This window comes from Electrophorus electricus, chromosome 4, assembly GCF_013358815.1.
Source record: "Electrophorus electricus isolate fEleEle1 chromosome 4, fEleEle1.pri, whole genome shotgun sequence".
Taxonomy (NCBI): domain Eukaryota; kingdom Metazoa; phylum Chordata; class Actinopteri; order Gymnotiformes; family Gymnotidae; genus Electrophorus; species Electrophorus electricus.
Window position 1 is genome coordinate 3126685 of NC_049538.1, and position 60000 is coordinate 3186684.

General features: G+C 47.0%; 4 protein-coding genes and 2 non-coding genes across 19 annotated transcripts in view; 2 read left to right on the forward strand and 4 right to left on the reverse strand.

Annotated features, from left to right (window-relative positions):
* The first annotated feature begins 7139 nt into the window (after positions 1 to 7139).
* Positions 7140 to 22814, forward strand: LOC113580755 (fas-binding factor 1 homolog). 9 transcript variants are annotated; one of them, XM_035525525.1, is made up of 29 exons: positions 7140 to 8870; positions 9422 to 9449; positions 9529 to 9576; positions 9718 to 9796; positions 9895 to 9955; positions 10134 to 10184; positions 10379 to 10535; positions 10679 to 10765; positions 10990 to 11118; positions 11552 to 11666; positions 11979 to 12142; positions 12517 to 12607; positions 12936 to 13289; positions 13379 to 13447; positions 13763 to 13941; positions 14165 to 14283; positions 14494 to 14622; positions 14968 to 15068; positions 15436 to 15624; positions 15893 to 16000; positions 16287 to 16426; positions 16601 to 16719; positions 16888 to 17010; positions 17252 to 17437; positions 18853 to 19029; positions 19932 to 20069; positions 20350 to 20446; positions 20761 to 20891; positions 22632 to 22814. In XM_035525525.1, exons 1-29 carry the CDS (start codon positions 8868 to 8870, stop codon positions 22713 to 22715), a joined length of 3456 nt encoding a protein of 1151 aa, XP_035381418.1. In that variant the 5' UTR covers positions 7140 to 8867; the 3' UTR covers positions 22716 to 22814. The 9 variants fall into 9 exon arrangements, with proteins under 9 accessions (XP_035381418.1, XP_035381419.1, XP_035381417.1 ...); XM_035525526.1 differs by having other exon boundaries at positions 7140 to 7700; XM_035525524.1 differs by lacking the exon at positions 7140 to 8870 and adding an exon at positions 8950 to 9130.
* On the reverse strand, positions 22701 to 29378 carry LOC113580756 (B-cell receptor CD22-like). Of its 6 annotated transcripts, XM_027015496.2 has the most exons (15): positions 29283 to 29378; positions 27987 to 28095; positions 27792 to 27846; positions 27320 to 27366; positions 26832 to 27083; positions 26374 to 26625; positions 25278 to 25508; positions 25030 to 25123; positions 24704 to 24749; positions 24450 to 24536; positions 24265 to 24337; positions 23517 to 24103; positions 23278 to 23333; positions 23039 to 23092; positions 22701 to 22855 (listed from the first exon to the last, which is right to left on the reverse strand). In XM_027015496.2, exons 2-11 carry the CDS (start codon positions 28042 to 28044, stop codon positions 24299 to 24301), a joined length of 1161 nt encoding a protein of 386 aa, XP_026871297.2. In that variant the 5' UTR covers positions 28045 to 28095; positions 29283 to 29378; the 3' UTR covers positions 22701 to 22855; positions 23039 to 23092; positions 23278 to 23333; positions 23517 to 24103; positions 24265 to 24298. The 6 variants fall into 6 exon arrangements, with proteins under 6 accessions (XP_026871297.2, XP_026871296.2, XP_026871294.2 ...); XM_027015495.2 differs by having other exon boundaries at positions 23517 to 24337; XM_027015493.2 differs by lacking the exons at positions 22701 to 22855; positions 23039 to 23092; positions 23278 to 23333; positions 23517 to 24103; positions 24265 to 24337 and having other exon boundaries at positions 24348 to 24536; positions 27987 to 28092.
* LOC113580759 lies at positions 22925 to 22996 on the reverse strand. The gene has a single exon (XR_003410997.1). It is a non-coding gene; the product is annotated as a small nucleolar RNA R38 (small nucleolar RNA).
* Positions 23160 to 23234, reverse strand: LOC113580760. The gene has a single exon (XR_003410998.1). It is a non-coding gene; the product is annotated as a small nucleolar RNA SNORD49 (small nucleolar RNA).
* Positions 29379 to 30442: 1064 nt separating the features above from the next.
* LOC113580757 (sphingosine kinase 1) lies at positions 30443 to 44015 on the forward strand. Its single transcript, XM_027015498.2, has 5 exons — positions 30443 to 30495; positions 38612 to 38767; positions 39995 to 40089; positions 40163 to 40278; positions 42827 to 44015. Exons 2-5 carry the CDS (start codon positions 38653 to 38655, stop codon positions 43548 to 43550), a joined length of 1050 nt encoding a protein of 349 aa, XP_026871299.2. The 5' UTR covers positions 30443 to 30495; positions 38612 to 38652; the 3' UTR covers positions 43551 to 44015.
* Positions 44016 to 52631: 8616 nt separating this feature from the next.
* evplb (envoplakin b) overlaps positions 52632 to 60000 on the reverse strand; it is a 25763-nt gene continuing 18394 nt past the window's right edge. The window contains exons 15-22 of the mRNA XM_035525813.1: positions 59903 to 60000; positions 59328 to 59466; positions 58657 to 58850; positions 57766 to 57916; positions 57434 to 57517; positions 57226 to 57330; positions 56596 to 56688; positions 52632 to 56407 (exon numbers count right to left, since the gene is read on the reverse strand). The exon at positions 59903 to 60000 is cut by the window's right edge and continues 81 nt beyond it. Coding sequence (XP_035381706.1) covers positions 52985 to 56407; positions 56596 to 56688; positions 57226 to 57330; positions 57434 to 57517; positions 57766 to 57916; positions 58657 to 58850; positions 59328 to 59466; positions 59903 to 60000 — 4287 coding nt within the window. The 3' untranslated portion in view covers positions 52632 to 52984. The remainder of the gene's footprint in view (positions 56408 to 56595; positions 56689 to 57225; positions 57331 to 57433; positions 57518 to 57765; positions 57917 to 58656; positions 58851 to 59327; positions 59467 to 59902) is intronic.

Below are 60000 nucleotides of genomic sequence, written 5' to 3' on the forward strand. Positions count from 1 at the left end.
TGTAACACACAGGAAACATGTATAAAATGTATATACAGTGTAACACACAGAGAACATATATATAATGTAACACACAGGGAACATATATATATATATATATATATATATATATATATATATATATATATATATATATATATATATATATATATTTATAGTATATTTTAGTTTTCTGTGTTTGTTTCTTTTATCCTCACTTTTTGTTTTGTATTTGAAACGGTCGCTACTTGGTCATGCAATATAAACCATATGTCTATAGGCTAGTGTTATAGGCAGACTGTTGTTACTGTTGCTTAGCAACACTACATTTGTTGAGGACCATGGAAGGAATTCCAACCATTAAAACATATAAAACATTTTGGGCTTCGTTTCATTATTTTGCGACTTCATTTTGTAGAACTGTTGTGTAAATGCAGTGTGTTATTGCGAATAACCTCACGGACGTTTAGCAATCTTCCCCTCCTGCCTTACCCTCACGGGTGCTCCCGAGGATTCAGCGTGTCTGCATGATCAGTATTATGACCTTCCATGACCTCACCCACCAGATCACCACTTCCTGCTGCTGACACAGCAGGGCAGGGGATTGTGGGATTACTCTCCATGGCCTTTTTATAGACTACCGAAGAGATCTTAGTCGCATGGCTAAATTCCCTGTTTGGTTCCTGGAGTTCCTTATTGCGCTCCCTGTCCTATAACACCCATTTAAACACATTGCTCAGATGATAAGACAAGTCAGACATTCTAATAATGTGTAAAAATATTTAAATATGCAGAGGGGCAGGAGTGGAAAACACAGCACTAAACAACCTGGTTCTAAATGAAGAGAAATCTCAGGATACCACTATAAAACCGTTAAAGTTTTCAGTGTGGTGTCTGACTCAAATCATCTTCTGGCAAGACAGGCCTGTTCCCCTGTGAGCAACATTTCAGTCACTCAGCAAACAAGTCATAGAAACTGATGTCTGTGTTCATACCAGGCCCTGAGTGTTAATGGCTGTTACAACTGAAGGTCAAGTGTTCTGCCCTGTTATTTCCCAAACACACACAGGACAGACCTCACATACATGCTTAGGTTGCACTGAGCCACTCAGCATTCACAGCTGCTGTGCTGTTTCTGAGTCCAGCAAGAGCTTTCACCGGGAGTGGGAGTACAAGGCCCTTACGATATCACGTTTTTTGACAACAAGACCTTGGGTTCACTAATCTGTTCTAATCTCTTCACTGTTAAATTCTTTCAAAGTTAATATAAGGAAAATAAATAAATGACCAGGACACTGGATGTGTGGGCAGTGTGTGTGTGAAGTGTATGTTTAGGGTGTGTGGCGTGTGGGTGAGGGATGTGAGTGGGATGTGTGTGTGGGGTGTGTGGTGTTGGGTTTTTGTCAGTGCCACAGCGGAGCCACAACTACAGCTCTTGTCGTGTCACTCAGCCATTGTGACGTCCTTTGTGATGTCACTCGGCCCTTGTGATGTCACTCGACATGCACCCCGATCAGCTTCAGTCCTCGTTATCTCTAATCCCCAAAGATAATCTCCATCACGCACCAGCCAGGGTGGCGGGCTGAGAGTGATGTGCTTTGTGGGTGATTTCATATGTGAGACAGAGAGAGAGAAAGAACACCACCTGTCTCTATGCACCCTTCTCTCTCCTTCACTCTCTGCCTGTATATCTCTCTCACTGTCTGGAGGGTGTGTGTGTGTGTGTGTGTGTGTGTGTGTGTGTGTGTGTGTGTAAGATTCTAGAAGGGCACAACTGAGTGCTCTCACTGGACTGGGCTCTAATGGGACAACGGCAGCCATGTGCACCACAGTGATGGTCCTCAGCACCCTGGTCCTGTTGCTACGACGACACTTCTGCAACAGGGTGTGCCCGTGAGTTCACCTAGACCTCTTCTTCATCTCCTCTTCCTCTTCCTCATTTGCCTTGTAGTTCTGCTTTACAGCAAGCAAGAAGGCAGATCTGGGCTTGAATGATAGGACATTGTTTACCAAACTCTAGCACTTATTGTTTATAGCACTTATCATTGTTTAAGATAGAGCTTATGTATTTTGTACTTCTAGGTATCAGCATTGATGCCTGTATTCCACAGTATTCTATTTCATTGGTATGTTTGATTCTAACCTACTGTACTATACTACGATGTATTCTATGAGTAAATGATAAAGAACTTTTGGAAGTCGCTCTGGATAAGAGTGTCTGCTAAATGCCGTAAATATAAACATAAACTATGTGTATGTGTATTTTTCACATACCAGGGCTCATATATATTGTCCACACCAGAAGCAGGAAGTTCTTCTAATTTTGCAAGACTTTGGAATTTGAAAGATAAACTGTTTTTATATGAGGGTGTCACATTTTTCACAGTGTTGAAATGTTTAGTTGTTCCTTGGCAGTTTCACTCCAAGCTTTGCTGATAAGCTTAAGATAGCAGGTAGAATTAGACAGTGAACTCCTCTGTGTGATGCAAATCCATGTCAGAATGTTTACTTTTTTGAAACTGAACTTTTGAACCTCTGAATTGACCATTGCAGCAAAGAAGCTGACCTGGGGTCAGTCCTGTGAGATCATGAGTTTTACTCTGAAGAAGCTGACCTGGGGTCAGTACTGTGAGACCATGAGTATTACTCTGAAGAAGCTGACCTGGGGTCAGTCCTGTGAGATCATGAGTTTTACTCTGAAGAAGCTGACCTGGGGTCAGTCCTGTGAGACCATGAGTATTACTCTGAACAAGCTGACCTGGGGTCAGTCCTGTGAGATCAAGAGTTTTACTCTGAAGAAGCTGACCTGGGGTCAGTCCTGTGAGACCATGAGGTTTACTCTGAAGAAGCTGACCTGGGGTCAGTCCTGTGAGACCATGAGTATTACTTTGAAGAAGCTGACCTGGGGTCAGTCCTGTGAGACCATGAGTATTACTCTGAAGAATCTGACCTGGGGTCAGTCCTGTGACCCAACCAGCATGCTAAACATAAATGTGTTCAAGATTTGCTCCTGCTTTCCCCTTGGAAAATGATCAGACAGTGGGAAGAGTTCTCGTCTACCTCAGATCACGTGTGTTGTATGTGTACCCTGTTTGACAAGTAAACAGAACACATAAGAAACTACAAGTTCAGTACAAAATGAGATAGTTCAGAATGAGAGTTCTTCAGTGATGTGCCCAACATGTGAATGGGGCATGTTTGCAAGTGAAGAATGTGAAGAATGATGTAGTGTGGATGGTAGTATGAGGTAGTATGGGGTAGTGTGGATGGTAGTATGGAGGGTACTATGAGGTAGTATGAGGTAGTATGGATGGCAGTATGAGGTAGTATGAGGTAGTGTGGATGGATGGTAGTATGAGGTAGTATTGGGTAGTGTGGATGGTAGTATGGAGGGTAGTATGAGGTAGTATGAGGTAGTATGGATGGTAGTATGAGGTAGTATGAGGTAGTGTGGATGGATGGTAGTATGAGGTAGTATTGGGTAGTGTGGATGGTAGTATGGAGGGTAGTATGAGGTAGTATGAGGTAGTATGGATGGTAGTATGAGGTAGTATGAGGTAGTGTGGATGGATGGTAGTATGAGGTAGTATTGGGTAGTGTGGATGGTAGTATGGAGGGTAGTATGAGGTAGTATGAGGTAGTATGGATGGTAGTATGAGGTAGTATGATGTAGTGTGGATGGTAGTATGAGGTAGTGTGGATTGTAGTATGAGGTAGTATGGATGGTAGTATGGAGGGTAGTATGAGGTAGTATGAGGTAGTATGGATGGTAGTATGAGGTGGTATGGGGTAGTGTGGATGGTAGTATGAGGTAGTATGAGGTAGTGTGGATGGTAGTATGAGGTAGTATGAGGTAGTGTGGATTGTAGTATGAGGTAGTATGGATGGTAGTATGAGGTAGTATGGATGCAGATCAGCTAAGCTCTAATCCTCTTACCCCTGAGCTCTAATCAAACCAGCAAGCCAATCCTCTTAGTTTAGGGCCCAATGGTGTCACATCACATAATGGGTCTGTGCTATCGTGCTCCATAAGAACATGGCTATACCCAGTGCTACACCCAAACTACTACAACAGGACTGATGCAAAGACATATAGGCTGTAGGGATAGCTGTGAAGGGTTGCTTACACAGTCTCATGAAATATTTGAAAAAGCCGAAGAAATTATAGAGAACTTTCTGGAATATACTTGTCTTCCAAAAGGAGCAAGAACCCTATACATGCCTTAAGCCAAGGCTTTAACCCTGATTTTAGCCCCCATTCTCAGGCTGGCTGAGTCTGCGCTGGCTGGATTTAGTTTGGTCAGTTTGGGTCAGTTAAAGTTGAAAGTTTGAGAGAGAACCGAGTAGTGTGTGAGGGGCACACACTCTGATTTCTGGAGTATATCAAATGTTTGATTTTTTCGAATCGACTCTGAGCGTAATCTAGTAGTGTATTCTGCACAGTCAACAGCCAATGAAAACTGAGCATGTGAAGTAAACACAGGAAGTAGATAATGAAAAGCAGCCATGTGTTCACACATATGGTGGAGCTTTGCAACGGTGGACAAGTTAACTGACTTGTGGCCGGAGCAAGAGTGTCTGTCCAGTATCTGTACACACCATGCTGACTCTCACCCATGTTCCCCTCACTCTTCATGTTCCTTTTGCTTTGGGTCAGCGCAAAGCAGCAAGCTGTTGTACTTCCCTGTTTAATCTGCGTCTGCTAGGTAACGTGAGGCAAGCGTGTTTTGGGGCATGCTCAGGTCAGTTCAATAACAGGTTGAAGTCGTGTAGCATTTGATTCCTAGGCATCTAGCATGCGATGGACATTTCTTTCCTAAAAATCAGCAAAAATCAATTGGGAAGTCTTAGATACACTGTCTTTTTATAACCTGCTATGTCTTGCAGTCATGTATTGTATAAGACATTATAACACTGTACAGCAGAATTAATGAGATCATTTTCTCCTTCAGGCAGCCAGACCCTCATGGAGACACAGAGATTCCATGCACAAAGACTGATGGTGACGCTGTGGAAAAATGATGAGGGTCAGTCATGAGGAAACTATGCATCAAGATATCAGTACAGTATACCAGTACCAGTATACTGGTACCAGTGTGGTCCGAGGACTCCAGAGACTTACTGAGGAACAGAGAGATTCATGCTACCAGTCCGCAGGCAGTACGGCTAGTCTGAACTAGCCGCAGCCTACCTCAAAAAAAAGCAAACACTCAAGAGTGAATACGAAGACAGCTGAGCTCTGTAGACCACCTGGAGCTCAGCTGTCTGCGTGTTCGCTTCTCGGCTTTCCACACACACGAGGCGTTGTGAAGGCCACGGGAGACACACTTTGGAAACTCACGTGGTCTCTTCAGGTCTGCAACGCAGCCAGACCGTAGATGAGTGTTCACGCCCCATTCCACTTCCACCAAGGATCCAGTTCGGAGAATATGAGCACCCGACCATGACTTTGGATGCAGTTTAATCTGTACGCCCTCAGTGAGTCTGGGGAAACGAACCACACACAGATGACTTTAATGCCTAGGACAGGGAATCGTTTCCTCCTGAGACGTGTTTGTCTTTCAGTCTGTTTATTTCCAAAGTAAAAGCTTCAGACATATCACGAGGAACGACTAAAATGGGGCTAGGATTAGGAAGATAGGATTACTGGCACTTCCTGAACTGAGGCACCAAACACGGCACTGTTCCATGACAATAAGATAAGACAAGGATCAGTGGATATGAAATACTGAGCCCATATTTCCCAACAAACCCAGCAGAGACTTCACCAATGTCATAGCCCAAAGACCAAGGAATGTTAAAGCCAACACCTCACTGAACACTCTCTCTCTCTGAATGAAGGTTATGACACCATGATACTCTGAGAATACTGTCCATCTATGATAGCCTGGAAATACCATGTGTATATAATACTCTGAGATGCATTATGGGTTCAGCAATGATCTTTTTAATTGTCAGGTCTTTTCTAGATATTCTAAACATTAACCAGAATCTATTAAAGAAAGCAACGTGTGTATATTGTGAGGCCCATTCTCTAGTGAAGGAGAAGATGGCTCCTAGCTAGCAGAGAGACTGATCACGACTGCGAGATGCTCACAGCTGCTGCCTGCCACAAAGCCTTGTGCTGCAGCAACCAGGGCACTTATGGACACGCCGGAGGCTGATAGGTCAGAGTAGCCGTGGATCAGAGTAGCTGGGATCACAGATAGCCCACGTCTCTGGGTCCTCTCTGAATGGTGAGCTTTGGTACAGTTTTCAGCGAATAAGGTTGTGATATGTTACTGTCGGTAAATGATTGATTATTTGATCCCATTTAAATGTTTGTATAGTATAGTTTGTATAGTATAGTATAGTATAGTATAGTATAGTATAGTATAGTATAGTATAGTATAGTTAAATGTTGTATAAATTGCATAAACAACATACCACTAAAGTACTGATGCAGCTTATGCTGTTTTGGAGAAATAAATTGTTTTTATTGCCTATAATTGAAAGAAACAAATTTCCATTTGTTTCTTTTGTGTCTTATTCTGTGTGTTTGTCAGTTATGAACGAACAGAAGACTAGCCGACAGAAAATGATTCTGATTTCTCAAATACAAACACACAGTTATACATTTATATGCATTTCCATTGTCCAAGCACTGCGGTGTGGGGTATGTAACATAAAGTTGCAGGTTCTGATCACACACGTTTTTAATGGATAACAACTCCACCCCCGTTTGATTCAAATACTGTTGTTTCAAACTTCCGCATCTACATTTGTATAACCGAGGTACTTTCGTGAGAATATTCAGGGTTTTCATCTAATCCTAACCCAAATAAGTTAGCTTCATCATAACATCATTCGCTGTAAGGCAACGGTATTGAAGCCCATTCTTTACTTGTGTTATGAGGACAACAATCGAGTGTACTGTGATCGCCACCTAGTGGTCGTCACTAATCCGCATCAAACGCCATGAGTTTCTCCATGACTCTCTATTCGTGTTAAACATCCAACATATGTAACTAGTAAAAACAGGAAGAGTGACTGAAGTCGAAATTCCGAATTAGGTTCCATCAAATTAAAACACAGATATGAAAAGTCCTGACTCTGTAAGAATACTACATTACCCACGATGCGTTTAAATAAACAGGAACTACGTAAGGAGCAACCACGGAGTTCAAAACTAGAGTACGGCTGATTTGGACGCCTGCAACACAGACGTACTGTGTGCATAGACCTTATAACCTTATGGGTCGTTTTTTTAGACTGCGAACGACTATTAAAATGAACATGTTCTGAGCTGTTTTATTTCCTTCGGTAGAGTCTGTAGCGGGTGGACTCGCCAGCTATCTAAAATTAGCTTAGCTAAGTTAGCTGCGGTCTTCCCGTCGCTAAGCACCCGGGAGTCTGGACGATTCTCGTGTGAAGAGAACCGTAGCTAGCTAGTGATATTACCGTGGCTGTGTGTTCAACTTTGCTGGCTTTAATGTTGTTTTATTTTTAAGCGAAGCGGACACACATGACCACATAAGCAGAGTTATCAGAAGGCTACGCTGCGGTTGCCAATGGCGACGTGGACGCAGGTTAGCTAGCTAGGCTAACTCCTCAGCTCAGTCAGCGATGACTGATTTATCCAGGGCTGGTGTCCTGTGCCACTCTGTGTTAGATATGGTGCGTTCAGCGATGACTGTGATTTATCCAGGGCTGGTGTCCTGTGCCACCCTGTGCTAGATATGGTGAGTTCAGCGATGACTGTGATTTATCCAGGGCTGGTGTCCTGTGCCACTCTGTGTTAGATATGGTGCGTTCAGCGATGACTGTGATTTATCCAGGGCTGGTGTCCTGTGCCACTCTGTGTTAGATATGGTGCGTTCAGCGATGACTGTGATTTATCCAGGGCTGGTGTCCTGTGCCACCCTGTGCTAGATATGGTGAGTTCAGCGATGACTGTGATTTATCCAGGGCTGGTGTCCTGTGCCACTCTGTGTTAGATATGGTGCGTTCAGCGATGACTGTGATTTATCCAGGGCTGGTGTCCTGTGCCACTCTGTGTTAGATATGGTGAGTTCAGCGATGACTGTGATTTATCCAGGGCTGGTGTCCTGTGCCACCCTGTGCTAGATATGGTGAGTTCAGCGATGACTGTGATTTATCCAGGGCTGGTGTCCTGTGCCACTCTGTGTTAGATATGGTGCGTTCAGCGATGACTGTGATTTATCCAGGGCTGGTGTCCTGTGCCACTCTGTGTTAGATATGGTGAGTTCAGCGATGACTGTGATTTATCCAGGGCTGGTGTCCTGTGCCACTCTGTGCTAGATATGGTGAGTTCAGCGATGACTGTGATTTATCCAGGGCTGGTGTCCTGTGCCACTCTGTGTTAGATATGGTGCGTTCAGCGATGACTGTGATTTATCCAGGGCTGGTGTCCTGTGCCACTCTGTGTTAGATATGGTGCGTTCAGCGATGACTGTGATTTATCCAGGGCTGGTGTCCTGTGCCACTCTGTGCTAGATATGGTGAGTTCAGCGATGACTGTGATTTATCCAGGGCTGGTGTCCTGTGCCACTCTGTGCTAGATATGGTGAGTTCAGCGATGACTGTGATTTATCCAGGGCTGGTGTCCTGTGCCACCCTGTGCTAGATATGGTGAGTTCAGCGATGACTGTGATTTATCCAGGGCTGGTGTCCTGTGCCACTCTGTGCTAGATATGGTGAGTTCAGCGATGACTGTGATTTATCCAGGGCTGGTGTCCTGTGCCACCCTGTGCTAGATATGGTGAGTTCAGCGATGACTGTGATTTATCCAGGGCTGGTGTCCTGTGCCACCCTGTGCTAGATATGGTGAGTTCAGCGATGACTGTGATTTATCCAGGGCTGGTGTCCTGTGCCACCCTGTGTTAGATATGGTGAGTTCAGCGATGACTGTGATTTATCCAGGGCTGGTGTCCTGTGCCACACTGTGCTAGATATGGTGTGTTTAGCGATGACTGTGATTTATCCAGGGCTGGTGTCCTGTGCCACTCTGTGCTAGATATGGTGAGTTCAGCGATGACTGTGATTTATCCAGGGCTGGTGTCCTGTGCCACCCTGTGCTAGATATGGTGAGTTCAGCGATGACTGTGATTTATCCAGGGCTGGTGTCCTGTGCCACCCTGTGCTAGATATGGTGTGTTTAGCGATGACTGTGATTTATCCAGGGCTGGTGTCCTGTGCCACCCTGTGCTAGATACGGCGAGTCACAGCTTTTTTTTTTTTTTGGTTTACCTGTGCAAATGCATGCTTGTGAAAGCCATATGGCTAATATAATAGTTATTTAGCCTGTTGTTGATCATGTATATCCAGTGTAACGCCAGCTAGCGGAATGGGTTAGCGAGCTGGTAACGGCAAGGATTTCGGTGGTAGGTTGAAATCTTTGGCTCAAATTGTCCAAACCTTTTCTTTTTGTCGACTGCTTTAGGCTTCAAAACAGAAGAAGGGCTTAAGGGGTACGTGCCTGGTCTTTAACCTGCAGTATACAGAAGACACTCATTCAACCGTGTTCAGTCAAACACTTGTCTGTTTTAGGCACAATTGATGATGTTCTGGGGGACCTCTTGGGCGACGGAAGTGATGGTATGACAGTGTTTTTAATAATATACTTTGAAATTGTGCAATTCAGTCCATTAGGACTTGATATCTTGGGTCTGAAAATAGATGCAAAACTACAACCTTTTCAAGGAAAACTCAGAAAACCTTTCTCTCTTCGCCACCCAGACCCCCCCGTGAGGAGCAGGTCTTCCGGTGGAGGAGCAGGCGGAGATCCAGGTGTGCCGCCATCACGTGGCAGGAAAGGGTGAGCAGTGTTCCCGCTTCCGTGCGGTGTCGAGGCGGCGCCCTGATGGCGAACGCTGGAATTCACCAATCGCTGTCTGTCGTGTCAAACCCACCCAGGTCGCTACTGGAGAACGAGTTCTTCAGCAAACTGGCAGAGGAAGCTGAGGAAGAGGATGAGGTGGGAACTGTTTTTCTGTTAATTCCGTAGTTGAGGTGCATTGATTTTAGCATTATCAATGTTTTGCACGCATGGTCTGCAAGTTTACTGACAGTGATGACTGTTTATAGGATAAATGAACACCGGCCAAAATAAAGGTCAACTGAGAAGCTGACTGTTTGTGCTGTTCTGCCTGCAGGGCTCCGACGTTTCCGAGGCCGACCCCAAGGCACTGTTAGACACCATGAAGGTGGAGCGTTCATTGCTGTTTCATCCCTGAGGTTCTGAGGGTTGAATTTAGGAGAGAATTATTTCCTTAAACCTAACTATACCCTTTCCTCACCTCAGACTGGCTCTTCTTGACCCAAGTGGGTCTGGGTATTTGAATACATTTTTGTGTTTGTGTGTGTGTGTGTGTGTGTGTGTGTTTCCTTCCATGTCCAGGACATAGATGACATGGACGCTGACCTTTTCGGCTACCAGAGAAAGTCGAGAGCGGCCCTGACTAAACCCGACTCAGCCCTGATTAAACCCAACTCAGCCCCAGCTCAGAGCCGAGCCCCTGCACCTGGATCGGTGAAACGGGGAGCAGCTGACCCAGGTGAGGCGGCCAGACCTAGCCGTGGGTTTGACCTGTCGCCCGTACCCTTCACGCAGCCGCTCAGTACTCTTCTGTATCTCCGTGGGGGGGCACGCTATTTGGCAGAGCTCCCACTCTGCATCTCCACTTGTGTCTTCCTGCAAATCTGGAAGGCCCAGGGCTGGAGGAGAGGAAGCCCCGCTCTGCTCCGGCTGCCGCCGTCCGAGGATACAGGAAGTTCAGTTTCGTGGGTGAGCCTGTCCACCTCACACCGTAACCCTAGCAACTGCTACCCTTCAGTTTATGTAAGCGGTAAACAGGCCTAGTAAGAAGCCAAGCTCAGAGAAGTTTAGCCTTACAGTCTAAACACTGCTGCAGAAGTCCTGTAGTATCTTCGTGTGTCCTGTGCAGACTGTCAGGTGCGCACAGGAGTAGATGGTGAGTACGTGCGACTAAACGCTCTGGTCTTACACAGACGACATGCGTGATGACCTGGGTGGCCTTCTGGACGGCCTGGACCCGGGGGTGTCTAAGAGCGTTCTGTCAGGGCAAGAAGAACCCATGTCCCCACCTTCTCTCACTGTGCAGAAGCAGGAGCAGCTAGGTCAGTACAAACATCAGGACACGTTTGGTCCAGTTTCTGCAAAGCACTGGCCGAGTCAAGCTCCGTAAAACACTGACTTAACAACATTCCAGTCTGCATGATGCCTGCACTTTACCTTCGCCTTTTTGAGGCAACATAAATGTGGAAGTGTGCTTTAGAGAGTTGTCCGAATGCATTTCTGATCGATGGGGCAGCCCTGTGTATTTCTGCTTGGGGACCTCAGTAGCTCAGTGGTTGAGGTACTTGTCTAGTAATCAGAAGGTTGCTGGTTCAAGTTGCCACTGTTGGGCCCCTGAGCAAGACCCTTAACCCTCAATTGCTCAAGTTGTGCTCAGTCATAATTGTAAGTCGCGTCGTTTTCTGATTGGGTGTTGTGTAGTTGATAGGGCAGTCCTGTGTGTTTCTGATTGGGTGTTGTGTTTCTCTGGCCCAGCACCTAAGAAGCGGGACGAACTGACCTTCGATGATGATGACCAAAATGACCTGATGGATGCACTGGGGTTCAGTGACACTCCGAAGGACAGTGGACTCGTCGTGAAGAGAGAGAGGTGTAGTGTATAGATCTGTAAAAATCTCTTATTCTGTGAAAACTACCGAAAGCAGATTTGCAGTGGTTGTGACCGTTTGTTTTTGTATTTTTCTTCCTCTGACCCTGGACGTCTCCATGTGTACTGTCAAAAAAATAAATTAATTAAAAAAAGAGAGGAAAAAATGCAAAACTGAAAAGGCATCTGAAACGAGTGTGAACCAACCTCGCCAATGCTGAGCGGACTGTGGAGGGCACAGTTCTTATAGCTAACACGATCTTAACCCAGCAATCTCGTTCCCAAACTGTAACGATATTCGCTCTCCCCGAGTAGTGAGGCCCCTGGAAGGCCGCGCACCAGACTGGACGAGATCCTGGGCATTGGGACATCTCTGCAGCTACTGCAGAGACCTGCCACGGGAGAGAAGAAGGACCCAGCCCAGCCCGAGAGAGTGCCGCCCGCCCAGAAACCGCCACGGAGGGGGTCAGCTGACAGAGGTAGTTTCTGACTACCAGTCCAAGATTTCCAGGTTCCAGCTGACGGAGGTCATTTATTAGCACTGTGTGCTAGCGTGAAGTCATTTCTTAGCACTGTGTTATATTCTGCCTGGCTGTTCTGTTGTCTAGCTTAATGCTTGGTTTCTGTAACTTATTCTTACTCAAGAAGCACTAATATTTGAATTGTGGGAATTGGGGTTCATTTTATTTACTCTAATTGGGGTGACATGTCATTCAGGTTCAGTTAACAGCAGATGTGTCTGTCACTCTTCTCCCCACACACACACACGCACGCACACACACGCACGCACACACACTCACACACACACACTCACACACACACACACACACGCACACCCAACCCCCCGGCGCAGACGTCAGCGAGGAAGACTTCACCTTCGGCTTGTACCAGCCCACAGTGGGATCCGCCCCAGAGGGGCACCAGAGCCGCAGACAGTCCGTCCGGTGAGGAAACACAGTCCTGCCACACCGCGCCCGCCGAGGCTTTTGTTTACACTTTACTGTTTGTTTTCACTTATTGCATAAGTGCAAATGTGATTAAAAAATCTGCTTGACAATAAAAAAGTGATATAAATCCGTGTCTCAATGGAGATATTTGTGTGTAACCCAAACATTTCTGCACAGTTGTATATTTTGCAGAAATATTTTGAATAAATACATTTCTGGTTTATAAGCTCAGGGGTCATTTTGGGACAGCCATTATGGTGTTTCAGTAACCTTGGTTAAAAAATGTGTGGTACTGTGTTGAGTATCCGTGTGTGTCCTCACCCAGATTCTCCATGGAGGACGTCAGCTCTCCTTCTCCAGAGCACAGACCCAAACCCTCCGTCCAGGCCGGCCGAGCCGCATCCGACTGGCTGGGCCTGAAGAAGGAGGACGAGGAAGGGCAGACGCACGGCGCCAAGGAGCCCGCCGGAGTCCCGGAGAGCCAGAAGCCTCCACCCTCTCCACCCCGTGGTCGGGCAGCACCACCCGCAAGGGCCACCTCCTCCGCCCAGGGGCCCGGGGAGGGGGAGGAGGAGGAGGAAGACTGGCTAGCAGGGGCTCTGAGTAAGAGCAGAGCTCAGGGGGCGGGGCGATCGGACGACAGGCTTGGAGAGGAGGCCAACCTGGCCTCGCTCCGCAGGTAGACCTGGAGGGAGGGATGGATGGATGGGAGCATTGGACGTACTTTTTAAAAAATTCATTAATTAATTTTTTTATGCGTTTTGTCAGCAGACGGAACACCACCGTGACTCCACGCGAGAGACAGGAGGACATGAGCGCCCCCCGCAGATCACCCAGGTACCGCAGGCCCTCGGCGTGCGGCTGAACAAACGAACAAATGAGTCAAATGAACGTGACTGACCTGGAAATGCAGGTGCTGTGTTTGTTGCACCCTTTGATCCCGATGCCTGGGACCGAAAGCTTGTTTATGAGGCACTCACCTTTAACCTAGGACCTGCTGGTCAGGCATCAGCATGTTAATCAAAAGAATATGAAAGGAAATCAGATAGTGTACATTTAAAAGTTTGGTTTTAACTGCAGTTTAGCTCTGATGCCTGATGGTTTTAAATAAATTAGTTTGAAATATCCTGTTTGAGTTGTGTCTTCTCTCAGCAGCGAGCCTCTGGCTGTGTCTGGCAGACAGCAGGGGCGCACACCTACGTCAGGACCCAGCCCAGGATCCCGGCATACGCCCGCCACGCCCACGTCCGAGCTACGGGAACTGAACCACCTCAGTCAGCAGTCGCCTGGCAAGAGCTTGGCCAATCACACGGCCTCGGTCAGCTACACAGGTCTCTGCAGTCAATGAAATGCATTTAGAGTACAGCTACCCCGTTATCCCGTTACCCTGCACGGTGCTGTGGACTCACGGCGGCTCTGGCTTGAGGCGATGCAGGCTGACAGAGCTGGAAATTAGCGTTTCCGTGGTCTTTGATGCATTTGTGTCTGTAGGTTTTTTAAGTGTAAACTGAAGGGCTGTTGTTTGTGGCTTTTTTCCCTCTCTCTCTGTTTCAGAGACCCAGCAGAGACCTGGGGCAGACACTACCGTACCTGTCCAGCAGGAGGGGCTGTCTTCCACTCTGCCACCAGTGAGTCTGTCTGCAGACATGCTGCAGCTCCTGCTGAAACAGCAGGTAAACGTGATCACAACGCACAGCTGACCGCACAGCACACAACACACACCTCCGTGCACACCTAAAACACACCTGACCACACAGCACACTGACATAATCAGAGCCAGGCTTTTCTTTGATTACCAGCCAGTTATCACCAGCAAATCACTATGAGAATCAAACACACTGAAAATGTGTGTGTGTGTGTGTGTGTGTGTGTGTGTGTGGCAGCTGACCCAGACTCAGCAGTGGGGGTTGGGAGCTTCTCTGGAGCTGGGCTCGCTACAGAAGAGAGACACACAGCAGCAGTCTGTAGACATAGCGTCACTACAGGCTACGATCACACAGCTGCAGGGACAGGTAAACTCAAACGCAGAATAACATTTACGGCATTTGACAGAAGCTCTTATATAGAACGACTTACAAAAGTGCTTTGTCATTTACTCATAGAATACATCCTAGCCAGTACAGTAGGTTAGAGTCCATACCGATGAACTAAAATACTGTAGAAATACAGGGATCAGTGTTGATGCCTAAAAGTGTAAAATAAGTATACGCTCTGTAACAGACAACGATCAGTGCATTAAACAATAAGCAGAGTTTCAGTTAGTCAGCATCAGTGTAATAAACAATACCCTACAATTAGTATTAGAGTTAGTCAACAGCACACAGTTGTACCACCAGCAGCAGCATCCTGTGTGGCAGGTGAAAAGTCTTCAGATGGAAAAGGAGCAGCTCCAGAAGCTGTTGGACAGTGTCCAGCAGAGACACACACAGGATACAGAGCTGATGGAGAACGCCCACAGGTACTGCACGCAGAAAACACGCACACACACTCGCACACACTCGCACGCACGCGCTCACACTCGCGCTCACACACGCACACACACACGCGCGAACACACACGCGCGCGCACACACTCGCGCACGCACGCACGCGCTCACGCTCACACTCGCACACACGCGCGCACACACACGAGCGCGCACACACTCGCGCATGTGCTCACACTCGCACTCACACGCGCGCACACACGCGAGCGCACGTGCGCACACACGCACGCACACGAGCGCACGCACGCGCATACGCGCACTCACGCACGCGCACACACACACGCGCACTCACGCACGCGCACACGCACACACACTCAGCGATCTGGTCCTTCTCCCGTGTCAGAGCCCATGTGAAGCTCCTGGAGGAGTCGGCGTCCCAGCGGGAGGCGCGGGTGCAGCTGGAGAGCCAGGCCCTGGCAGCGCGGCTGGCAGAGCAGGAGAGGGCCGTCCTCCTGGAGCAGCACCAGCGCCAGCTGGCCCAGTGCCAGCTGGACCGGGACCGGCAGGTGGAGCGACTCCGAGACCTCCAGAGGTACAACGCTGACCTCCTCTCCCCACGGCATGCCGGGATAGCCGCGTTCACACAGCTCTGCAGTACAAATGTGCAGGGACCTGTGCTGTGGTTTAAAACTCAACAGAGTACAGACAACCAGACTGAACTGTCACTGGGATCCCTGTAAGAACCCTTGATGGTTCAAGGCTGCTGAATAGTGCTGCTATTGTGTGTGTGTGTGTGTGTGTGTGTGTGCGTGTGCGTGTGTGTGTGTGCGTGCGTGCGTGCGTGCTGGGGTGGGTGGTAGGAAGTCTATACTGGAGATGAAGGAAGATTATGAGGAGCAGCTGCAGAGACTCCAGAAACTGAAGGATGAGGAGATTGATGCAGTAACCAGTGCTACCTCGCAGACAAGGTACTGCACTCTATACACACACACACACACACACTCACTCACTCTCTCTCTCTCTCTCTCTCACACGCACACACACACAGACTCTACCTCAGACCATCAACACAAACGTCCTCACAGATTTGGATACTGCAGAACTGTCTCATACTGTGGTGAGATCTATACACACACACACCTCTGCTGCTCTCTCAAAAAACCATGTGGGTGTGTGTGGGTGTGTAAGCGTGAAGTACGATGAAGTTTACGATAAACAGTAAATGCCAGGGTGGATGTGTGTATGCGTGCCCAGGTCTCTGGCAGCACTGATCGAGCACATGGAGCAGTTCTCCCGCAAGCTGGGTGATCTAGCGTGTCGGGTGGAGAGCACCCATGAGAACACAGCGCAGGGCCTGGCGCTGGGAGCCCGACACAGGGACGAACAGCTGAGAGGTACCCGCTCCACCACAGCCCTGCTGGGGCTCACTGACCTCAGAACAGCACTGGAGACCTCACACTTAGTCATCTGCTCTTCAGAATGCAATGATGGTGGACACGTGTGTGTGTGTGTGTGTGTGTGTGTGTGTGTGTGTGCGTGTGTGTTCACGCGTCCTCTGTCTCTCTCAGTACTCCAGGAGCATCTGTCCCAGCAGCAGAGTGAGATGGCCGAGGAGAGAATCAGACTGAAAGAGGTCATAGCCAAGATGGAAACACAGCTTGCCGAACAGCAGAGAGCCCTCCAGCAGGTGTGTGAGTGGGTTTCTACAGGGATTAAGCACCGACAAGTCCAAATGGGTTCGTTCACCTTCTGTACCAGGGATGTGTCTGGTCTCAAAGGACCATAGCAGTGTACAGTTTAGTGTAAATCTGATGTGCTAGTCACTTCCCTGCAGCGTAACTGTGTGTGTGTGTAGGAACGCTGGCGAGTCACGGCAGAGCAGGCTAAAGCTGAGTCAGCATTAAGAGGACTGGAAGAGGAGAGACGTACCATGACTCAGCGCATCACCATGGAGAGAGAAGAACTGGAGAGGGCCAAGGTGACGCACACACAACAACCACAGAGCGTCTGCTCATACCTGATTGCATTTGCTAGAGGTCCCCTGACCTTTGTTTGTGTTCAGCAGCTCAGAGTGCCTGGACACCTGACCTCTCTCTCTCTCTCTCTCCTTCTCTCTCTCTCTCTCTCTCTCTCTCTCTCTCTCTCTCTCCTTCTCTCTCTCTCTCTCTCTCTCTCTCTCCTTCTCTCTCTCCTCTCTCTCTCTCTCTCTCCGTCCTCAGAGTTCTTTGCTGGAGGAGCAGCAGGCGGTGATGCAGCACTGTGCTGTGGAGCGGAGGAGACTCGCCACCGAGTGGACGCAGTTCCACGCGCAGGAGAAACTCCGTCAGGAGCGGGTGGAGCGAGAGGCTAACCGTGCCGTGGAGAGGGATGCACAAAGAGAGGGCTCCATCTTCAGCGTGGCACAGGTATACACACACACACACACAGAGGGCTCCATCTTCAGCGTGGCACAGGTACACACACACACACACACACACACACACAGAGGGCTCCATCTTCAGCGTGGCACAAGTACACACACACACACACACACACAGATGGCTCCATCTTCAGCGTGGCACAGGTACACAGACACACACAGAGGGCTCCATCTTCAGCGTGGCACAGGTACACACACACACACACAGAGGGCTCCATCTTCAGCGTGGCACAGGTACACACACACACACACAGAGGGCTCCATCTTCAGCGTGGCACAGGTACACACACACACACACAGAGGGCTCCATCTTCAGCGTGGCACAGGTACACACACACACACAGAGGGCTCCATCTTCAGCGTGGCACAGGTACACACACACACACACACACACAGATGGCTCCATCTTCAGCGTGGCACAGGTATACACACACACACACACACACACACACACACACAGAGGGCTCCATCTTCAGCGTGGCACAGGTATACACACACACACACACACACACAGATGGCTCCATCTTCAGCATGGCACAGGTACACACACACACACACACAGAGGGCTCCATCTTCAGCGTGGCACAGGTATACACACACACACACACACACACACACACAGATGGCTCCATCTTCAGCGTGGCACAGGTACACACACACACACACACACACACACACACACACACACACACACACACACACAGAGGGCTCCATCTTCAGCGTGGCACAGGTATACACACACACACACACACACACACACAGATGGCTCCATCTTCAGCGTGGCACAAGTACACACACACACACACAGAGGGCTCCATCTTCAGCGTGGCACAGGTATACACACACACACACACACAGAGGGCTCCATCTTCAGCGTGGCACAGGTATATACACACACACACACACACACACAGATGGCTCCATCTTCAGCGTGGCACAGGTACACACACACACACACACACACACACACAGAGGGCTCCATCTTCAGCGTAGTGCAGATACATACAAACTCCTCGCACATGCACAAACTCATCCATCTTCAAACATGGCACATACAAGGTAATGCATGTCATATGTGTTAGAAAACACTTCTAGTTACATATTTCTAAGTCTAAGAGGAAACCTAGTCCTAAACTCACACTCGGTAACTCAAAAATAAAATATATTTTATTTACCAAAAATAAATAATTTTGCTCTTTTGTAATAAGCAGGTTATTTTGCACATAAACACAATCAATTTTCAATTAACTTTACCCATAATTACACAAAAAAAGTTTTTTTGTTTTTTTTTTTATTGGTGTTTTCAGCTGTTTAAAGTCTTTCCCCCAAATCTTGAGATTTATCCTGAATATCTCAAGTCCAGCTCTGACACATCTGTCTGCTTGTGTGTGTGTGTTTCAGGAGCAGGCCGAGATGACCCTCCGCGCTGGCCAGCTGCAGCAGAAGGAGGAGACTTTGCAGAGGGAGCGAGAGAACCTGGACAAGCTGAGAGAGGATCTGGAGCAAGAGAAAGGCCAGCTGAGCACGGCGGCCCTGCGTCTCCAAACCCGCGCGCAGGAAGTGGAGAGCTTCAGCAAGGTCTCGCCCCGCCGCGCCTGCCCGAGAACAAGACGGGCCGGGACACTTTTCAAACCCAAGTGTTTCTTTAGCGTCGCATTATTAAGCGAACAGCAGTTTCTTCTGCATTGCTGTGGAGGTACTTACAGAGCCAAGCAGCCAGCCTTCGTATGGAGAACGTCCGCCTAACGTTGCCAGTCCACTGTTTTACAGACCCGGTTGTGTTCACAGATGCAGTGTTGTCATTAATAACTAGCGTCTGAGCGGTCACTCTGGTAACTGTTGTGTGTAGCGAGCATCTAAGCGGTCACTCTGGCAATTGTGTGTAGCGAGCGTCTGAGCGGTCACTGTGGCAACTGTTGTGTGTAGCGAGCGTCTGAGCGGTCACTGTGGCAACTGTTGTGTGTAGCGAGCGTCTGAGCGGTCACTCTGGCAACTGTTGTGTGTAGCGAGCGTCTGAGCGGTCACTCTGGCAATTGTGTGTAGCGAGCGTCTGAGCGGTCACTGTGGCAACTGTTGTGTGTAGCGAGCGTCTGAGCGGTCACTGTGGCAACTGTTGTGTGTAGCGAGCGTCTGAGCGGTCACTGTGGCAACTGTTGTGTGTAGCGAGCGTCTGAGCGGTCACTCTGGCAACTGTTGTGTGTAGCGAGCGTCTGAGCGGTCACTCTGGCAATTGTGTGTAGCGAGCGTCTGAGCGGTCACTGTGGCAACTGTTGTGTGTAGCGAGCGTCTGAGCGGTCACTGTGGCAACTGTTGTGTGTAGCGAGCGTCTGAGCGGTCACTGTGGCAACTGTTGTGTGTAGCGAGCGTCTGAACGGTCACTGTGGCAACTGTTGTGTGTAGCGAGCGTCTGAGCGGTCACTGTGGCAACTGTTGTGTGTAGCGAGCGTCTGAGCGGTCACTGTGGCAACTGTTGTGTGTAGCGAGCGTCTGAGCGGTATGAAGAGGGTGAACGGGCACTGCAGGAGGCCAGACAGGTGGAGGCCGAACACCAGGCTCGTCTACGCGCCATCCATGCCGAGAGGGAGCGTCTCAGGAAGCAGGAGCACAGCCTACAGCAGGTGAGGTTCCATCCGCACAACCAGGGAAAAGGACGGACGTCGTTACATCCGCCAACAGCTCCCACACACGCCATGAATGGTTTAGGAAGACACTTCTTCAGCATTCTCCACCCCAGAAGCCATGTGTTGGTTGTACAATATTGAACGTCCACTCCAAATGACCTTCTGCACAGAGCAGCGTAATAGTTTGGACGTTACACTTTACACAGAGTTGACATATTTAGTAAGTAAAAAGGCTTCAAGGAGGTAGTGGCTTTGTAATTACTGGTTTGTGTTGCAGGAACGTATGACAATGACCGATCACCTTAAAGAAGTGGAGAAAAGACACAGCCTTCCCATCAATCCCTTCTCTCTCTCTTCTGCACCTTTAATAAGAGGTGTGTGTACACACACACACACACACACACGCACACACACACACACACAGTCTCCAGCTCACCTTCAGTAGATGAGTGTAGGACTCAAACACACTACAGTATTTGTGAGTGTTGTACAATGTACAGTATACACCCCTTCTGTTGCACTACACACACGCATTCACACAAAACACTCAGTAAAAACATTTTTGCTTTTTGGCGTTGTCATCCAAAAGAACACATTTAGTTGCAACACCTCACCACTTTGGCTCAGGTTAAAATCAGCATCGTGGCTTTTGCTTCAGTGATTCCTAAAAGTCTCTTTCCCTTTGCAGACGTCTCTCCAGCGTTTGCGAGCTCTCGGCTGGATGCTCCTGTATCTGCTCCAGCAGTAAACACCAGCTCCAGTGGTTTCTCTCCAGAGCTGCAGGCCACACTGGCCCTGCTCCAGCACACGGCAGAGAAGGTACGGACCTCAAACACACACACACACACACACACACACACACACACACACACACACGCGCGCGCGCAACAGAGAAGGTACGGACCTCGCCCCACTCACACGCGCGCGACAGAAGGTACGGACCTCGCCCCACACACACACACGCACGCATGCACACGACAGAGAAGGTACGGACCTCGCCCCACACACACACACACACGCACACGACAGAGAAGGTACGGACCTCGCCCCACACACACACAACAGAGAAGGTACGGACCTCGCCCCACACACACACACACACACACACAACAGAGAAGGTACGGACCTCGCCCCACTCACACGCGCGCGACAGAAGGTACGGACCTCGCCTCACACACACACACACACACACACACACACACAACAGAGAAGGTACGGACCTCGCCCCACTCACACGCGCGCGACAGAAGGTACGGACCTCGCCTCACACACACACACACACACACGACAGAGAAGGTACGGACCTCGCCCCACACACACGACAGAGAAGGTACGGACCTCGCCCCACACACACGACAGAGAAGGTACGGACCTCGCCCCACACACACACGACAGAGAAGGTACGGACCTCGCCCCACACACACGACAGAGAAGGTACGGACCTCGCCCCACACACACACACACGCACACGACAGAGAAGGTACGGACCTCGCCCCACACACACACACACAACAGAGAAGGTACGGACCTCGCCCCACACACACACACGCACGACAGAGAAGGTACGGACCTCGCCCCACACACACACGACAGAGAAGGTACGGACCTCGCCCCACACACACACACACGACAGAGAAGGTACGGACCTCGCCCCACACACACACACACGACAGAGAAGGTACGGACCTCGCCCCACACACACACACACGACAGAGAAGGTACGGACCTCGCCCCACACACACACACACGACAGAGAAGGTACGGACCTCGCCCCACACACACACACACGACAGAGAAGGTACGGACCTCGCCCCACACACACACGACAAGAGAAGGTACGGACCTCGCCCCACACACACACGACAGAGAAGGTACGGACCTCGCCCCACACACACACGACAGAGAAGGTACGGACCTCGCCCCACACACACGACAGAGAAGGTACGGCCCTCGCCCCACACACACACACACGACAGAGATGGTACGGACCTCGCCCCACACACACACACACGACAGAGATGGTACGGACCTCGCCCCCCACACACACACCCACACAACAGAGGAGGTACGGACATCACCACACACACACGCCAGAGAAGGTGCAGGCCTCACCCCATGGTCCCAAACTCCTATGCATCCTCCCAGATATCACTACACACCTTTTTAACCCGTTTCTACTATACAGTACAAACTTATATTCTTGTTTCCACTTCAGATTAAGCATTTTAAAGAGAATGCTACGAAGTTTACATAATGAGCATATGAAAATATGTGAAGATGAAGTTTTATTTAGTAAAGCACCCTGCTTGTTTAAATAATTCATTTCCAAAGTAAAACATCTGTGACACTGTAGTATTTTGGGAAGTTAAATGGACAAATTCTAGATTTGCTGTTCAGACATTTAATGCCCAGTATCTTGATCTTCTGTAAATCTGCATTTAAGGTTCACGTTAATTCCTAGTTACTAATCAAAGGCTTTCTAGCAGGACATTAATATACAGGAACTGATCCTCTCAAGACCAGAGCTTAACTGCTGTGTACTCTGCCTCTTTAATGCAGGACCGAGACTTCCTTCAGGACGAGCAGTTCTTCCTGGAGACGCTAAAGAAAGCCCCCTACAACACTGCCTTTCACACACCATGACACCACCTCTAGTGCCATGCCTTTATTTAGGACAATTTTACATACAAAAATAAAGCATAATCCAACATCTCCAGCCCCTGGCATTTCTTTGGTTCACAGCCACCCACGTTGGTCACCGTGGAGATGCTCACCTTCCTGACCTGAAAGGAGAACAGTGCGCGTGTAAGCATGCGGTGTTGGGCATCCTGAGTGAATGAATAAACGTTAAGAGCAGCCTCAGGTTACCATGACTCCACACCATTATGTCAGACAGGGATAACTTTGTATCATCACTGGCTTCGGGCACAATGCCTACACCCCGATAACAGGTGGGATATCCGTACCTAGTCCGCGAGCATCCGCCGCCACCTCGGCCAGGCCACCGCTCCCGTGATCACCTGCAACGACAACGTCGGTCAGCCACGCGGCGCGGTGACGCGCAAAAGCGCGTGCCCGCGGGGCATTCCTCAGACTCGCTTGGCTTCGACCATCGTCAGTTATCGCATCAGACGGCACTTCCTATGCGCTTTCATCGCGGGAACGTTATGCATTCAGAAATGTTGAGGGAGCAACTGATGCGTACCATTTCTGCCGTGTTTGACGCAAACCACAGGTCAAGGTCATCGAGCATCTGACCGCCTGTAACAAAAGAAAAAAAAACCGCTTTGGGCGATTCGCATAATCATACCAGTCAATAGCAGCAAACGGCAGCACTTGCCATAAAATTACTGAAAAATAAGACGCAGATCCTACTATAATCAACGTTAGCTACCGTGATACTCACGAGCTGTTAACGAGCTATGGTAGTTACACGCGACTTACCGCATGCAGATCCTGCCGCGTGACGGACCACGTGCGCCGCTTCACACCGGAGCCGCCGTGACGCGTACGCACGCTCAGCGGCTTTCTAACCTCCAAGTGAACGCGAGCCGCTCCATCGCCTTCCCCTCCCTAAAGCGCGCCGGGCTTCACGCGGCATTTCCCTCCCGCGCAGGCCTTCCAGCCGCGGCTCGCGCGCCAACCCAGACGCCTCTCCCCCACCGCTGCACAGGCGGAAAGAGCCGCGCGCTGCCGACGTCCGCACTTATAATCGTTTGGGCGTCATACAACACGTGACTTCCGACAGGAGGAGGATCCAGCTGACCGTCGTTATTTTATGACTGCGCGACTTTTAGAATTTCATTCATTTATTGAGTCTGTTGTTTGTATCAATAATACAAAAAATAATAATTTTAAAAAACGGTTCAAATATGTCATGCATTAGATGTTCCGCTGCAACGGGCTGTCGATGCAGAAACGTGTCCATTACACAGGCATTAGCTGGGAACACTATCTGCGTAGTCCTTCTCTTCTACCTTTGCAGTACCGTCTGCCGGGTGATTTGTACTCCTGTCCAGCTCCCGCCAAGTCTGCAGAAAGACTTCCGTCACATACATACACTCGCACTCACTCCACTGCACCAGTGGACAGGACATATGTGCTTGTACACTTCGCCAATCAATGCATTGTGCCCTTGTGTGTAACACTTCCCAACTGCAGTAGTTAATAAAGCAGCACGTGGAATCCCTACTGGAGTATAATGGCGGGAAGGAACATCTGAGGGCTCACACTCGCGTGGTACCCTGAGACCTGCTGTAAACAGTCTGATCGCAGGAGGGACGAAAAGACAAATAAGACAGGTTAAGAATTTCTGTTTTGCTCCACATTCACAGATGTTGGGTCCCTTAATGGGTCTGGGTGAATTTGGTTCCTTACATTAAGACTAGTGTACACATCACTGGAGGCCCTGGACTGTGGATCCAGACGTGCGTATGAGTCATCTGTGGCATCGGTGCCGACATTCTACGTGGAAGAAAAGCGCAGAACAGTGGGACAGGACCAGAGCTTTGGATCTCCGCCACCCTCTGTGCTTAAATGCCGTTGTATGCTGCTCCACCACTCCTGTAGCTACGGTGCTACCTGGTGGCCGGGATGGATAATGACGCGCACTATTGCCTTAGCTCAAATACCTTTTTTCTTTCTTTTTCACTTGATGTTGTCTTCTTCTTCCTCTTCCTGCTCCCAGACAAGAAATAACAACAGGTAAACATTCATTACCACGCCGAATGTTGCCTCATTCGACATGTAATGTAACGACAGTCTTAAGTTACTATTTGTCTAATTCATTGTGGACTATGAAAATAAAAGTGTCCCTTTTAAAAGGTCTGCATATTTCCATGATCCAGTAATGGCCATTTATTGGATAATCAGATACAGAATTCGACTGTGACGGTGAGAACCATTTGGACAAAAGGTTTTAAACAGAGACAGGAACTTCCTCCTTGCAGTCCCTCACCTCATCCACAGACCGGCGAAGAGAACAGCTACACCCAGAGCTCCACAGCATCCGCCGATTCCGGCAGCTACGGCCAAAGCTGTGGGACACTCCTCTTCGAGATCCCCCCAAAAAGATGACCGCAGCACAAACATGGCACAGAACAACGACATGCATCACCTTTAACCCTGCGGGTGTTTTTACCAGGCCTTCTACTGTCCGTCATGAACTGGACCTAAAATCTGAGTGGCCGGTTCGGCGCAGCTCACCTTTATGCATCACAGACCACGCAAGTCGCGCAGAGTGATGGCCGATGCTGTTCTGAGCCTCACAGTAGTACTGAGAAATGTCTTCTTCGAGGATGTTGGCAATCCTGAAGCTCCGTCCAAATGCCACTGGGGAGGTGTGGCCTTCTTTAAACCAGAGGTAGTCTTGTACAGGGGGGTTGGCTTCAGCGTCGCATGTCATAGTCACCGATACCGAGACCACCTTTGGGGAACCTAGAAAAGATGGTGGACAGGAGATGAGAAATAAGATTAAAGGATTGAGAGGGAACATGAACACTCTGGGATGACCCTCTGAGGATCTAGAAGAAGAATAGAGGCCTGTTTGGGTTTTTTTTTTTGCACAGTTAGACCACAATTTAGTAATTAGACCACGATTTAGTTCATTAGTCTTTAGGAACATTATCATGCTTCCAGAAACTCACAGCTCTGTCCTGATCAGGTTTTAATTAATCTATTAATTAATTAATTAAATCAGTCAAGTTTTTATTAATCAATGAATTAGTGAACAAATGACTCAAAGGGTCAAAAAGCACTCTAAAGGGGATCGTAGGGGTGGTGAGGTGAAAACTGAGGCTGTATGGAATAATGAGCAAAAATAATGAGTGTCGGATGAAATGTTCCCATGTTTCGTCCTTATGGTCCAATCCTAGCTTGAGTTCATGCTGCCCCTCATTTCTGTCCTCTTATTTTTGACTCAAAGTACACAGCAATCGCAACGCCACTTAGCTGTACTGTTACAACTCCTGAGAGTATTAATCAAACTGTACACCTAAAGGTGCTGGAAGAATACTGATCTTGGGGCAGTCATAATTACAGTGATTATATGTGTGTGAGGGGGCTATAGTGTGTAGAACAGTGATTTGGGGTCAGTCATAAAGGAAATGACTTTAAAAATACCGATCTGAGGTCAGATCCTATAGGGAGTGTGTGACTTTTGGGACTGATCTGTGGTCAGTGGTGAACGCGTGTGCACGGTCCACGTCATAATGCAAATGCTCGCGTGGAAGATGTCGGATTAGTCGTGTCACAATAAAAGTGACTGTGCTGCTTTTAATCCAAAACGCTAAAGTGCGCTTACGTGAAATGGTAAGAGTCTCGTTAGCATACGCCTCCCTGTGTTCGCCGCTGGCGTGGCACACGTATTCACCACCATCCTCCGCACCCACATTGCTTATGTGGTAATGCGCTCCCTGGGCCACAGCTGTGCTGCCCTTGTACCAAGTGTACTTCACAGTCCCTTTGCTGGTGCTGTTACAGAACAGAGTCACCGAACTGCCTTCTGCTACCTCACTAGAGGGTCTGATGGACACGGACGCCTGCATTGGAGCACCTGGAAGAAAAGGAAAAACCTCGTTACCGAGACACGGAGACGTCGCTCTGAGGTTGCAGAAACAAAAGTAGAGACCTGTGTCATTTTTTGCCCAGGTAGACCACGAGTCAGTAAATTTAGTCCCAAGGAACCGTACCTCTGTGTACACACAGAAGTTCACGTTTTAATTAGTCAGTGAATTAATGAACAAATGAATGTGTTCTTACATCTGACATTGAGAGTGACAGGAAGAGAGGTTTCAACATATCCTGTTACACCGCAGGTGTAGGTGCCAGAATCCTGGCCGCTGACGGAGGCCAGCTGGATTTGGCTGGTGGTGTAGGGTAAACGTAAGCCATTTTGGAACCAGAGGAATCTGTCCGCCATTTCTTCCAGAAATCTGCAGCGGATCAGTGAACACCTCAAACTCACATCAGTTCCCTCTTTCACTCCCCCTTCCGAGTCCTGGCTGCCCGGTACTGTCAGGAGAGGAGGACGGAATTACATCAGTTATAAGCAATCCGATAGAACAGCGCCTCCCAGTCCAGTCAAGCAATCGAAAGTGTACTGTGAGTTTGGACAGAACAAAGGGACGGGGACTGTCGGGGAGATAACCTCTGATCTGCGGTTCTGTTCTCCTGCACTAGATGTGCAGCCGAATAGACAGAAGGTACAGCAGACATGAATGTGAGGAAGCACAGTCGACGTGACTTACACACGACAAGCTCAACTCTGGCTAACGACACCGATTTCCGCTGATACCTGCAAGACAAATAAATCAGTGTGTCAGTAAAGTACACATTCGGTTAGCAATGCGGCCGAACAGCCTTCATATGTCTGCACCTTATTAAAGTGTGACAAAACGCTTACATTTACACTCTTCACATATCTTGGGTGTTGAGGGGCGTGGATTCATTTACGACTCATAACCTCTGTATGTTGTGTAGTTAATAAATGGCACATGAATTTAACTAAACTACTCTCACACACCTTCTGTTCTGCTCTTCACAATAAATGTCTAGAAGGAGAAGCACAGCTTGCGGGGGGGTGAATACACACACATGACCAAATCCAACCATGACATGGTTGCTATCTGCAGTAAAATGATGAATCTAAGCAGCCGTTTTAAACGAACACTTTGTTTGTATCAGGAGAAGTAGCCACGAGAGTCACATTGCTTTTCTCACCAGCAGCGTTTTCTCCATATATCCCATTCGGAATCGGAGGGTTTCTGTAGCAAAGCTGTTGGAGGTGAAGGACAACAGAAATAAACATGTCACACACCAGTGAACAGACAGAAGTACCAGTCACCTAAAACATCTAGAAACGACTGGATGTGTAAACGACTACGTCTAACTTTTCAGGCCAGGTAACAGACTCACCTGGCATGACAAGCAGAAAGAGCAAACACAGAGGAGGATGCTTTCTGAGTGACAGCATCGCCCTGAGATGAACGCCTGCTTCAGACAGTCAGACACCAGCGCGGAGCTGCTGAACAGTTTAGAGGAAACAATCTTACAGTTATCTTACAGTGATCCCATCACAGTGTTGATCAGCAGTGTCAGTTGTTCTTTCACAAACAAGTCTGTCTAAACTTCTGTACTTGTAATAGTAAACAACATTAAATCATACAACATTCTGAGACAAGAAACTGTTATCAGTTGATTAGGGTAATGTGGGTATTTAATTACATTTCTTTTGTTATCAGTTGATTAGAGTAATGAACAGAGATGAGCGAGATTTATTATGGGCAAATCCAAAATCAGAGTCGTTAAGGCAGTCCAGGGTCATAGAGCCGACATGGAGAGTACGAGGATACATGATAACAAAACAAACACACGGAGGCAAACAGCGGAAGCAAGCTAAGACTAAGGAAAACTCAGGGCTAAGAAACACGGAGTACAAACCAACGCAATCGCAAAAACACAACCAATCAAATGAACCACAAAACACTCGGATCCAGACAGGGTTTAAATACACGAACTTAATACTAGAAACGATGGGCAGGTGTGGAAACTGAAACGAGAGGAGGCGAAAACGAAACCATGGAACGGAACTAAAAACACAGACAGGGAAAACACGGAACCCGGAACACGGGGGACTAATTGTGACAATTATCCCAGGAAGGGAGGGAGGAGTCACATGGCCAGGTTCATTACTAAGTAATTAAAGAGGCCTATGAAGCCTGAGGCAGTAGCAATATAAAGTTTTGGTTAAAACGAAATTCGTGCAGCTGTTTTTCTCTGTAGTTCTTTTTCTTTTTCTTCTGGATGCTTTATTATTTGATTTCCCCTTTTCATATATCCACTTACGTCACAACAATAGAAGTTGACCAAGAAGTCGGTTTACAACATGAGTTTCACTAGACTTCTGCTTTTAAAGTAACCTTGTTAAAATATTCTATTCCCACAGAACAACTTAAAAGCAATAAAGTATTTTTTTTATTATTTAAAAGTACAGATGTTTAAAACATCAGTAATCGTTGACTGTTCTTTTCCCTACCTCCCTAGTGTCTTATAGTGAAGCTGTTTAGAAAATGTACATCTAGAGAGAAAGACCGAAAAGATTATCAGCAATAAAATTATTCGAAAGATGAATTCGTTTAAAAAAAAAACAAAACAAAAAAAAAACCTCTTAATGTAGGCCTGCTCATATATGTGAGTTAAAACAAGTCTTACCGCAGGAGAGTGGAACTTGATCAGCGACTGTGTACGAGAAAAGCCGGCACGTAGGGAAATGCCCGAGCTTCCTCTGGACACATGTCCACATCAGCCCATAAACACGCGCGCAGACATCACCGTGCGGCCAGTGCTCCGGCTGTGCGCGGATATTTTAACGCAGCCGGGACGTCCGCAACAAGGCCAGGGCTGATTCCGTGTTACCGGTGGCATTTAATGATGAAGACCAACTTGCTTTAGACACAGATGTGCAGGTGCCAAGTCGTTAACGGTGGACACTGAAACGGGCTTGGTTTAAAAGACCTGCAGTCAATAAAGGAACCAAATCGCTCGAGCGAGTCTCTTCATGAATATCCCCACAAACGTGGATCGATTTGTCTTTCGTTTAAGACCGTTGTTTCCAACACATCACCGTCGCTGATTGCATTAAACGGCTCTGTGTTGCGCCTGATAGACCACTGTCCTTCTGCGCAGAAGGGATTTAAAAGCACGTTAAGATAAGAACAAGCTATGAGCAGCTGTCTTACGTAGTCCCTTTGATCAAACTGGTTTTGGTGTGAATATCACTTTAGGATCAAAGTTTACAAATAATTGACATTTTAAATGTTTTTGTTTTTTCCCCCCTTCTCCAAATCACTTTGAGAGCGGGCGCTCCAGTTGAATGTCATACCCCGCCTCTGTCACTAGGGAGGGATCTCTCAACTATAAAAAGCAGCCGTTCAACTACCGTCCCGCGACAGCCGCAGGCTCTGCACCACCGTCCTTTCGCACGCGGGTCCGGTGCACGGACGCGTCCCACCAGACAGCATGGCAGCGTCCCGCGAGCGCAGCGGGGGCGTCGGGGTGCTGTACGGGGAGTTTACGGACGCGGCGGACTGGCAGGTCAGATACTCCGTGAGTCTGACGGACAGTTGCCTGACAGTTCAGCAGATCACCTCCTCCCCGTCGCAGGACGAGCTCGCGCTGAGCCTGGGCGACTGCGTGGGGAGCCGCGCGCATCGAGAACGGAACGGAGCGGACCAAGGGGCCTGTTTCTCTGCGTATTTCTATCCTAACGTGCCGAGACGGAGGAGCTCGGGTACGGCTCGCCAAAGAGTCGAGCGGTGCTTTCGGGTGGCGCTGGCGGAGGATGCTCGAGCCAACCTCGCGGAGGCGGAGAGGTGGGCGCGCGCTGTGAGGCAGCGCGCCTCCCGTCACTCAGGGCGCAGCGAAGGTGAGGAATCTCTCTCCACCATGTCGCTGCACAAAGGTAAAACTTTCTCCTTTGCTCACAGCGACACCGCGCACATTGCAGCGGTGCAGGCATACCCCGGTTTCCGTTGTGCGACCGGTTCGCACTGTCCCGTGCGAGGAACCCTAGGTGCTTTTGGGCGCGATTCCTGCCCTAGCAACCAGCTCGACCTGCTCGAGTGGATCGTTATCGTGGTTCTTTTATAAGTCTCATCTCATCGTACGAGGCTGCATACTTTTAACCTGAGTCCGTCTGCCAGCGCGCAGAGAGAGAGAGAGAGAGAGAGAGAGAGAGAGAGAGAGAGAGAGAGAGAGAGAGAGAGAGAGAGAGAGAGAGAAACACTTAACACTTTGAAATTCCGCTAATAAAACTCGCGCTTGCGCACGTGTGTTGGCGGGATAATCATAAATATTGGATGAAACTCAGAAGTCCGCTCCGTCCTCTCAAGGTGTCGAACCGTAGGACGAGACTCACCACGAGACTCGCTGAGCCCGGGACTCGTGGCACGCCGCTGGTTTTATTTAGTGCCCCCACTGCCTGACCGTGACCGCGCAGTTTTCAAGGGCAATTATGAAGCAGAGAAAATTGGAGTTAGCTGCAGATAATGAGCTAAGGACATCAGAACCCAAGTGTGCTCCGGCTGGGCTGGGTGTGTGCACACTAGGATCCTAACGTATGCCAGCGTATGCCTGGCTCTGGTTACCTGGATCAGGTGTGTTATACTATGAACTATCCTAAATTCTGTGAGCAGATTTGAGCCTTGTCTTAAAGTTACTCACTCTCTCTCTCTCTCTCTCTCTCTCTCTCTCTCTCTCTCTCTCTCTCTCTCTCTCTCTCTCTCTCTCTCTCTCTCTCTCTTCTCTCTCTCTCTCTCTCTCTCTCTGTGTGTGTGTGTATGTGTGTGTTTGCATGAATTCTCAAATTATGATGTGCACTGAGGAGGTCTAGGTTACCAGAAAGTCGGTTCCAGTTCTAAGGCTGACTGCAGTGTGGTCTCAGTGCCAGTAGAGAACACTCCTCCATCACCCTTCTCTCACTCCTCACACCTCCCTCACTCCTTTCTCACTCTGCTCTCACTCCTCCCTCACTCCTCAGGCCAGTGTGCTGTGAGCGGAGGTGAGAGTGATACGACTCAGGGACTGGCACAACCCACCGCGGCACTGCGGCTGATGGCATTCCTCAGGAATGTGCACGAATTAGCTCAAATAACAGAGAAGGGATGTCATTACAGGAATGCTGTTAGAGGCGATTGTTTGGTGCCGGGATTGTCACTGGAGCATTTCAGATGTGCCCCAGGGGAAGCAGGTCGGGCGTTGGAGCCGGCCCCTCCCCCACAGAGCAGTCTCATTCTGTCATACACCCTGTGACCATATGCTTCATTCATAAGCTTGTTCTGTGTCTGCGTGATCCAAGACACCAAATAATACAGCATTAAACAGCATAAATGTATTTTCAATTAGTTTTGAGTTAAGGCAAAAATAAATATTCCAGCCAAAATGCGATGCATGAAATGGCTCTGAGCTGTTTGAGGCAGGTGTAGTAGCGTCTCTGCGCTTCAGTCATAGACAGTGGTCTGGTGTTTTGGGGTTTGGTCCTCTGGCTGGCCACCAGTCACCCTGGAGGACTCTGCACTGGGACGAGTCTTCACCCAGCATTAACGTGACCGCCGTTCTGCTCTCGTCTCTGCTACCGGTTGGCCCGTCCCCTTTATGTGGGATGAGAAATACGTCTTGTGCTGTCACCATTATCATCTTTTACTCAAGGAGAAACTCTGAGTGGAGCTCAGGAGTCAGAACTCAGAACTAAACTCAGAACACCTGTTCTGTTTAGTACGGCATCAAAGTCCGGGCCGTGGGCGGTGGGGCGGGTTTAGAAGTCCATTCCAAAGCGATGCTAATTCCTATATCTGGGCCCGCTTCATCCCAGCGGAAAAGCCTGTTATACCAGACTGCCATCTGCAGTACTGCTTGCAGAGGTCTGAAGGTGAACTTCAAGTTCAGAGCCAGTGTTGACTAAGAGTGACGCTGTAGAGGGCAGGGCCTGATCATTGTGTGTGTGCACAAGTGTGTTTTCACGAGAGGGTCCTCGTGAATGTCTGTGTCTGTGCATGTATATTTAATTGTGAGGCCATTTTTCACCACGAGTCTGCTGTACTGTCGCCACGCCGACGGATCCTCCCCTCGACGCACCGTCACCACGCCGACGGATCCTCTCCCTGCCCACCGTCACTGTTCCGTCAGTACCGTTAACTCCTAACTCAGCCTGCCAGGTTCCCATCTCCATAGGCGGCCCCAAAGGCAGCTCTGACAGGCTGACGGGTTAGAATGCCGAGCCCGGCCTGAGTGGGCTGACGCTGCACAGCGTCGACTGTCAGGGAAGGGATCCCAAACTCTCCCCCTACGTAAGACTCGGGTGCTTTCTCACATGCTCGTGGCTTGCTGCTGTATTACCTGAGGCAGGTGTGTTATGTGCAGGGTGGTATCTCTCATCTCCAGAGCAGTAAGGGCAACGCACATCACGCCTGTAGCCTGACAGTTCTGCGTCTGACACATTTTAAGGTCAAACCAGATCCCAGACCATTTCCTGTCATTCTTCTCTCGTCTGTTTTATCTTCAGCTTTCTGCTGTTTCTCTTTCAATTTCAGTTGTTCATCTCTCTTTCTCTCTCCACCCTTACCCCAGAAAATCTTTGAGACATAAGAATTTCTCTCTCTCTCTCTCTCTAATGGCATGTGTGTGCTGAGTGATGGGAATGCCAGCGATCTGGCAGTGAAGCTGACTAACGAATCACACGAGGGTGGACTAACCCGCCTTCCCCTCGCTGTGTCTTACGCCTGCCTTATCGGGGGGCTGTGTGTGTGAGGGGGGTATCCTCTGCAGTTTCAGAAACACAACGAGGGAATGAAGCAGGAGAAATGAGGGGAAGCTGTGTGTGTGTGTGAGCTGTTTACAGTGTTTGCAGATGAGACTGATCAGCTTTGAATTTTCACACTGCCTGTTCACACACCATTGGGTTAGCTACATATCTCTGCACACACACATACACAAATATATTCACACACACATACAAAAACCTCAATACATACACACGTACACATACAGACATACATGTACACAGGCGATCACATGTACACATATGTGCATGTTTACACACAAATGAAACCATATAGATGTGTATGTGTACACACATATATAGACATGTAAATGTACACACTCATATATAGAAATGTATGTGTACACACATGTACGTGTACACACACATATATAGATGTGTACGTGTACACACATTTACACACATATATACGTGTACATGTACACACACATCTATACAAACGAGACCCCTAAAAAAGAGGCACAGTAGTGATACTGAGCACTCAGCCTCATAAGTGTAAAACACACACACACACACAGAACCATTAGCACTGCTTATTCATGTGCAAAAGAAAATAATTACACGCACACGCACACGCACACATACAATCTAACAAATAAACACAGTGACGTGAGGGAGCCAGAGTAAATATCGAACATGAACCCCCTCAGGGCAGATTAAGAGTGGTGCTTTGTGCTGGACGCAGGTGGTCTTACCCCGAAGAAACCACAGAACTCAGTCTGGTGCCTTATCACAACATCACACAGTCCAGCAGAATCCAGCATACAGGGCGATTCAGTATCATCTGACGGGTAATTGATGAATTAGGAATATGCTGGAAAATGTAAACAACCATACATTTCTGACTGGTTGTCTCTTGTCTCTTGGTATGGGAAGTTTAGTATATGAACGTTGCCTGTATCGCTTCTCTAGCAATGCCTGGATATTTGTCTTTCCTTAATTGTTAAACAGGTTTAACAATGTAAAGAGGTTTAGCTAATGTAAAGTATTATAGTTACGTTTTCCCCATATAGTCAAAATAATAGACAGTCATTTGTTCTCTTCTATAAATATTCCCACTGCCAAATCTGGTCTCAGTTCTGATCCTGGTTCATATTGAAAATAACGCATTTTAGTTGTGTTCAGAGTAGATTCAGATTAGATTTAAGATTTGTGCAGGGTAGATACAGATTAGATCTGAGTTGTGTAGGGAAGATACAGATTAGATGTTCACAAACTGGCATGTGTGTATGAAACTGAGAAACATGATATTCGCTGCCTGTCTCCTGTCTCCTGCTGTCTGTCTCCTGTCTCCTGCTGTCTGTCTCCTGTCTCCTGTCTCCTGCTGTCTGTCTCCTGACACTCTCACATCTTACAGCACCTGTGTCCAAGAGTGGCTTCAGTGCACAATAGCCATGTCCTACACATTACGCTGTACAGACAGGAAAAACACATCGATCCATTAATTAGTCAGAAAGAGACTGAAGGAATCTGTGAATAAACAAAAAAGACACACATTGTCTTTAAAGTTTCCGATGGTGCTAGTACTGTAGCCTACACTCGAGTTTACTAACATCACACAGAGGTGTGTTTTGGAATATTGTGAGAAATAAATGAGTCACTGAACCTATTGTCTTGTGTCTCAGAGCAAAAGGCCACTGGTAGAACACAAGAGCTGTCAGAGAGACACGGGAGAGACACAAAGCCTGAGAGAGACATGCAGGGAGACAGGCAGAGGGAGTTAGCACTGTGGAGACAGGTCATATTCATCCCCAGCCTATCACCACTCCTCAGGGAAATAATTACAGTTCTTTCAGCGTGTGTGTGTGTGTGTGTGTGTGAGATGAACAGGGGAGTGTGGAGGTGAGTTACAGGAGAAAGGCAGCGTTCTTTCTGAGCTGTGTTTCTAGGCCAGGCTAGCAGACGAAGCAAAGATAAATAATGCTAATAAATATCCATACACTCTGTTTTGTGGTACAGCGCTTGTATTCAAAAGTATTTTACTCCCATAAAAGTCACCAGATTCATCTACATTACACATGCCACTTAAACAGTTTCTACCAGTATTTGTGTTGTGAACCAGTGTGCCCTTAAAGAACATATGCAAAGTCAAAATTCATTATTTGTCAGAAAGCTCTTTAAAAAAATTATTAGAATTGAAAACTGCTGCTTGCTCAGGTGTCCATGACCTCCAGACGGTGGGATCACCTTCTGCTGCAGGAGCAGTGTGCTAGGGAACCTGTCTAGCACTTGATACACTGTGGCGGAGTGTTTTCATCTGTTCTTGTCCTGATTAGTTGGATTTAAGTCTGGACTGTGACTTGGCCACTGTAAGGCACTCACCTTGCGTTCTTGCGTTCTTGCGTTCTTTTGTTGGTTGTCTAGTGGTGTGTCCCTCTGTTTTCTCCACTGGTCCATTCTTCACGATGCAAAGTCCACACTGAGGGAAAGAATTCCTGTGACATCATGTTCCCAACCTGATCATTCACTTCAGAATGGTGCTTGTTGATATCTGGCCAGACACACAATGAATGTTGAAATATGGCCAAAAACTCCATTTTTGTGTGAGCCGACCACAAACCCTTTATCCCACACATCACTCTGTGCTTCTTTGGCAAACACCAGGCTCACTTTCAGGTGTTTTTTTCTTCAGTAATGCATTCCTCCTAAATACCCTCCTACAGAGGCCACTATCACTGATACCACTGTGCGCTCCGGTCTCAGACGCTGAACTCTGAACTCTGATTCTTGGCTTCTCTGTATTTCCTCTCATATGTCCCCTACCTGCTCCTCCGCCGAGGTGTGAGGGATGCTCAAACACTTGGTTTTTATTTTAAAACCTTTTCCTATGTGGTACAATGTCTATAACTCTCTGATTTCTTTAGCATGCTCTTTGGCCTTCATTCATTGAATCTTCCTTCGGATTCGCAGTCTGATCAGCGGCACTTGGATTAAGGGGGACTCAGAAAAGGTGGAATGTTTATGACTCACTGGTAGAGGTCCATTTTGAGACAACTGCTACCTTGATAGAACAGTAATTTCATCTGTGTAGGCTTGGTACGCCCACAGCGCAGGAGACGTATCCTAACCATTTATGACACTGAATATTTCCTTTCTTAAAAACAATATCTTTCAAAATTAATAAAATTAAAATAAAATATGACACAGCACAAAACATCAAAGGGTCCTTTGTAATCCAGATGAATCTAATGGATTAAATATTTTTGGAAGGTACTGTGTGTATGTGTACACACACTCACTAACACACACACACACACACACACACACACACACACACACACACACGCACACACAGACACAAGCATGCATATTTTACCTGTTCAGAGAATCCACAAGAATTCCTTTGGTGCTCTCTTACCCTACAAATAAAACCATTAACATTATTTTTCTTAGAACTTTATGCTTAAACACTTCAAAATCCTTCAGGATGAGGCAGAGACTTTTTGATTTCTTGTGTGTGTGTATGTGTGTGTGTGTCACGGTATGCCCACCCCCCCCGCCGCAAACATCTGTGTGTGTGTGTGTGTGTGTGTTGGTCTTTGTTTCTCACCTGATCCGTGTTGTGTGTCATTGTCGTGTGTTATATAAGTCTCTTGTCTTGTCATGGATGTTGTCGGTGTTTGATAACCATAGCCTGCGTGCTACGTCTCGTTTGTTAAGTGTATAAATAAACGTCTGTTTCAACGTTACTCGTCCACGCATCCTGCTAAAGCCTCCGTACATTAAAGTATGTGTGGGTGTGTGTGTGAGGATATGTGTCTGTGTTTGTGTGGGTGTGTGTGTGTGTGTGAGGATATGTGTCTGTGTTTGTGTGTGTGTGTGTGTCTGTGTGTGTGTATATATATATGTGTGTGTGTGTGTGTGTGTGTGTGTGTGTGTGTGTGTGTGTGTGTGTGTGTGTGTGTGTGCACGAGTGTATTTATGTTCATATATGCAAGTAGCTGATCATCATTTAAATCATGTAAGTTTAGAAAAGAAGAAGAATGAAGACTATGAAGGTAAAATGTGATTTTAGGGCTAACAAAGACTGATCCCAGATCAGGTTTTCCACTCTCGGCTTCCTCTGAACTGCAGGCCCAGTACTGCAGGAGGGCTGACCCCAGGCTGCCTCTGGCTCAGAACCAGTTCCCTACGAATCCAGGTCACAGAGAAGGAGGGATTTCCTTTAACAAACTTTCTCGACAGCCAATCAAACAGAAGCAAAATGAAGCGGGAAATAACCTTCACTTCATCATCCCAAAACACAACTAACACTCTGACTCTCTCTCTCACCCTACACCCCCCCCACCTCTCTCTCTCTCTCTCTCTCTCTCTCTCTCTCTCTCTCTCTCTCTCTCTCTCTCTCTCTCTCTCTCTCTCTCTCCTGGCTGTCAGACCTGATTCTCTCTGTCTTATCAGTGCTTCTGAGGGGATTAAGAGCTGGATTAAAGCCCAGTGTCAAGCAGTCTTAATCTGTCATCAGCACGGCTGTGTCCCGCACCTAAACTGGTCCCCAGGGAAACAAGTTTGTCCTGTTTCGCTTGCTGCCTGTCTGTCCTTCAGCAGGAGATTGTTCTTATGGCATGAATCAGGAGAGGCAGGGCAGGAACAAAGACCTTCCTTTGAGCAGAGGATGTGTGTGAGCCAAACACACGGTAGTCATTCTATAGGTGTGTGTCCTATATAATGCCAATCCTCAGGGGTGGCAAGCTGAGCTGAGCTGATTTTGGCTCTGTGCCAGCAGGTACCAGGTCTTTAGTGCATTTAACTGCAGTGGGAATGAAGAGGACAATAATCTACCCTCCCTGAATAACTTAGATACAAGCGTGTGTGTGTGTGTGTGTGTGTGTGTGTGTGTGTGTGTGTGTGTGTGTGTGTGTGTGTGTGTGTGTGTGTGTGTGTGTGTGTGTGTGTGTGTGTGTGTGTGTGTGTGCACGCACACGTGTCCACGTGCAACGTGGTAGTTTAATTTCACACTTCATGGAAGAGCGATCGCAGTGCCTTCAGTTGTCCAAGCTCCTGTCTGCCTAGCAACAACAGGGTCCTGTACTGACAGCACACAGTCCTGAAGCCTAATTAAAACTCCCAGCCTCGCTAACGCACGTGGAGGAGAAGAGGTGTGGAAAATGAGCATTGTATTAAAACACTGGAATGTCCAGTGATACATGTCTGCTCTCTTATTCTTTTATGTGTCATCTCTCTATTTCTCCCTCACGCCCTCCCTCAGTTTCAGGTGCGGCGTCCGGTCAGGTGGCCAGAGCTGGGAGGATGATGGTATTGGTGAATCCTCTTAGTGGGCGGGGCCAGGCGATGAGCCTGTATGCCGGCCCAGTGCAGCGCCTGCTCACAGATGCTGCTGTTCCTCACGCACTCATCGTGACAGGTTAGTCTCGCTCCCCCAAATGCACGTACGCACGCACGCCTTCCCACACCCACGCACGTTCACACCTACAGAGAGAATGAGTGTTCACTCTCACGCCCCTGTGTTTACGTTTGGTAAATTGGACTGTCTGCTCGCCCACCTACAAGCTACGCTGGTCTGGGCTTCTCTTTCCGTCCGGGTCAAAGCGCTCAACAGAAGCGTCAACACTCATGTTTGGCACTGGGCTTGCAGCTCGACAGCTTAGACAGAACTCCCGGGCCAGACATGTCCCGTCGTAGAGAACACAAGCACTCCTGTCAGCTGTGAGCCGTCCCAACTGAACATGGTGAGGGGATCTCCACCACAAACATTTCAGCCCTTACACTGCATTATATTTAGGCCCAGTGATTGCAGGCCCTGGCCACTTTCAGCTCGTGTAAGATCTGTGAGCACATCCTAAAATAAGGAGTGGGGAAAGAGGGACAGTCGGCATCGCCATCCAGCATAAAATTTAGCTGTGTCATCTTCAGAAATATCTTCCACTGGAAGAGGCCTACTGCGATAAAACAATACAGTTACTGGATTTATATATGTATATTTATATATATTTGGCACTCCTTCCTGGGGGTGTAAGATTGATCTGAATTCTAGTCTCTGGAGGTGTAGCTTCACCAACATAACGTAACACTACATCAAGATAATGTAACACACTCCATCTAGAGTGAGTTGGTGTGCAACTCCGTTGTGTGCAGTCAATCCAAGTGAACTAATTCAGGGGCAGTGGATCATTCTCTGTGTGTGTGTGTGTGTGTGTGTGTGTGTGTGTGTGTGTGTGTGTGATCAACACACTGTCACACAGAGAGAAGACTGACTCAGCCTTTCAGGCCTATAACTCTTCTAACCTGCAGCTCAGGAGTGTAGTTGTACAACACACAACACTACACTACACAACACTACACTACAGTTGTAGGGGGCTGTTTTACAGGTCTGGAATCTGTGGAGGGGCTGTTTTACAAGTCTGGACTGAGGACAGGAAACTGAATCCTCTTAATCTGCTTCATCAGTTTTTCTACTGAAAGCATAAAGGGGGTCTTTTCTTCTCTCTCCCTCTCTCTCTCTCTCTCTCTCTCTCTCTCTCTCTCTTTCTGCCTTATCTCCCTCCTTCCCTCTCTCTCTTTCTCTCTGTGCACTCCCCTCCCCCCTTCTCTCTCTGTCTCTCCTCATATTTCTCTTCTTCTTTTTCCCCAGAGCATCAAAACCACGCACGTGAACTGGTGCGCAGTGCTGACCTATCAGAGTGCAGCGCCTTGGTCATTCTGTCAGGGGATGGACTGCTGTTTGAGGTGTGTGTTTGTCTGTGTGTGTGAGTGTGTGTGTGTGTGTGCTGGTTTTTAACTGCTGGTGTGTGTCCTGTAGGTGATCAATGGTTTGATGGAGAGAGAAGACTGGGAGCAGGCTATTCTCACCCCACTGGCCATCCTGCCTGGAGGCTCAGGGAACGCACTGGCTGCCTCTGTGCACTATTACACACAGTGAGTAGTGCACGCTTCACTATTACACACAGTGAGTAGTGCACGCTTCACTATTACACACAGTGAGTAGTGCACGCTTCACTATTACACACAGTGAGTAGTGCACGCTTCACTATTACACACAGTGAGTAGTGCACGCTTCACTATTACACACAAATACTGCTCTAATATGCTCCACATCATTAACAACACCCACTACCAGTACCAACCTCCTGATCTGAGACTCTCCGTTCAGCGGTATCAATGCTTGATTTAACCGATCTCTTTAAGAGCAGCAGTGGGTAGGGTCTTTGGCCAGAAGCAGCGGGAGACTGGTGTGGTGTTCCATCTCACCCGACACGCACTTAGACGCAGTTCCAGACGAGGGACCATTTTGATAATGAGGTCATTAGTATGCATGGGACCCCGGAAATTAAACACCCGTGAAGACCGCAGTGGGGTTATTCATCACCGCAGCAACCCAGGAGCGAAGATTCACCATAACTCACACGTGAAAGCAGAGGAGAGAAGAGCTGTCGTCTGTCGTGTGCTCTGTGTGTGTATGCATGTGTGTGCTCTGTGTATATATGTATGTGTGTGTGTGTTCTCAGTGTATGTGTTTGGGTGCTCTGTGTGTGTGTGTGTGTGCTCTGCATGTGTGTGCATGTGTGTGCTCTGTGTATATATGTATGTGTATGTGTGTTCTCAGTGTATGTGTTTGGGTGCTCTGTGTGTGTGTGTCCTCTGCGTGTGTGTGCATGTGTGTGCTCTGTGTATATATGTATGTGTATGTGTGTTCTCAGTGTATGTGTTTGGGTGCTCTGTGTGTGTGTGTGTGTGCTCTGCGTGTGTGTGCATGTGTGTGCTCTGTGTATATATGTATGTGTATGTGTGTTCTCAGTGTATGTGTTTGGGTGCTCTGTGTGTGTGTGTCCTCTGCGTGTGTGTGCATGTGTGTGCTCTGTGTATATATGTATGTGTATGTGTGTTCTCAGTGTATGTGTTTGGGTGCTCTGTGTGTGTGTGTGTGTCCTCTGCGTGTGTGTGCATGTGTGTGCTCTGTGTATATATGTATGTGTATGTGTGTTCTCAGTGTATGTGTTTGGGTGCTCTGTGTGTGTGTGTGTGTCCTCTGCGTGTGTGTGCATGTGTGTGCTCTGTGTATATATGTATGTGTATGTGTGTTCTCAGTGTATGTGTTTGGGTGCTCTGTGTGTGTGTGTGTGTCCTCTGCGTGTGTGTGCATGTGTGTGCTCTGTGTATATATGTATGTGTATGTGTGTTCTCAGTGTATGTGTTTGGGTGCTCTGTGTGTGTGTGTGTGTCCTCTGCGTGTGTGTGCATGTGTGTGCTCTGTGTATATATGTATGTGTATGTGTGTTCTCAGTGTATGTGTTTGGGTGCTCTGTGTGTGTGTGTGTGCTCTGTGTATGCATGTGTGTGCTCTGTGTATATATGTTTGTGTGTGTGTGTTCTCAGTGTATGTGTTTGGGTGCTCTGTGTGGATGTGTGTGTGCATGCACTGTATGTGTGTGTTAATTAGTGTTTGAATATTGTTTACACTAGTTTGTTAATACACATTGGTATTGCAGTAGAAATGGAAGGGGTCTCCTCTGTCACAGGCGCTTGGGCGTGGTACTGCAGAATCACTAATCCCGTAATCCTCCCACAGCCTCCAACTGAAACTTCATCGTGTCATGCAGTATTCAGTGGTCCACTGACAAGAACCACAGATTTGTTTCTGTGTTTTTTAACCAATACTGATTTTTCTGCATTAATGCTGACTTTTCCAGTTTACATTCATAAAACCAAGTCCACAAATTTGCTTACTATTTTATTGACGTGAATCATATATTTAAATCCAGTGGGACCACACCCACCCATAAGCGCTAAATGTTTCCCTCTTACCATCGTTTGTCCAGTCTCACATGACTCGGCCGTTAAGGGTCTGCTGAAAATGTCTTGTGTTACCACATCAAAAAGCTTACTGTTGCATTTTGAGGCCATATTGTTCCCATTACCTGAAAAACTATCCAAGTATGCAATACCCTACACCCTATCTTCAAGTGTGTGTGTGTGTGTGTGTGTGTGTGTGTGTGTGTATGTGTGTGTATGTGTGTGTATGTGTATGTGTGTGTGTGTGTGTGTGTGTGTGTGTGTGTGTGTGTGTGTGTGTGTGTATGTGTGTGTGTGTGTGTGTGTGTGTGTGTGTGTGTGTGTGTGTGTGTATGTGTGTGTATGTGTGTGTATGTGTGTGTGTGTGTGTGTGTGTGTGTGTGTGTGTGTGTGTGTGTGTGTATGTGTGTGTGTGTGTGTGTGTGTGTGTGTGTGTGTGTGTGTGTGTGTGTGTGTGTGTGTATGTGTGTGTGTGTGTGTGTGTGTGTGTGTGTGTGTATGTGTGTGTGTGTGTGTGTGTGTGTGTGTGTGTGTGTGTGTGTGTGTGTATGTGTGTGTATGTGTGTGTGTGTGTGTGTGTATGTGTGTGTATGTGTGTGTATGTGTGTGTGTGTGTGTGTGTGTGTGTGTGTGTGTGTGTGTGTGTGTGTATGTGTGTGTGTGTGTGTTCCAGAGCGGACCCAGTGTGGGGTGTGGAACTGCTACTCAGCTGTGGTTTCCTGCTGTGTAAGGGTCTGGTGCGTCCCCTCGACGTCCTCTCCCTCCGCCTGTCCTCTGGCCTGCGTCTCTTCTCATTTCTCTCCATCGCCTGGGGCTTCATTGCCGACGTGGACATTGAGAGCGAAAGGTACCGCTACATGGGCGCCGTGCGCTTCGTGGTGGGCGCTCTGATCCGCCTGGCTTCCTTCCGCACGTACCAGGGTCGTCTGGCCTTCCTCCCGACCCCGGGGGACAGCAGTACCCTCTCCCTCCCCAGACCACACCCGGAGGAGCACGGCCCTCCCGACGACCTCCTCGCGCCTCTGGGCGAGCCCGTGCCGGCCGACTGGACCGTGGTGGAGGAGCAGGACTTCGTGCTGGTTCTGGCCACGAGCCACTCCCACCTGGCCGAGGACCTGGTGGCGGCGCCAAGCGCCGGGCCTGCCGACGGCCACATCCACCTGCTCTACGTGAGGGCGGGCGTTTCTCGGGTCGCCCTGCTGAAGCTCTTCGTTGCCATGGAGAAAGGTACGCACCTGGCCTGCGAGTGCCCGCACCTGGTGTACCGGCGGGTGCGCGCCCTGCGCCTGGAGCCCGCCACCTCACCCGGGGTCATCACCGTGGACGGGGAACAGGCAGAGTACGGACCCCTCCAGGCGCAGGTGCACAGGGGATATGCTAGACTCATCTCGGGTTGACCTCTGCTGAGGCCCGGCGCACAAGGAGAAGCCGTAAAGTAGGATGGGAGACTCTGTCTTACTGTCTGAGAAGTCAAATGTTCGACTACGTCACCGTGACAAGGTTCAAGCATACGTCACAGACCAACGTGGACTGCTCAGTTTATATGGGTGTGAGTGTGTGTGTGTGTGTGTCTTATCTCATTGGCCACGTATCAGCTCTGCACGGGTCCAGCCCTGACACTCTGGTGCCAAACTTCCTCCCAGTGGAGATATTTTAGTCCGTCGTTATTTTTCTACTAAGAAGAGAGTTTACAGTGTTTCTATCTGACTTCTTCTCTCCCTTTCCAGTTTCTGGTTTCATCTCTTGTAGCTGGGTGGATAATACCCAAGAGTGTGTTTGTGGAGGGGGATCTTACAAACATGGCTTATAGGAGTGCATTATGCACTCTGCACTCTGAGTGCACTCTGAGCTGTCAGAGTGAATATGTGTGACATGACCTAAGAGAGCAGAAGCTCTGTGTGCATGTGTGTGTGTGTGTGTGTGTGTGTGTGTGTGTGTGTGTGTTTGTGGATGCGGACATATGTCCAGTTTGTCTGTGCGTCCTGTGGCTTCCGAGAAGAGGGAGCCCTGGTCAGGGTCAGCAGTCGATCTGTCTGGGCTGTTCCCCTCAACCACGAGGGATCTTTCACTGGAACTGAAATGGTGAAGTGGTGAAGCCTTTGATCCACAGTGAGACTGAACGTACTCACAGGCTGCGATAAAATGGATTTTAATTTATGAACTTTTTATGCATTCCAAACCCTGTGAATTCCTGATCAGTAAATCTGTCATTTCCAAAGTCCTTGTGTTTGTGTTTGTGTTTGTGTTTGCACTCTTCAGTTCAGCATTAGTGGGAGAACAGAAGCTACACACACACACTGTTTCTCTCGCCACACACACACTGTTTCTCTCTGCTCTCTGAGGTTTTTATACCTTTCAGATACACTGAGTTTCTTCTGCTCTCTGATCCTCATTCTCTCTCTCTCTCTCTATCTCCCTCTCTCTCTCTCTCTCTCTCTCTCTCTCCCCATCACACAGCAGCATATGAATATTGTACTGGTGTTTTGCCCTTTGTGTAAGAGAAACAGCGAATACCGTCTGAGGCAGGAGGAGTCAGCAATGTGTTTTTGTGTGTGTGTGTGTGAGGTGGGCTGTGAGTGGTCTGGTGTGAAATTCCCCACCAGTCCTAGAACTTCACTTCACTATTGCAGAACAACCGCGATCAGCAGTTGTACAACCCAGTGGTGCTCCACAAGCATTCGACGCTGATCTGAGATCTGTAGCTCAGACGCCACTCATCAGGCTGTATGATCTTAGTTGCAAGCACAAGCACTCGACGCTGAGATCTGTACCTGAGCTGCTGCTCATCAGGCTATGTTCTTAAATCACTCTCCTTCCTAGCTCTCCACTGGCGTGTGTGTGTGTGTGTGTGTGTGTGTGTGTGTGTGTGTGTGTGTGTGTGTGTGTGTATGTGTGTGTATGTGTGTGTGCATGTGCGTGCGTGCATGAGTGCGTGTGTGGGTGTGTGTGTGTGTGCGTGCATATGTGTGCGTGCGTGCGTGTGTGAGTGTGTGTGTGTCTGTGATTGTTTGTATGTATGTGTGTGTGTGTGTGTGACTGTGTTTGTATGTATGTGTGTGTCTGTGTGTGTGTGTCTGTGTGTGAGTGCATGTGTTTGTATGTATGTGTGTGTGTGTGTGTGTGTCTGTGTGTGAGTGTTTGAGTGTGTGTGTGTGTGTTTTATGCTGAGCCATAGTCACACAGGTGCCCTTTTGTTGAAACTTCTAAGAGGAACAGCAACAAGATTGAAGTTCCACAAAATGAGCCCTCCAGTGCTTATTGCACCGGAAAAGCACTTTCACAGGGCCGTAACTCAGACTTTCTAAACAGTCTGCTATCTGCAGTGTTTAAAACTATAATAGAACTATTAAATAGCGACATAAACAGCCGCAAACACTGTTCAGGTCCTAAACCAGGCGCACTCAGGCATTAATGTAGGACTGTCCGCGTAGGTGATCTGTAACGGTGATCGCTGTGGAAGCGAACGCAAGTGCGGAGAAGAGCGAGATTTATTAGGGGCAAATCCAGAGTCGCAGTCGTTATAGCATCCAGGGTCATATTACCAACACGGAGAGTCGTAGAATCTATGATAAATAAAGCAAGGGCTAGGATAAACTTAGGGAAGTAATGACAAACCAAAAGCATTCGAAGCCAAACAGGGGCAGCCAGCTATAACAAAGGCTCTGGGAAGAACGAAGGCTAGGATAACTGACTAACATAAACGAAGGCTTGGAAACACAGTCGGCCTGGAGGGACTAACAGAGACAGTAAAACATGGGACAGGAAAGCTAACCGACTAACCGTATCTACTGATCTTTATCGGGAAATTGTAGAGTGCCAGTACACTACTATAGCCGCTGGATCCAAGCACCTCTTCCCTAACAGTCGGATAACTTTACAGTAGAGCAAACTGAGATTTTTTTCAAGCGGACTGTATATCAATTGTATATTTAACCTAGAACCTTTGTTAAATTCATTTAAATTCCACACGACACACACACACTTGAAGCATACGGACCAGTTTATCTACACAGCTTTCATTATATGACTGATAACCAGCACTCTAAAGCGGATTGCCAATCTATATTAATCACACGATCACGGCCTCAAATGAAAGCCATAAAGGCGCAGCGTGCGTGACTCTGGCGCCATCTGGTCGATAGACACGTTTCTGCTTAACGCTGCCAACGGACGCGATAAAAATACCGACGCAAGGAAAAAAGACTGTTAGCCTACCAGTGGATATATTTGTCTAACGAGAGTCCTCTGACGCTCTTTCTGCTCTTATCATGATGATGAATGGAGAGTTGAGAATAAAGAAGGGCTTTTGCGTAATGTGTACAGAACAAGATTAATCAATACTTCAATCCAATTCGTGTTGCTTTTGTCAGATCTACATAAAAATACCTCCGTTCTTTCCTATATATCACCAAAGAAGAGTGAAGCTTAGTAACTGCAGTGTACTGTAGTAAGAGATGCAGAGATCTAATAATAAATTACACCGTGCTGGAAATAGTGCAATGACCTGGTGATCAGTCTTTACAATCAGCTTTTACCGAAACCAGCCTTAATTCACTGTTAATTAAGCATTAATTACAGAAACATCAATATTGTTAATTAAGCATTAATTACAGACACATCAATATTGTTAATTAAGCATTAATTACAGACACATCAATATCGTTAATTAGGCATTAATTACAGACACATCAATATTGTTAATTAAGCATTAATTACAGACACATCAATATTGTTAATTAAGCATTAATTACAGACACATCAATATTGTTAATTAAGCATTAATTACAGACACATCAATACTGCTTAATGACAGAAAATGAAGAAGCAATACTATTAAATCACTACTAACGATCAAACAGTTACTAATCACTGCTGATTATTGATTCTAATCATTATTTGTACTAATACCAATAGCTATACCTTTACTTATTTAATAATCAATACAATAGAAAATAATAACAATAATAATAACAATAACAACAACAACAATAATAATAATAATACATTCCAATTTACACAAGCTTAAGGACACTATATTATGGGGGAAAAGTTTAGGAAGAGAAAAGGTGTGCAGTCAAGAGAAAAATGTTTGAGGTGAGTTTCAAGAAAGTGAGAGTTGAGCAGCCAGGAAGTTAAGGTGGGAGGAAGCTGCCAAGCGTAGGAGCTGCAGCACTGAAAGTCCTGCCACCACCCGCCAAACGTCCTGTACGCGGGACTGACAGACCTCCGGGGCAGCAGATCTGAGGGAGTGGGACAGTAAGGAGCTCTATGGGGTGTATAGAGGGGAAGGACCACCAACAGCTTTGGAAAACAGCAGCAATTTATACTTGATACAGGGAGATGTTGGTAAGCAGTGAAGATGACTAAGGAGAGGGCTGTGATGTGATGAGTGCATGGGGTGATGTGTGATGAGTGCATAGGGGTGATTAGTGCTTGGCAATGGCTGCTGAGTTTTAAATGAACTGGAGCTGGTTGAGAAATTTAACAGGGAGAAAACTGTAAAGGGAGAGTTGCAATAAAACACTATGGCAGAAAACAAGCATTTACCAGAGTTCACCATAGTTCACCATAGTTCACCAGAGTTTACCAGAGTTCACCATAGTTCACCATAGTTTACCAGAGTTCACCAGTTTACCATAGTTTACCAGAGTTCACCATAGTTCACCAGAGTTCACCAGAGTTCACCATAGTTCACCATAGTTTACCAGAGTTCACCAGAGTTTACCAGGGTTTACCAGGGTTTACCAGAGTTCACCATAGTTCACCATAGTTCACCAGAGTTTACCAGAGTTCACCATAGTTCACCATAGTTTACCAGAGTTCACCAGAGTTTACCATAGTTTACCAGAGTTCACCATAGTTCACCAGAGTTCACCAGAGTTCACCATAGTTCACCATAGTTTACCAGAGTTCACCAGAGTTTACCAGGGTTTACCAGGGTTTACCAGAGTTCACCATAGTTCACCAGAGTTCACCAGAGTTCACCAGGGTTTACCAGGGTTTTGGCATCACCTTTGTTAAGCACAGGACAGAAATGTGCAATACTGTGCAAATGATAAAATGCAGTCTTAGTGAGTGACTTAATATTTGGTTTGAATACAAATGTAAAGGCTTTTAATGACTCCCACTGGTTTAACACTGTGGGGTTGGTGAGGTAATGCTGCTGGTTAGATAGTCAACTACTGTAACTGTTAAAGTGCTCTATAGGCTTTGTGTCTATATGTCACACGTTTACTTGTTTACTTCAGCTTAGGTGCAGGGTTGTGCATGAAAACGGTGGATTCACAGCAAGAACACGTGTCTATGACGTATAATGTAAAGCAATTTCTAGAAAAGTGTTATTTACGTACTATCTAATGAAACCCAATTATCAGCTGGTTCGTCACTCAGCCAGTTGCGTACGATGGGGCAGAAATAACCCGTGTTTAAAACAGCACCACAGCAATGTCGATACCGACTGTTTCTTCTGAACATTCCACATCCCAGACCGGTTAGATAAGTTGGGAGGAGTGCGCCGTGCAGACGCAACCCGCAGTCAAATGGATTTGCCTAAACAAATGATGCCTGGGGCGCACGCGTTACCGCTCCTGAAGCACTTAGCATCGGTGTCACCGCAAGAGCGACAGAGGCACACCCTGCCAGCCGGCGAGCTCCGACCGCTGGAGCCACAGGATGCCGTCAGCGTGTTTGAGATTGAAAAGGAAGGTAAGACAATCAGTTAATACAACTCTTGTGTTATAGTAAAAACAATTTGGCAATTTCTTCTCTTCCATAAAAGCAGCCTAGATCCTTTTTGCGCGACACTCAGCGTGCGTAAAAGCGCAACTGCAATAACGCACGGCGCGAGACGGCTAAGGCAATTTTTCCACGAGGTCACATCCTCATACCGGGATGTGGGTCGTACCAGTTTCTCACGGAGCCCAGTGATGACCTGAAATAAACCAGGAGGCATGTTAGCACCTGAGACGCTTTCTGGAGCTGATGTCAGAACAAGGCTCGTGAGGTTTATCAAAGGGCCTTGATTAGAAGAGAATTCTAAGATAGATGTCAGCTGTGATTGCATATTGCAACAGATCTGTACAATCCATATGAGTTTGGACAGTGAAACAATTTTGTATTCTTTGCCAAAATAGCCCAGAAGATTGAATTTGGAATGAAAAAAAACCTATAAATTTTAATGCAAATTATTAGCTTTCATTTGAGGTATGTGTATATCTTGTAAGCCATCTAGGAGCTACATGTGCCTACATTAAACTGTTCTATGTATAAAAAATAAATCTTGGTTACCCCCCCCCCCCACCCCAAACCACACACCTTTATAGATCTAGTCTGTAATCCACACAACAGTCTAATACTGGAGCTCCAGACTTTGGAGCAATTAGTCCTAAGAAGTTGCTGGAATCTTGTAACAATAATTAATATAGTGTGTTTCAGAATCACAAATTCCATTAAAAATGATTGTTAGAAGGTTGGGGTTTCTGACTGAAGAACAAGGCAGATGTGTGGCATGACACATTCAGGGCATTCAGGCCATTACTAACTACAGGAAAACATCACCTTCCTGTGACAGTGATGCCATCCTCCCAGATGCACTGAATGACTTCTATGCACGGTTTGAAGCGCAGAACAACGTTGCAGCGGAAAAGTCCATCCCTCCGCAAAATGACCAGGTGCTGTGCCTGACGGCGGCTGATGTGAGGTGTACTCTGCGTGGAGTTAACCCAAGGAAAGCTGCTGGACCAGACAACATCCGGGTCGTGTGCTCAGAGAATGTGCTGACCAGCTTGCAGATGTCCTGACAGACATCTTCAATATCTGTCTGAGCTGCGCCGTGGTCCCAACATGCTTCAAGACTACCACCATTGTCCCCGTGCCTAAGAAGCCCACGGTGTCGTGTTTCAACGACCACCGTCCCATCACACTCACATCCATCATCATGAACTGCTTCGAGAGACTCGTCATGAGACACATCAAGACCCAGTTTCCCCCTTCTCTGGACCCCCTGCAGTTCGCGTACCACTCCAACCGCTCTACAGATGATGCCGTCTCCACCACACTCCATCTGGCACTCACACATCTGGACAAAAAAGGCACCTACATGAGAATGCTGTTCATAGACTCAGTTCAGCATTCAACACCATCGTTCCTCAGCATCTGATTAGAAAGTTGAGCTTACTGGGCTTGAACACCTCCCTCTGCAACTGGATCCTGGATTTCTTGACTGGTAGACCTCAGTCAGTCCGGATTGGGAGCAGCACTTCCAACACCACCACACTGAGTACTGGTGCTCCCCAGGGCAGCGTACTCAGCCCTCTGCTGTTCACACTGCTGATTCATGACTGTGCAGCGATGCACAGCTCCAACCACTTGATCTCGTTCACTGATGACACGACCGTGGTGGGTCTCATCAACAAAGACAACGAGTCAGCATACAGAGAGGAGGTGCGAAAACTTGTGAGCTGGTGTAAGGTCAACAACCTGTATCTGAATGTTGACAAGACAAATGAAATGGTTGTTGACTTCAGGAGAGCAAGCCATCAACAGCTCCTCAGTGGAGATCGTCAAGAACATCAAGTTCCTTGGTGTTCACATAGCGGAGAACCTCCCCTGGACCCTGAACACCAGTTCCATCACCAAGAGAGCCCAGCAACGTCTTTACTTCCTTCGGAAGCTGAGGGAAGCCCATCTCCCATCACCCATCCTCACTACCTTCTACAGAGGTACTGTAGAGAGCATCCTGAGCAGCTGCATCACTACCTGGTTTGGGAACTGCACCGTCTTTGACCGCAAGACCCTCCAGAGAATAGTGAGAACAGCTGAGAAGATCATTGGGGTCTCTCTTCCCTCCATCACGAACATCTACATAACACGCTGCATCCGGAAAGCCACCAACATTGTGAAAGACCCCACACACCCTTCACATGAACTGTTCGCCCTTTTGCCATCTGGAAGAAGGTACCACAGCATCCAGTCCCGCACCTCTAGACTGTACAACAGCTTCTTCCCAGAAGCCATTAGACTCCTGAACTCTGGCTAACTCCAATTCCAATTCAGATTCCAAAATGGGCACTTTTATACATGCTTATACACAGTCTCTCTCACACACACACACACACACACACACACACACACACACACACACACACACACACACACATACATACATATCTATACACACACTCACACATTGTTTTGCATCGGACTAGTGCTGAAGTCAAACCTCACACAAATAAACTATGCCCTCCTGTTGCAGTCTTGTACATTATCCTACTTGCTGCTACAGTACTGTACTAAACGAGCACTGTACTCTGAACTGTTCTGGCTGCTACCGGTGACTGCTATGTTCAGTATTGCATGTCACTTACTCCTATGCACAACTTGCTTTACATATTCCCAGTACTGTGTACTGGACCAAATAATTGCACTGTCTACTCATTTTGTATTTGTCCTGTCTTGTATTTATTATTTTTTATTTAATGTTTATTTAATGACATTTTTGCACTATATTGGACTGTTTGCACTTGTGTAGCATGTTGTCTGTTGCACTGTTGTTTTGTGTTGCACCATGATCCTGGAGGAACATTGTTTCGTTTTTGTTGTGTACTTGTATATAGCTGAAATGACAATAAAACCTCTTTGAACTTTGAACTTGAACATCTCCACCCAGCTGACCACCCTGACAGTTAAGGTGCATAATGGCGCCACTGTAACCTTCAGCATACGTGAAAATACAAAAGCTACACACCCTGCCTTTAACGCTCCAGTTCAGAGGGCACTGTGTGGTGGAATAAACAATGCTCATTTTTCAGATGTTACAAAAAGGTTCATAATAAAGGTTCATGTGTAATGTCCAGGCATTGTTTACACATATTATTTGGTGACTCATCCTTTCCACAAATTTTAATGTGTATTTCTAAATTGCTGTTTTGATTTTTTCCCCCTTGTGTTCATGCTTTTAGTGAATGCAAATGAATGGGGGCTGGGGGCCAATCAGAATAAATATGGTAATCAGGATAACAAACACATGCCTTGAAAATGTGGAGACAATCCAAAATGCACTTACTATATCAACAATATAAACAGCGTTTGATAGCTTTGATAAAACAGATAGAGTACATTCTGAACTCAAGCAAGTGTCACTACACAAAAAGCACACTGGTTGTGTCACCTAAACCTAGGTCATATGCATATATCATCTAATCTACACCTACGGCTACTGTGCAGACATGAGTCATCTCTGTTTTTCCACCTTCATCTTCTTTTCTCCTGGTGATGACCTATCCTATGACATTTAGCATTTTGATGTTGTTGACTGCCCACTTTATCAAACAAATGCCTGTTTCTTCATTTGAGTTTCAACTGTACTAAAAAAGACCTTCAAAAACCAGCGTTAGAATATCACACCTTCTAACACTGGGGGACTTTAAATAAATCACATTTGAAATGCAGTCAAAATGATGAACACATACAAGCTTTTATTGGAAGTTGTGACATTCTGACATCATATGAAAGACACCATAACTGCAAGTGAAAGAACAGAGAACAACAATAACAGCAACACCAGATGGAGAAATCTAGAAACATGCCATAATTTGGTGAACATAAAAGGATGATCTCTTATTTCTAATATGCACCATCTCAATACCACTAAAATCATATGAGAATTTAGTAAGTAATCCAAAGATTCTTCATCTTCCAAACATCTTTCCAATACCAGAACATCTACAATTTGTTCTAACTTGTTTCTATTCTGGAGGTAATCCTTGCTTTACCTTGATGATTTTTCTGAGAGAGAGATGTAGCTGGACTATGAGGGGATATACCTCATTTACTAGATAGATGCCACTGGGAGCAGGAGGAGACCTGAGGCATAGTCTTTCTTGCATAAAGCCATGGCTTCCTTGTATGTGATCTCCTTCTTTGTAATGGGATCGACCAGATACTTCAAGTGGTTCTTATCATCTTCGAGCACACTGGCAGTAGATTGGTCGATTATCTTCTCCTGAATGGCCTTCTGAATGCTCATTCGTCCAGCTTTATTGGGGCTCACCAGTCCACCTGTGAGTAGCTGTACTTCCATGTACCGCCTAGCATTGTCGTTTGTGATCCAGCCTTTTTGAGCCGCCTCCCCCACTGACAGACGCTCTTTGGTTACAGGGTCCTCAACACCTGTGAAAGCCTTCTGAGCCCTGAGGAGCGTCTTCATCTGAGCTTGGTCAATCAAGCCACGTTCTGACGCTTTGTGAACAGAGTAGCGTTCCTTTTTGTTGAGGTCCACAATTCCTCCTGTAGCTGCTTGAGCTTCCAGAAGCTTCTGCGCCATCTCAGAATCGATCAGTTTACGGGTCATCGCACTTCGCACAGACATGTGACTTTTTGTTGTGGTGTCCAGAATACCACAGATTGGGAAGGTTTCATCTCCACTGGTGAACACCGGGGTGGTGCTCACTTGCTTGCTGCTTGAGACGGACGTCTTGTGAGAGTGCAGTGCGGGGTTGTAGCTGTTGCGCAAAGGAGATGAAGTGGTTTTTACTGGCGAAGATAAAGTCTTGCTCGAACTTGCGTGGGATTTTATCTTATTCACTCCTGCAACCATGAGAGCAAACTCAGAGATTGGAATTTTGCCCTCCCTGTACTGCTGAACATCATAAAGGGTGAGCCTTCCTTCCTTCAGTGCCTCCTGGACGGAATACCTCTTCCCACTCTTGCAGTCCAGTAGAACAGTGGTCTCACCATCAGGTCCACTAGACGTGATTTCTTCCCAGCTGCATTCAAGTGTCTGTAGATGCATATAGTGGTTGCGGTCGATAAGACCTTCCAGATAGGCATCATAGGGTGCCATGTCTTTCCCAGTCTCTGGATCCAGAATAGTGATTTTGGTGGATTTACTGGTTTCTCTGGTGTGTTTCTCAGAATGATCCTCCCTTTTCAGTGTGTTCTGAAGCTCAACGATGGTGAGCTCCCTTCTGCGGATTCTTTCTTTCTCAAGCAGGATCTCTTTTTCCAAATCCTGTATGTCATACTCCATCTTACTTGACTTGTGTTTGTAAATTTGGGTCTTCTCACTCAGTAGTTTTGTCTCATGCTGGAAAGTTATGGTAATGTCCTGCCTTTCACTCTCCATTCTCTTTAACTCCCTAAGGAGGTCATCCCTCTCTTTCTGTAGTGCATTCCTATTTTGTACGAGGGTGGCCTCCTCCTTGGAAGCAGTGGTCATTGTGGTCTGAATGCGGGTCAGTCTGACTTGTAGTCGTTGAATTTCGTCCTCTTGGTTTCGCCTGGCACTCTTTGCTACTGTTACTTGACCTCTCAGACGGTTTCTTTCAGTCTCCACAGCTTGGTCCTTCTCAACTCTGATCACCTCCTTGTAGACAGTTTTCTCCACAGATTTCTCCTTGGTCAGGACATCTATCCTGAGCTTCAGGTTTCGGATGTCCCTTTCCAGATTAGTGATTTTGGTGCTCTCGTTGTCGATTTCATTGCGAAAGCCACTCATTAGTTTATCCATATTGGGATCTCGTTCTACTTTTAAGACCTCTTCAACTACTATCTTCTCTTCGATACGTGGAGGAGAATTTTCAAGCTCCAGGATCCGAGCCTTGATTTGTCTGAGCTCCATTTCAACAAGAATCTTCTTCTGTCGATCATCCATCTCAGCAAGACTCTTTTGCTTCTCAGCAACAATGACTCTCAGCTTCTGTACATCGGTCTCCACTGCCCAGCGGGCCTTGGTTTCATCGTCAAGTTTCTTGGTTATCCTCTCATGCTCAAGAGCATACTTTGGATCCTTCTGGAGGCGTACAACTTCCTGGTATACAATCTTCTCTTCAGGTTTCTGTCTCTCCAGTATGATGTACTTCTGCTGAAGGTCAAAGACACTTTCTTCCACGGTGCGTCGGAACTGAAGTTCCACACGTACCTCTTTCCTCAGTCGCTCAGCTTCCCTTTCCAGGAGTGGATCGTCCTCAAATTTGACTACTTCCCTGTTGACAACTGTTGTCTGTACCTTGGACTTCTCAACCTTCCACTCATCTCGCTCTTTGCGCAGAATGTTTAGCTGGTCCAATGTTGAGGTGTAGGTGGCCTTAAGACGCGTGAGCTGTTCGTTCAGTCTCTCTATCTCCCGACTCATTTCTGGACTCCGCTCCTCTTTCACAACTTCCAGGACTGTTTCCTTTGTCTCAGTCTTGGGTTTCTGAGAACGCAGGTTTTTAAGGTCCACCATTAGCAAGTTGATCTTGTTCTCCAGTTCAACACGCTGCCTTCCCATATCTTGAAGCTCTTTCCTCAGGCGCCTCAGTTCAATCTCAGTTTCAGGGTCGACTCTGTAGATTTCATTGATTATCTCCTTGACGTCAATCTTGGGCTTCAACATCTCAACTTGACTGTATTGAAGCTGAAGTCTGTTAACCTCTTTAGTTAAGATGGTGATGTCCTGTAACACTTCCTGAAGGCTAGAATGAAGAACCTTGGACTCTTTTAGGAGCTCCGGGTCTTGTTCGACCTTCTTTAGCTCCTTCAGGACAATCTTAGGTTGCACTGTGGGAATAATTCTCTCCAGTGTGTTGATCTGGCTCCGTATCGCAAATATTTCATCGTTCAGATTTTTGCATCGTATGCCTTCATCTGAAATTTCATTCTTAAATGTAACAACAGCTTTGAGCATTTCAGGATCCTTTTCCAGTTTCACAACATCCTTCTTTACAATCCTTTCTTTAACTGTTGGTCTCTTTTTCTCCAAGAATGTGATTTCGGTGGTCCTCTCAAGCATTTCAGCATCCTGCAGCCGGAGCGCTTCTCTTATTTTCTGCATCTCCTCCCGGATCAAAACTGCTTCCTTTTCCAGTTGAGGATCCTTTTCATACTCGGTAAATACCTTGGTCACCAGCTTCGGCTTAACCTCGGTCACTTCCCGCTCCATAGTAACAATTCTTTGCTTGATAATTTCAATATCAGTCTGAATCCCAGCATGTTTTCTGGCCTCATCCTCTATCTTTTTCTTCAGTATCTCCAGTTCAACCTCTAGTTTGGGATCCCGGTAGTAATGCACAGTCTCCTTCTCTTCGACCCGCTCCACTCCTCTCCGGCTTTTGAGTGAAACCATCCTCATTCTGAAAGCGTCCAGCTCACTCTCAGCTTGGGAACGTCGGGAGGTCTCCTCGGACAGTTCCTTCTTCAGGCTGTCCACCTCCACCAAGCCCTTCTGCACTAGCTGCTGCTGTTGCACTGCTACCTGACTAACGATGTTTTCATTCTGTACAGAAGGTCAACACAACAGAAAAAACCTCATTGAACGCAATCTATTCAGATACTACCTTGTAGATGTTCAGTCAAAACAAAATGAATTATTTTCTAAGTCATCTTAACGTAGCATTTATTTTACACTTTGGCTTTTTCTAATTTGTAATGCGTTTACATGCACTCAAAATGTCCAAACCTGACCTGTTTGATGATGTCCTTTGCCAATCCCATTTGTTCAAGAAGTTGGACATTCTGTGCCAGTGCTTCACGGTAGCGCTTCACTGCGTCTTTTTCCTAGAAGAAAAAAACACTTATGACATTCATGCTCAATGGCCTAATACAAATGACAATCAATTAAGAAGTATGATGTCACGATGGAAGTCAGGTCAGACGCTCATGGATGACAAGTGAATGGTTTGTTTACTTCACAAACAGCCCCGGGAAATATCCAGAGAATCAGTATGAGAGGCAAACACATCCAAAGGGCAAATCCAGAATCAGAGTAGAAGACAGCAAGGCAGTAGGACAGGGGAAAACAATAGTAACAAGGGCAAGTAAATGCTCGTAAAAGGACTAAAACCGGAAATGGGTCAATACACAGATAAACGGCAGTCTGACGTACAACGGTATGTTCAGGCAAACAGAAGCAATATTTCACAATGAGGAAGCGTGGGCGGAGCATATGAAGAGGTGACGTAAAGAGGCATACGTGCCGGATTAATACTCGGGGGGGGGGGGGGGGGGGGTGACAATCTCCCCGGAGGATTCTGGGAAATGTAGTGTGTGGAGGTTCTAGAGGGCTGCATGACATATGACCATTTTGTAACATACCTTGTTATCTACAGCATCAGCCAGTGTGAGGGGGTAACTCTCTTTTGAACCAGGCTCTGCAGTGTCTGAATTGCTGCGGTACTTAGAAGAGACAGCTTCATATTCCTAGAAACAAGGAGAGAATGATTAGAATACCTTTTTAAACTCTGAGTCAGGACCAAAGTGTAAACATCATGAAACAGATCTTCTTAGGAAACAATCGCCATACCTTGAGGGTGTTCTGCAGCTCACGAGAAAGGGCCACAACACTATCTACATCTTCAGACTTTCTCTTGAGGTCCTCAACTGTCCTCTGCAATCAGACAGCAAAATGATACCATACAATACCATACTGTTCGGTAACTACTCTAGCTGTATTTCTGCTTACAGTATGTGACTGATAAAATTTGTGACTTCCTGCCAATTCAGTATTTATTCCTCCTAAATGTGCAGTACATTGCCTTGATAAAGCGCACGGAGCCGATATACGGAACACTTCTATGCTGTATATTGTACATCAAGATGTAAATCTTGTGAGTAGGTGTGGAACACCAAACTGACCTTCTGTGAGTTCTGCTTTGCGCTGATCTGAGCCATGCTGTCGCCCATGTCTAGCTTATTGTTGGGTATATTGTTAAGTGTGTTGTTGAGAGACTGGATAGCACTTTGGAAAATCTGCTGTTTATTGGCTGCATCTTGCATTAGGCCTAATCTGTAATGGCATGTCAAGAGGTGACTCAGTTTCTCTTCATGACAACATGACACAAGTAAGAAACAAAAATAACATGAAAAAACAAAAAACATTTTGAATGAGGGGATTTTTATGTAATACTAAGGCCAAATATTGTCTAACATACAGTCAGAAGGCCACACCATCATGTGTACTTCAGTGTTTATGCATATTACGTTTTAGCATGTGAGAACTGTCATACAGTTTTGCTCTTGTGCACAGTGCCTAAACCAGGTCTGGTGATTTCAGATGGCCCAGTGTTAGGGTTATAGGGTCAGGGTTAGGGTTATAGGGTTAGGGTTATAGGGTCAGGGTAAGTTCAGGGTCAGGGTTAGGGTTAGAGTTATAGGGCCATGGTTAGGGTTATAGGGTCATGGTTTGCATTAGGGTTATAAGGTCAGGGTTAGGTTTATATAGTCAGGGTTATAAGATTAGGGTTAGAGTCATAAGGTTAGGGTTAGGGTTATAAGGTCAGGGTTAGGTTTATATAGTCAGGGTTATAAGATTAGGGTTAGAGTCATAAGGTTAGGGTTAGGGTTAGGGTTATAAGGTCAGGATTAGGGTTACAGGGTCAGGGTCAGGGTCAGGGTTAGGTTCATAAGGTCAGGGTTAGGGTCATAAGGTCAGGGTTAGGGTTACAGGGTCAGGGTTATAGAGTCAGGGTCAGGGTCAGGGTTAGGGTCATAAGGTCAGGGTTAGGGTTATGTGTACTTGACTCTCACCTTTGCTTTAGCTCATTGTTGATGTTAGCATAGCGGTTCCGGAGGCGCCTGACGTCGGCCTCCTGATGGCGAATATCGGGACAGAACTCCTGGAAGCTCTTCTGCAGATGAGCACAGAGCTGCTCCGTCAGCTCCAGATCCCTGTTCAGCTTCTGGACGTCCTCCTTCATGGCTGCAGAATCTTTACTCAGCCTCTACACCACAATTAAACCACATGTCAAACTAAACTGTGAGACCTCTCAACCTTAACACAAAGAGTCATGGGTTGTTTTTCATTAACAACATGCTTCTTCCACCAATATATGGTGACAGTCAGTCAGGACTGTCAAGTAGATTTAAAATATTAAAATTCCATATGTTTTGTTTCTGCAGTTACAGAAATAACTTTAAAATAATACCCGTGTTCATTCAAAATAACTGGCAATGCTATTCATCTTTAAGTGACTGTAATGAATCAAATGGATATTCTTTGTGATTATGTGCTGCATAAATGTGTCGAGTGAATATTTGGTTGTGATGTCTGTTAGCTGATTAATCTACTATGTTTCATTACATTAGGATTAGATTTGTTTGTCTTGCTGTGATGAGCTCATAAGAGAAATTATTACATTAAACAAGCATTGAGCAAGCAAGTGTGATTATACGAGTGTGAAATGGGACTGTGCCCTTACCTGGAGCTTGTCCTTGACCTGCATGACCCCTGCAGGGTTGTTGGGGATGACGGTGTCTATGCTCAGCTGCTCCTCAAGTTCTGTCAGACTCTTGTCTACCTTCTTAATTTGGTTCTCCAAAATCATAACAGCATCAGCCCTGTGGCAGAGATCAAAGACTCTGAGCAAGCAATGCCCTGACAACTACCCCACACATTCCCCTGCCTTCACAAATACCCCATGCATCACCTAATTTTTTTTACCTACATTTTTGAAAAGAGCAATGGATGTGATTTTTTAAAGCAGATTTAATCATTTATTAGAGATGTGAGAGAATTGGTCTCATCATAAACTGTAACATGAACACAGATTATGTGAATGCAGTCAACATCTTTGCAGTATTTCTTTGATTATTAGATTTCAGCCATAAAATCGTCACCTGACTATTGCAGTTTTCTCATGTTAGGTATATCTCAGTTTATGGTTGTGCTTTCGCGTAGCAAACTAAAGCAAACTAATTTGGGACTAAATCTAAACAGCCAAACCTTCCCACTGTAACAACAGAACCCTTTAAACGTATTCTGATATAAACATACTTTTTGCCATAGAGGTCTGTGAGAGATGTGATGTCCTCAATCTTGTTGTTAGCAGTGCTCAGTTTCTGGGTAAGAGAGGATGCAGTTGGCCTCAGGGA

Excerpts from the sequence above, each read along its gene's own strand:
- LOC113580755 (XM_035525525.1), top strand. Across the intron at positions 10,766-10,989 it reads CAGGAAGTTCAGTTTCGTGG|ACGACATGCGTGATGACCTG; the intron begins GTGAGCCTGTCC and ends GGTCTTACACAG. Across the intron at positions 17,438-18,852 it reads CCATCTTCAGCGTGGCACAG|GAGCAGGCCGAGATGACCCT; the intron begins GTATACACACAC and ends TGTGTGTTTCAG.
- LOC113580756 (XM_027015493.2), bottom strand. The coding sequence starts at position 28,044 with ATGCTGTCACTCAGAAAGCATCCTCCTCTGTGTTTGCTCTTTCTGCTT. Across the intron at positions 26,626-26,831 it reads TGTCACTCTCAATGTCAGAT|GTGCTCCAATGCAGGCGTCC; the intron begins GTAAGAACACAT and ends CTTTTCTTCCAG. Across the intron at positions 24,750-25,029 it reads TTCGCCGGTCTGTGGATGAG|GAAGAGGAAGAAGAAGACAA; the intron begins GTGAGGGACTGC and ends GTCTGGGAGCAG.
- LOC113580757 (XM_027015498.2), top strand. The coding sequence starts at position 38,653 with ATGATGGTATTGGTGAATCCTCTTAGTGGGCGGGGCCAGGCGATGAGC. Across the intron at positions 38,768-39,994 it reads TCACGCACTCATCGTGACAG|AGCATCAAAACCACGCACGT; the intron begins GTTAGTCTCGCT and ends CTTTTTCCCCAG. Across the intron at positions 40,090-40,162 it reads GGGATGGACTGCTGTTTGAG|GTGATCAATGGTTTGATGGA; the intron begins GTGTGTGTTTGT and ends TGTGTCCTGTAG.